A 70,806-nucleotide genomic window follows, 5' to 3' on the forward strand; every position below is an offset into this window, starting at 1 on the left:
TGCTGCTGCATTCCCCCCTCCCCTTCTCAGGCCGCCCTGCCAGCTGAGAAATGCTCCTTGGGGCTCGGCCTTGGCCAACAGCCCCTGGGCTCAGCTCCTCTGCAGCTCATCACAAACACTGTCTGCTCCAGGCACTGCTGCTGCCCAACCAGCTCCTGCTTTCTGGAGGAGCAGCCCTGGGAACTGGTTTTGTTCCCTCAGTGGCACAACATCCCTGTTCTCACCCTGCCAAAGAAAGCTGTTGGTGCCCAGTGCGGCCAGGATGAACCATTGCTGGGACTGAAGCCCCTCTCTTGGGGCCCTGCAAACAGCGCTCCAAAAGGAGCCCTTGGAGCTCTCCTGGGCCAGCGACTCCCTCTGAGTGGGGCCTCTCCCAGCCGGGAACTCTCCCGTTTGCTGCACTCGGGGATCCCCAACAACGACGGAGCCTGGGCCGATCCCCCCACTCCTCCAGACTCAACCCTTCACCCACTGGGGAGATGCCAAAGGATCCCCAGGGAGCATTTCCTGCCCTCAGGGGAATTTCTCCCAGGTGCCTTGCACTGACTCTTTGTGTCTGTGTGCACACAGGAGTGCCTGTGCTGGGGCAGTGTGGCAGAAATGCTGCTCTCTGAGGGGTTTGAGAGCCTTGGACAGCTGAGTCAGTCAGGCCTGGAAGTGAGGTTAGGTCATGTGGTCTAAGCAAAGTTCAATGCTCCTAAGTGTTGTTCTTTTGCTAAGTTCTTAATATAAGTTATTAGCTAAGTTGAATATTGGTATGTGTTATTCCACTATTGAATCATTAAGTTATAGGTTAAAAGTTAGGTTAAATAGTGTTAAGTGCTGTTCTTTTGCATAATTGTGAAGTTGAAGGTATCAGTTAAGGTTAAGGTGTAAGTTAAGTCCTGTTAAGTCTGAGCTCTTCTAAGCTTTCATCTCTTTATTCCTTTTATCCTTGTCCTCACTGTTCTTTGTCACACACACAGGGAGAGTTCTCAGTTCATTTCTGGTTTGATTGCCTGGATTTTGTTTCGTTTCGTTGTTGCTTTGTTTCCCTGCTGTGCCTGAAGTGTCCAGTCAGGAGCAGAGTGACTCTTGCCAAGGAACTTTGTGCTGCTGTCCCTTAATATTAAATCTGGTTTTTGCTGATCCCTTGCTGGGGATTTTTTCAGTGCTCTCAAGGTCTCGTTGGTACCAGGGTGAAGGAGCCCTCGCCCAGGCTCTGGCCCTGGGGGACACGGGGATGCTGCCGGGGGGTCCCTGTCCCCCTGTGCCACCCCCAGGGCCCCGTCCCCCGTCCCCATGTCAGGCTCTGGGGTCGATCTCGTGGAACATCCTCTGGGGGAGGCTGCGGCGCCGGGGGCGGGGGGACCCGGGGGGACAGGGGACCCCGCTGTGCACGAGCAGGGTTGGACTGCTCTGGGGGGAACTGTGAGGGGGGCCGGGGCAGAGTGACCTCCCCAGTGACCTCGCACAGCCCATGGGATGTCACACAGCCCCTCTGATGTCACATACCCCTGTGATGTCACACATCCACCCATAAATGTCAGACACCCCCTTTGATGTCACACAGCCCCCTGTGATGCCACAGTGCACTCTGGCATGTCATACAGCACCCCTGTGATGTCACAGTAATGTGATGTCACTGTGATGTCAGAAAGCCACCCTGTGATGTCACTGTCTGTCCTGTGACATCACAGCCTGCCCTATGATGTTACACAGCCACCCAGTGTTGTCACAACCCACTCTCTGATGTCACAGAGCCACCCTCTATGAACGCCAGATCTACTCTATGGCCTCACACTATGATGTCTCAGACAGCTGTGTGATGTCACAACCCCCTCAGTGATGCCACAAAACCCTCTCTGTGATATCATACTGACACTGTAATGTCACAGCACACACTTTGACCTCACAGCCTGTGCTATGATGTCACACAGCCATGCCATGATGTCACAGCCTGCTCTGTGATGTCACAGAATCCCTGCTATGATGCTGTAGCTGCTTAATGACCTCTCCCCACAAACTCTGTGATGTCATCGCCCAATCTGTGACCTCACACAGCCCACTCTGTGCTGTCACACAGCCCCTTGCTGACATCACAGCTGCTCTGTGCCTCCATGACACAGCCACAGAGGAGCTGCTGTGACACAGCCCCCTCTGGGACATGGCACAGCCCCTGCCAGTGCTGAGCCCCTGGGAGCTCTGTCTGTGCCCTGCTGGTGTCCCTGAGGGGCCCTGGCAGTGCCCCAGCCCTGCTGGGCTGTGCACAGGAGCTGCTCCTGGCCAGAGCTGTCTCTCTGCAGCTCTGCTGCACTTGCCAGGAGCTGCCTCTGGGCCAGGAGCCCGGCCCAGCCCAGCAGCGCAGACACAGCACAAGGGCTTTAATGACCCTCTGGGGCTTTGGTGCTCTTTGTGCATCAGACTCAGTCCCTCAGAGTGTGCTCAAAGAACTTCTCAAGAACTCAAAGTGAGATTGAAACACTGAAGTTTCTCATACAAAAAATAGATCCATCTGAAGGACAGGACTGAGAAAGTGTCCCCAGGTTCCAAGCTGAACAGAACACTGGAGGCAGTGATGACAGCTGGGGACAAGCAAGGGAAAGGTGTCTCTGGTGCTGAGCAAACCTGGGTGTGTTTCAGGATTGCAAAGGGCCAAGGCCTGAGCCCCAGCCCCTGGCAAGGCAGATCCTGTCCCTCCCTCCTTGCTCAGGGCTCTTCCCGGGATGGGCACTGGCATGTGGGGATGTGCAATGCCAAGGGCAGGAGCATGGGGTGGCCCCTGCCAGGCTGCTGAGCAGGGACAAGGAGGCAATGAGGCCCCAGGCCTGCAAGGGTCACTTGTCCCCTCACGGCCTCAGGCCCAGGGCCAGCAGCCATGGCCAAAGTGCTGCCCAAGTTGGCTCTGTCAGGGCCTTGCAGCTGCTGCCCATCTCTGTGCCATGTGCAGCCCAGGCTGTCCTACAGTGTCCCTGCCCTGCGCCTCTGTCCCTGCAGGCTGTGGGCATCCCCCGGCTGCCCACCTGGCTGGGCCCTTCCTTTGCTGCCTCCTGCCTGCCTCTGCCAGCCCACACAAAGCCTTGGGCTGCTCCAGGCTCCTCCTGGGGGACATGCTGCACCACAGCCTTGCCCTGGCAGGGAAATTCCTTTCTCCTGGTGTCCAGCCTGGACCTCCGCAGGTGCCTTTGGAATTAATTCTTTCTTTCTCTGGCTGTTTTCTACTATGTCAAAAGGATACACCATCTCTGAAACCACCCTTCAATACCTCCCAGGGCTCTCCTCTACTGTCCTCAGTCTCCACCCCACTGAGCACAGAGGTCCTGTGTCCCTATAGAGTGGTCAAGTGCTTGAGGCCAACAGCACCTGGACAAGAGGGACAGTTCTTTTCTATAGGAAGGAAACCACAGAACCCCAGGGTTTGAAGGCAGATGAGAAGCAGTCACCAGAGGCCAAGGCCAGCGAGACCTATCTGTCCTTGCGGCTTTTGTCTGAAAGCAGCCTTTGGATATATGGGGAGTTTTGGGTGTGGAATTCCATTTCAGCCACGGGTTCCTGGACTGGAATGACAGTTCTCCATAGGAAGGAAAGGAGAGAGCCCCAGTGTTCCAAAGGCTGATTAGAGGCAGCCCCAAGGAGGCCAAGGCAGCCAGATCTGTTGTCAGGGAAGAATCCTTGAAGAGACAGAATTTGGGAGGCCAAACCCCACTTTTGTCTATTGGGCTTTGGACAAGAAGGACAGTTCTTTTCCATAGGAAGGAAAGTGCAGAACCCCAGTGCTTCAAAGGGAGATGAGAGCTGGCCCTTAGGAAGCCGAGGGACCCTAGATAGTCCTGGAAGCTTTTGTTTGGAGCTGTCCTTGGATTTAAGGAACTCTGGAGGTGAATTTTCGGTTTTGGCCATGGATGCCTGGACTTGAAAGATGTTTTTTTCCATGAGAAGAAAAGCACAGGCCCCCGGTGTTTTGAAGGCAGATGAGAGGTGTCCCCCAAGAGGCCAAGGCCAGCCAGAGCTGTCTGTCCTGACAGGTGACATATGGGAATAATCCTTGGATATAATCAAATTTGGAGGAGGAATCCCAATTTCGGCCATGAACCCCTAGAGGAGAAGGACAGTTCTTTCCCACAGGAAGGAAAGCACAGAACTCCAGGGTTTCAGGGGCTGATGAGAAGCAATCCTCAACATGCCAAGGTCAGCTGGACCAGTCAGGCAGCCCCCAGGAGGCCCAGCCAGCCAGACCTGTTCTATGTTCTTGGATCCTTGGGGTCCTGCAGCATCACAATTGCCTCTTGGTTCCATGAGGCCCTGTAGGATCACAACAGATCTTTGTTTCCATGAGGCTCAGTGATATAACAATGGTCTCCTTGGCTCCACAGTGGCACAATGGCCCCTTGCTTCAATGAGGCCTTGCAGTGTCAAAATGGTTTCCTTGTTTCCATGGGACTGAGAATGCCACAATGGCCCCTTGGTTCCATGAGGATACAGAGTCTCAAAATGGCCCCTTGGTTCTATTGGGTTCCTCAGGGTCACAATGGCCCCTTGTTTCCACCAGGCCTGGATGTGTCACAATGGTCCCTTGCTTCCATGAGGCTTTGCAGTGTCACAGTGGCTGCTTCAGTTATACGAGACCCTGTGGTGTCACAGTGGCCCCTTGGTTCCAGTGGGTCCTGAAGTGTCATAATGGTCTCCATTGTTCCATGAGGCCCCACAAAGTCACTGTCATCCCTGTGGTTCCCCTAGACCCCACAGTGTGACAATGGACTCTCGGTTCCATGAGGTTCCTCAGTCATAATGGTCTCCTTGGATCCACAGTTTCACAGTGACCCCTTGGCTCCATGTGGCCACACTGTGTCACAATGGCTCGTGGTTCCATGAGGCCACACAGATTAACAACAGACCCTTGGTTCCACGAGGCCTTGCTGTGTCACAATGCACTTCTGGTTCCATGAGCTTTCACACTGCCCACAGCAGTCTCCTTGGTTCTGCAGGGTCACCATGGACCATTTGTTCCATGAGGTTCCATAGTAGAACACGGTCACCTTGGTTCTGTGAGGTTCTGCAGTGTCACAATGGGCCCATGGTTCCACCAGGCCTTGCTGTGACAGAATGGCCCCTTGTTTTCCAGAGGTTTTTCAGTGTCACAATGGTTTCCTTGGATCTGCAGTTTCACAATGGACCATTCGATCAATGTGGCCCCAATGTGCCAAAATGGATTTTGGTTCCATGGGGTTCCATGGTGCCACAATGGACCATTTATTCCATGAGTTTGCTCAGTGTCAGCTGACTCCTTGGTTCTGTGAGGCCTCGCCACAATCAAATAGCTGAAATATCAGAACAAGACTCATTAAGACTAAATTGCTGCTTAAGAGGGTATCATTTATTCAGGTCTGAGATCTAGTTGGGGATAACTCCTAACCCTGTGTGGACGTGTAATTCTACCAGCGTCACTAAATGTGTATTACAATTTCCCCATTACCATAAAATCCACCCTAAGTCCCCAGTTTCAGTCCTTCTTTTTTCTGCGACTACATTCCTGAGCCAGATGTCTTCTTGTTTTCCAACCATCCTTGCTCGGATAGCAGCCCCTGCATGGCTTGTTCCTGTGCTGAAAGTTCACAGGCACAGTAAAAATTGAATGAACCCTTTTGGTCTGCCCTGCTTTGTGTGGGCAGGCAGAGGCAGGCAGGAGGCAGAGCTGTCAGCAAAGGAAGGGGCCAGCCAGGTGGGGCAGCCGGGGGATGCCGACAGCCGGCAGGGACAGAGGCGCAGGGCAGGGACACCGTAGGACAGCCTGGGCTGCACAGGGCACAGGGATGGGCAGCAGCTGCAAGACAGCCCTGACAGAGCCAACTTGGGCAGCACTTTGGCCATGGCAGACACAAAGAGCACCAAAGCCCCAGAGGGTCATTAAAGTCCTTGCGCTGTGTCTGTGCTGCTGAGCTGGGCTGGGCTCCTGGCCCAGAGGCAGCTCCTGGCAAGGGCAGCAGAGCTGCAGAGAGACAGCTCTGGCCAGGAGCAGCTCCTGTGCACAGCCCAGCAGGGCTGGGCCACTGCCAGGGCCCCTCAGGGACACCAGCAGGGCACAGACAGAGCTCCCAGGGGCTCAGCACTGGCAGGGGCTGTGCCATGTCCCAGAGGGGGCTGTGTCACAGCATCACCTCTGTGGCTGTGTCATAGAGGCACAGAGCAGCTGTGATGATCAGCAAGGGGCTGTGTGACAGCTGAGCGCGGTCACAGATTGGGCGATGACATCACAGAGTTTGTTGTGTGAGGTCATTGAGCAGCTACAGCAACATAGCGGGGTTCTGTGACATCACAGAGCAGGCTGTGACATCACGGCATGACTGTGTGACATCATAGAGTGATGACAAAGTGTGTGCTGTGACATTCCAGAGTGGCAGTATGACATCACAGAGAGAGTTTTGTGACATCACACAGCTGTCTGTGACATCACAGAGTAGGGTGTGAGACCATAGAGCAGATCCTGCCATCATAGAGGGTGGCTCTGTGACATCATTGAGCAGGCTGTGACATCACAGAACAGACAGTGGCATCACATGGGGGCTGACATCACAGCATCTTCTGTGACATCACAGTGCAGCTGCATGTCATTCTGGGGTGATATCTCAGAGTTGGCTCTGTGACATCACAAGGGTGCTATGTGATGTCACAGGAGGCTTTGTGACATCCCATGGGCTGTGTGAGGTCACTGGGGAGGTCACTCTGCCCCGGCCCCCCTCACAGTTCCCCCCAGAGCAGTCCAACCCTGCTCATGCACAGCGGGGTCCCCTGTCCCCTCGGGCCCCCAGCCCCCGGCGCCGCAGCCGCCCCCAGAGGATGTTCCACGAGATCGACCCCAGAGCCTGACATGGGGACGGGGGCCAGGGCCCTGGGAGTGGCACAGGGGGACAGGGACCCCCCGGCAGCATCCCTGTGTCCCCCAGGGCCAGAGCCTGGGCCAGGGCTCCTTCACCCTGGTACCAACGAGGCCTTGAGAGCGCTGAAAAAATCCCCAGTAAGGGATCAGCAGAAACCAGATTTAAAATTAAGCAACAGCAGCACAAAGTTCCTGGGCAAGAGTCACTCTGCTCCTGACTGGACACTTCAGGCACACCAAGGAAACAAAGCAACAACAAAACTCAACAAAATCCAGACAATCAAACCAGAAATGAACCAAGAACTGTCCCTGTGTGTGTGTGTGACACACGGAGAGTGAGGGCAAGGATAAAAGGAATACAGCCCAAAAGGTTAGCAGAGCTCAAACTTAACAGGACTGAACTTATACCTCAACCTTAACTGCTACCTTCAACTTGACAATTTAGCAAAAGAACAGCACTTAACAGTATTTAACCTAACTTACAACCTATGACTTAATGATTTAACAGTGCAATAACACGTAACAATATTTTACTTAGCCAATAACTTTTATTAAACATAACAGCTTAGAAAAGGAAAAACTCTTAGCAGCATTTAACTTTCTTTCCCCCTCTCTCCTGCTCCATCTCCCAGCCCAGCACAGCCCCCGGCTGCAGGACAACCCTGCTGCCAACCCCGTCCTGCTGGGGATGCACTGGGGGGATCTCCTTCCCCTTCCCTCTGGCACGGAGGCAAATCCCATCCTCTCCTTGTCCTTCCTCCCCCAGGGAAGAAGCTGAGGATGGAGACCAGGGAGGACAAATCCCCACGGCAGAACATCATGGAAGAGGCCATTTTGAGTGGCTCCACGGTGCAGAATTCCAACGTGGAGGAAAAGCCCCAGAGATCCCACAGGAGGAGGGGCTCTAAACCCAGCCCAGGGTGCTCTGAGGATGAAAGACCCACCCTGAGCCAGGAAGGTGGACAGAGCTTCAGCCAGAGCTCCGAGCTGGTGGTCCATGGGCAGCTTCACAATGGGGAGAAGGCCCACAAGTGCTTGGAGTGTGGGAAGAGCTTCAGGCAGAGCAGCACCCTGATCAGCCACCAGATGATCCACACTGGGGAATGGCCCTACGAGTGTGGGGAGTGTGGGAAGGGCTTCAGCTGCAGCTCTGCCCTCATCACCCACCAATGCATCCACACTGGGGAGAGGCCCTACGAGTGTCCTGAGTGCCAGAAGAGGTTTCACACCAGCTCCCATCTCCTCTGCCACCAGCGAATTCACTCAGAGGAGAGGCCCTTCCACTGCCCTGACTGTGGGAAGGGCTTCAAGAAGAAATCCCACCTCATTAGGCACCAGCACATCCACACTGGGGAGAGGCCCTACGAGTGTCCCAATTGTCAGAAGAGGTTTCACAGCAGCTTCCAGCTCCTCCAACACCAGCGGATTCACACGGATGAGAGGCCCTTCCTCTGCCCAGACTGCGGAAAGGGCTTCAAGCACAGCTCCACCCTCCTCACCCACTGGCACATCCACACTGGGGAGAGGCCCTACGAGTGTCCCCAGTGTGGGAAGAGCTTCACCAGCAGCTCTCACTTGACCAGACACCAACGGAGCCACCAGTAAGGAAAGCCCTGCAAATGCCCCAGCTGCAGGAAAAGCTTCATGCACCACTCCAGCTTCATCCCCCATGGGAGGACCCACGCCGGGAAGAGTCCTGGGGAACCGTGTTTCCCATGATCCATGCTGGGAAGACACCTCTCCCTTTTCCTGCCTGCGACATGATGTGGGATTGGAAGAACATGAGAGTCTGGCCATGGCCCTTTCATTACATTCACTCCCACCTCAGGCCATTGCCAGGGGCAGGAAAGGGACTCTCTCTCTCCGTCCCTGAGGAGAAGGGTATCCTTTCCAGACAGGGGAAATTGTGGCTGGGAAGAGACAGTCAGTTGTGTTTAGTTTTCCCTGTAAGTTTTATTTATCCCTTCTGTTATCAATATTGTTTCTGTTCCATTTTTTCCTTATCTCGTTGCTGTTCCCAATAAATTGTTCTTATCCCAGCCCGGGATCTTTGCCTTTTGTGCTTTCCATGGGAGGCGGGAGGGCAGCGAGGGCAGCGCGGTTTTAGCAGGAGCAGGGAATTGGGGAATCCCATTCCTGAAGCCCGGCCCGTGGAAACCGAGCATCCCAGCTGGTACCAGCCCTGGTGTTCATGGCAACCAACCCGGCATGGGGTCTCCATGGAGCTGCCAAGGGACTGAGCATAGCAACAGGGGGCTGGTGATGGGTTCCATGGAAACTGACCATAGCAACAGGGTCCTGGTGATGGTTGCCTGCTAAGGATCAGATTTGTCACAGGCCCTCAGAGGAGTTCCATGGGATCTTTCCAAGAGTCTCCAGGCTGTTCCAGAGCTGGAATGTCACACACAGAGACAGGGGCTCCATGGAGACCTCCCAGGGCTTTCTGGGATGGTAAAGAGCCCTGTGGTCAGAGGCAGTCACAGCCATTCCATGGTGACATCCCAGGGCACCTTGGGCTGCAAAGGCACTGATCTGTCACAGGCACTCACAGGGGCTCCACGGTGACATCCCAGGTGTGCCCAGGCTGCCAAAGAGCCGGGATGTCCCAGACACTCAAAGGGGTTCCTGTCATGGGAACAGTGGGAGCTTCAGGCAGGGTTTATTAGAGAAGCTCCTGTTGGGTCACGAGGTGCAGAAAGGATCCCCAATAGGCCCCACAGATCCCCAAATGTCACCATTGAGTCAGAGATGACACAGACTCAGATCAGAAGGCTAAGGGCTAAAAACCACCCATTTATTCAATCCTCTTCCTTTTGACTTTGGTTTTCTACAGGTGGATCTCTTTGGTCATTTAATCAACACATTTCACATGATTGGCTGATAAAGACAACCCCCTTCAGTAAACAACTTTATGGAAAAAACAACCTATTACAGATACCACCTGTTGATAATTTACAATTCTTTCTCTCCAGCTTCCTAATGGTTCCCAATCTAATTAATGGGAAAATGCTCTTGCTTTCTGTGTCTCTGACCAGACTCTCATATTCACAGAAAAATACCCCCAAGGACCTCCAGGCTTTGTAATCTCCTTCTGTGAGAGGAGCCTTGGAGCAGCTGGCTCCAGTCCCATGGGTATTGGAGAGTTCATGGGTAAAGAATTCATGGGTAAAGAATTATCAAGGCGAAATTTAACCTTTAGCATTTGTCCCACAGGATTAAGGATGACAAAGCATATAGATTTATAAAAAATTTCTATTATCTATTAAGGTAACAATTAGACAGAATTATCTTAATCAGAAATATTTAGTCCAAGGAATAAGAGCTGTAACATTTATATTATATTATATTATATTATATTATATTATATTATATTATATTATATTATATTATATTATATTATATTATACTATATATTATATTAATTTATAGAAAGCACTCAGAAGGGATTTCAAAGCAATTTTATTAAAAGAAAAGAAGCTGTTTTTAAGGAGAGATTGATGTCACTCCCACAGACCAATGACCATGGGCAAATCCCTTTGGCTCAGCCTGAAGAAGTGACCTTGAGGGGTGTCCCGACTGCAGGGAGGAATCTCCACACCCCCCAGGAAGGGAAATGTCAGGGGATGCTGCCATTAAAATTTGGGATGGGGCTTTTCTAGTCTGAGGTGTTGCCCTGTCAGTCAGGTGTGCCCAGGCTGGGCCAACTCAGCAGCTCTGCAGAAGCTCTCAGTGGTGTCACTTGGTTGTTCCTTACTCTGGGGATTTTCCAGCACTGTCACAGCTTCAGCTCCCTCTGAGGATGTTGAACTTTGGGATGGAGGAGTCAGGCTGGATTCTGCAATATTCACCCCAAAATCAGCGTGACCCCCCCCCGCCTCCTTCATTTCCCACTGGGGGCTTTGCAAACAGGGCCTTGCTGGAGTTGTTGGAGGCCATTGCAGGCAGAGCCTCCTGCTCCAGCAGGAACTGCCTTTCCTGTGCCATCAGCAGGGCAGGTCCCGCTGCAGGAAAAGCCCCAGGCCAGCCCCAGCACAGGGAAGGCCTCGGGCACAAGGGCAGAGTGCCGTGCTGGGAGCTGTGCCAGGGAGAGCCTGAGGCATCAAAGGCACCTTGGCAGCAGCAGCTGCTTGCAGCCCATGGCCAGAAGCCTCCCTTGGCAGCCCGGCCTGGTGGCCACCACTCCAGAGCTGCTGCCTCAGGGCTCATTCCTGGCTGGCCTCTGAAAAGCCACTGCTGCTCCAGGAGCCTGACTGGGAAGCCATTGGCCCCAGCACCTTGGGGACAAGATATCAATGACAAAACTCTTCATGCCAGCAGAGCCAAGGCAGGGGCAGAGGAAAGGGCAGAGCCAGGCCCAGGGGACAGGGCTGCCATGGTGATGGCTGTGAGGTCACTGCCCCTGCAGCAGCCTGGCTGCCCTCAGCAGACATTCTGGCCAGAAGCGTTGTGAGGGCACCCAGCACATCAGAGAACCCACACTATAGGAATTCTGTCCTTGGGGAGGGCAGGGGTTTTCACTGTATCAGGTTGCACAAAGCTCCTGCTCTTGGACAATTCCAGGGATGGGGAATCCCCTTCTCTGGAAAAACAGTTGAAGTTTCATGTCACTTTCATAACTGCAAAATATTTCCTCTTCTAACAAATGTAAATGCACCCTCATTCAGTTTAAAGATATTGACCCTTGTTTGTCACTGCAAGATTTGGGAGAAAATAACTTTGATCACTATTTTTCCACTTTCACAGACCTTGGAGAGGACCCAAAAATCTCCCAAGATGGGCTTTGGAGGCCTCATCACAAAACCAGCAGGGGGAGGCCGAGGGCTCTGTGCTCAGCGGGGTGGAGACTGAGGACAGAACAGGAATAGCCTGGGAGGGATGGAAGGGTGGTTTCAGAGAGGCTGGAGTGTTTCTTCATAGTGGTAATGAGCCTGAAGAATACATAATAGCACCAAGGGCAGCTGAGGAGGCCCAGAGTGGACACCAGGAGAAAGGAATTTCCCTGCCAGGGCAGGGCTGTGGTGCGGCATGTCCCCCAGCAGGAGCCTGGAGCAGCCCAAGGCTTTGTGTGGGCAGGCAGAGGCAGGCAGGAGGCAGAGCTGTCAGCAAAGGAAGGGGCCACCCAGGTGGGGCAGCCGGGGGATGCTGACAGCCTGCAGGGACAGAGGCGCAGGGCAGGGACACCGTAGGACAGCCTGGGCTGCACAGGGCACAGGGATGGGCAGCAGCTGCAAGACAGCCCTGACAGAGCCAACTTGGGCAGCACTTTGGCCATGGCAGACACAAAGAGCACCAAAGCCCCAGAGGGTCATTAAAGTCCTTGTGCTGTGTCTGTGCTGCTGAGCTGGGCTGGGCTCCTTGCCCAGAGGCAGCTCCTGGCAAGGGCAGCAGAGCTGCAGAGAGACAGCTCTGGCCAGGAGCAGCTCCTGTGCACAGCCCAGCAGGGCTGAGGCACTGCCAGGGCCCCTCAGGGACACCAGCAGGGCACAGACAGAGCTCCCAGGGGCTCAGCACTGGCAGGGGCTGTGGCATGTCCCAGAGGGGGCTGTGTCACAGCAGCTCCTCTGTGGCTGTGTCATGGAGGCACAGAGCAGTTGTGATGTCAGCAAGGGGCTGTGTGACAGCACAGAGTGGGCTGTGTGAGGTCACAGATTGGGCTGTGACATCACTGTGTTTGTTTTGTGAGGTAATTTTGGTGACTGAGCATCATAGAGGGGACTGTGTGACATCACAGAGCAGATTGTTACATCAAGGCATGGCTGTATGACATCATAGAGCTTGCTGTGAGGTCAAAGTGTGTGCTGTGACATTAAAGAGTGTTAGTATGACATCACAGAGAGGGTTTTGTGGCATCACTTAGGGGATTGTGACATCACACATCTGTCTGTGACATCATAGTGTGAGGCCATAGAGCAGATCTTTCCTTCATAGAGAGTGGCTCTGTGATATGAGAGAGTTGGTTGTGACATCACCAGGTGGCTGTGTAACATCATAGAGCAGCCTGTGACATCACACTACAAACTGTGACATCGCAGTGTGACTCTTTGACATCAGAGTCTTCTGTGACATCTAAGAGCAGCTGTGTAACACCACAGGGGACTGTGTGACATCACAGAGTAGCTGTGTGACATCGCAGGGGGCTGTGTGACATCACAGGGGCTGTGTGAGGTCACTGGGGAGGTCACTCTGCCCCGGCCCCCTCACAGTTCCCCCCATAGCAGTCCAACCCTGCTCGTGCACAGCGGGGTCCCCTGTCCCCCCGGGTCCCCCTGCCCCCGGCGCCGCAGCCTCCCCCAGAGGATGTTCCACGAGATCGACCCCAGAGCCTGACACGGGCACGGGGGGCCGGGGCCCTGGGGGTGGCACAGGGGGACAGGGACCCCCCGGCAGCGTCCCCGTGTTCCCCAGGGCCAGAGCCTGGGCGAGGGCTCCTTCACCCTGGTACAAACGAGACCTTGAGAGCACTGAAAAAATCCCCAGCAAGGGATCAGCAAAAACCAGATTTAATATTAAGCAACAGCAGCACAAAGTTCCTTGGCAAGAGTCACTCTGCTCCTGACTGGACACTTCAGGCACAGCAGGGAAACAAAACAACAACGAAACGAAACAAAATCCAGGCAATCAAACCAGAAATGAACTGAGAACTCTCCCTGTGTGTGTGACAAGGAACAGTGAGGACAAGGATAAAAGGAATAAAGAGATAAAAGCTTAGAAGAGCTCAAACTTAACAGGACTTAACTTACACCTTAACCTTAACTGATACCTTCAACTTCACAATTATGCAAAAGAACAGCACTTAACACTATTTAACCTAACTTTTAACCTATAACTTAATGATTCAATAATGGAATAACACATACCAATATTCAACTTAGCTAATAACTTATATTAAACTTAAGAACTTAGCAAAAGAACAACACTTAGGAGCATTGAACTTTGCTTAGACCACATGACCTAACCTCACTTCCAGGCCTGAGTGTCTCAGCTGTCCAAGGCACTCAAACCCCTCAGAGAGCAGCATTTCTGCCACATTGCCCCAGCACGGGCACTCCTGTGTGCACACAGACACAAAGAGTCAGTGCAAGGCACCTGGGAGAAATTCCCCTGAGGGCAGGAAATGCTCCCCATGGATCCTTTGGCATCTCCCCAGCGGGTGAAGGGTTGAGCCTGGAGGAGTGGGGGGATCGGCCCAGGCTCCGTCGTTGTTGGGGATCCCCGAGTGCAGCAAACGGGAGAGTTCCCGGCTGGGAGAGGCCCCACTCAGAGGGAGTCGCTGGCCCAGGAGAGCTCCAAGGGCTCCTTTTGGAGCGCTGTTTGCAGGGCCCCAAGAGACGGGCTTCAGTCCCAGCAATGGTTCATCCTGGCCGCACTTGGCATCAACAGCTTTCTTTGGCAGTGTGAGAACAGGGATGTTGTGCCACGGAGGGAACAAAACCAGTTCCCAGGGCTGCTCCTCCAGAAAGCAGGAGCTGGTTGGGCAGCAGCAGTGCCTGGGGCAGACAGTGTTTGTGATGAGCTGCAGAGGAGCTGAGCCCAGGGGCTGTTGGCCAAGGCCGAGCCCCAAGGAGCATTTCTCAGCTGGCAGGGTGGCCTGAGAAGGGGAGGGGGGAATGCAGCAGCACAGGGCCCACGGAACCAAGGGACCATTGTGACACTGTGGGGCACCATGGAACAAAGGGACCATTGTGACACTGTGGGGCCCTGTGAGACCAAGGGACCATTGTGACACTGTGGGGCCTCATGGAATCAAGGGGACCATACTGACAATGGGTGGCTCCATGGAATTCAGGAATCATTGTGACACTGAGAGGCCCCATTGAACCAAGGGTCCATTGTGACACCACAGGGCCTCATGGAACTGTGGAGAACATTGTGACACTTTGGGGTGTCATGGAACCAAGGGGCCATTGTGACACTGTGAAAACCCCATGGAGCCAAAGGTTCATTGTGACATTTCAAGGCCTCATGAAGCAATGGAGAGACCACTAAGACACTTGACAGCCTCATGGAAACAAGGGGCCATTGTGACACTGAGGGGACTCATGGGATCATGGAGACCGTTGTGACACTATGAGGGCCCATGGAATAAGCCAAGCATTGTGACACTGTGGGGCCTCATGGAACCAGTGAGACCATTGTGGCCCTGGGAGTCCCCACAGAATCAAGAGGACCATTGTGATACTGTGGGGCCTGGTGAAACCAAGAGGCCTTTGTGACACTGCAGGGCTGCATGGAACCAAAGCTCCAGGGTGACACAGAGGGGCCTCCAGTCATCAATGGTCCATTGTGACACTGTGGAGCCAAAGGAGACCATTGTGACACTGCAAACCCCCAGGGTCCAAAGGTCCATTGTGACATTGCAGGGCTCATGGAACAGAGTCCCGTGACATTGTGGGGCCTGTGGAACCATGGAGACCATTGTGACACTGCAAGGCCTCATGGAATCCTTGGGACCATTGTGACACTGCAGGGCCTTCTGGAACCTAGGGGCCATTGTAACACTCTGGGACCCCATTGAACCAAGGGTCCATTGTGACACTGCTGGACCCCATGGAATCAAAGCACCACTGGGACACTGCCGGGCCCCATGGAACCAAGGGGTCCATGGTGATAGTGCAGGACCTCATAAAAGCAAGTGAACACAGAACAGGTGTGGCTGGTCTGGCCTCCCGTTGACTGCCTGACTGGTCCAGCTGACCATTGCATGTTGAGGGTCTCTTCTCATCAGCTGCTGAAACACTGGGGCTCCGTGCTTTCCTTCCCAATGGAAAAGAACTGTCCTTCTCCTCCAGGTACCCATGGCCAGAATTGGGATTTCATCTCCAAATATCCTTATATCCAAGGATAGTTCCAATAGGAATATTGCCAGGACAAGTCTGCCTGGAAATGGTTTCACAAGGGTCAGGTCTCACCCGTCCCCAAAACCCTGTGGAAGGCTCCATGCTCTGCTTCCTATGGAAAAGAACTGTCCTGCTTCTGCAGGTGCCCATGGTTGAGATTGTGGTTCCACCTCCAAAATTCCTTAAATCCAAAGACTGCTCCCAGACAAAATCTGCCATTCCTGACAAGTTTGGCTGGCCTTTGCCTAGTGAGGCTTTCACCTGCCTTCCAAACACTGGAGCTCTGTGCTTTCCTTCCTATGGAAAAGAGCTGCCCTTCTTGTCCAGGTGCCCATGGCCAGAATTGGGATTTCATCTCCAACATTCTCTGTTGTGACAGACTGAAGGAGATTGTGGCTGAAAGGATTTTGTCTCTGGGGGAGGAAGGTCCAGCTGTGCCCTGCCCTGGAACCCCAATCCCCCCAGAGCCTCTATCCCAGCCCAGCAGTGGCTGCCAGTCCCTGGCACAGCACAGGCAATGCTCCACAGCCACCTCTGCAGCCCCAGCCCAGCTCCTGAGGGACCAAATGAGCCCAAGCCCCACCTGGGGGAAGGGCCCAGGGAGACCAAGGGGTATTGAAGGCTGACCACAAGGCAAGCACACATCTTGACCCTGCATCCTCTTGGAATTTCCATCTGAACACTGCTGGAATCCAGGAGTTGGTAGCTGTGTGTGTGCTTCTCTGTATCTTTTTTGTCTTCCTCTCTCTCTGTCTACTTCTTCTAATTCTGTCCTCTTGCAAATTTTGATTAACATTAAATTGAACAGGCTTAGAGTTGTGACGTTGAATGGCCGAATGAATGCTTTGAAAAGTGTTTTTTGTTGATTGAGTATAATTTTAAACCTTTTGCCAAAGATTCTCTGATTTTATAAAGTACCCAGTAAAGGCGGTTTTGTTGTTTTGAGCTCCTGGGAATCTCTTGTGGTTATTTCTCCAGCACATCCAACTCAGATGACACAAATAACTGTATTTCCTTTTAAATGTCTCATTGAGAGAGTTTTTTAGTGAATGGAAGTCAGGGCTTGTCTGTGCTGCTTGGCCAGCCCAGGCAGGGCTTTCCCAGCCCCATTCCACACTCCATTGCCCAGCTGGAGCCGCTGGTGCCTCTGAGTTGTGCTGCCCCAGCCCCAGGGACGCTCTCCTTGTCTGCCCATTCCCCCACTGTCTCTGGGCAGGGATGGCCTCACTGGGGGCTGCTGACATCCTCAGCAACTTGGAGGCTGCTGCTGAATTTCACTGCTCCAGAGGCTTGTTCAGCCTTCAGCTCTTCAGTGCAGGAATTCAGTGTCCCAGGGCTCATGAACATTCAGAACACCTGAACAAGCCAAGCCTCTGGGAATCATTTGATTTTAATTTTCAAATCCTCTGTGGTTAATTAGACAGATCTCAGTAGTATATCCACAGTGAATGTAATCTATTAAAAAGACAGTGAGAAAAAGATTTTTCAGGACCTGTTTTTTTCCCCTGTTAATTTATTGATATGTGCAATCTGCAATTGACACTGAGTCCAAGTACCTCCTCATGCAGTTTGAACAGATATGAAAATCAAGACCCTTCATGGCTGACAATCAATCAGACTCTGTCCCTACCCCCACCCCACCATTTCCCCCATCCAAGCCCTGGCACTCAGAGCAGCCTTGTGCAAATCTGAGCTCCCTTCAGCCCAGGTTGCACCTGCAGCTTTCAGCTCCTTGGCTCCAACTCCCACCTGCTTTTCTTGGAGAAGGAGCTGCCCGAGACACAGAGGGATGTTCATTTCTTGTCAGCCAACAAAGCCAAGGGGAGGCACAGCTCCATCAAATGCAAAAGTCATTCCTCTGCTGGATATTAAATCTACTTTGCACAGCAGCCAGTCTCAGAGCAATGGAAAACACCTTCTGTGCCCAGCACAGATCCCAAGGTCCCCCCAAACCCTCCCTGCCATGATTCTGCCCAGATTTGCTCTTTGCACACACGAGTCACAGGCTGAAGTCAGGAGCTCCCTCCATGCCCAGAGGGAGGAAAAGAGAGAAAGGGGATGAAGAGCTCTGCTCTGCAGAGCCAAGGTCCAAGTGCAGCCCCTGCAGTGGGAACCACAATTCATCAGGTTTGTGTCCTTTGGGCTCAGGGCCTGGTGACACTCAGAGGCACAGAAAGGTTTCTTGCCAACAAACACAAGTTGAACATTTGAACAGTTTAAGAACCATCTCAGCTCTTCCCTCAGCTCTCTGGGATGTCCCAGCAGCATCTGACATGTCCACCATCCCCAAGGGATTTCTGTACTGGAACAGTTTTAGATAAAGAAAAAAGAAAAGGTAATTCTGTGATGGATGTAAAGACAATTAGGATGTTGACTAAGGTGATATTTATTTCAATATCAGAAAGACTGGCAAACTCCCTGAAGCTCAAAGCAGGAACCCAGTCAGTTGAGAGGCACTTAAATGACCAGAGAGCATCTGGAGGAAGAAATCTGGAAGCAATGGGAAGGACAAAGATCCAGTGTGTCTAGTGAAGAGATATACACAGAGATGGCCATTTAAACAGGAGAGCTGCTAACACCTGAAGGAAAAGGGAGATGATTTAATAAACAGATTATTTGATAATCAAGCAAAGGGGAAGATCAGTATTTCTTCTCCTGCCATCAGTACACTTCCAGGAAATTGCTCTTCCTGGTGGGAAAATTTTACCATGTCTTAAGAGTACTCAAATGACCCAGATTATGAAAATGTCCTTGCATATTATGAAATTTACAAATATTAACACCTGTGCCCCTCTCCAGGCAGACATCAGCTGTGTGCCCATTACAGGCAGTGCCACTTGTGCCCTGAGGTGCCCAGCTGGGATTGGATCTCTCCATGAGCACCTGAGGGAGAGCAGAGCACCTTGCAAGCTGCAGGGCCCTGACAGCCCCGCAGGGCTCCTGTGCCATCAACATCTGCTCTGCTCCAGTCTGAAACAGGGCCCAGCATGGTGCCGGGATCATCAGAGAGCTGAGGTGTGTGCTGGAATTCAATGGCCTCCCCATCCCGCAGCAGCCCTGCATTTCCCTGCTGCAGCCTTGGTCTCCAGCCCAGCCATGGAGGCTCTTTGGGCTCTGGAGTGTTGCTGCAGCCCCCAAGGGCAGCTGAGCTCTGCCTTTGGCACAGTCAGGCCTGGCCAGTGCAGGCCATGCTCAGCAATTGCTTGTGTGTGCCTGGCCTTGCTGTCAGCCCCGTGAGCGGCTGCGTGGCCCCTTTGTGGCCCTGTGCTGGCCCAGCCATGGTGGCCCAGCCCCTGTGCAGGCCCAGCCCAGGCCAGGAGCATTGCGGCTGGGAACGGCCCCTGTGCCGTGGTGCCCACAGCAGCCTTGGGGCTCTGTGCCCCATGGCCTCCCTGCTGGGCAGCCTCTGCCAGCTCCTGCAGAGCCCCTGGCACCTGTGGGGCTGCACAGACAGCCCTGCCCCGGGCTCTGCCGGCCTCTGGGCCAGCAGAGAGGCAGCCAGGGCTGGCCATGGCCGGGAACAGGCCCTGAGCCCCGCAGGAGGATGGAGCTGGGCCACAGCCAAACTCAGCCCAGGCCAAAGCTGGGCTCAGCAGCCAGGGCTGCCAAGGGCTGGGCGCAGAAGCTGGCGCTGACAAATGTCCTGGGCCACCTCCCTGCTCTGTCCATGCCACCAAGGGCACAGAGCAGCCTCCTCTCTGGGCCACTTGCCTGTTTGCAATGCCTTGCACAGGCGCTGGCCCTGCCCCACAAGGCCTGGCCTGAGTCCTGCCCCTGCACGCTCGGCCAGGCTGAGATGGACACTGATGGGTTCTGGGCCAGGCTCTCGGAGCCCAGCCCAGCTCCCTGCAAGCTCTGCCAGCTGCCCTGAGCTCTGGGCAGCACCAAGGGCCTCTCTGAGCCCAGCCCAGCCCAGCCGGCTCTGGCCCCACAGCTCTGCTCAGGCCAGGCTGCTCTGGGCACTGGCCCCACGGCCTCAGCCCCTGCCAAGGCCACAGCAGCAGCTGCAGCTGCCACAGGACTCAGCCCCAGCCATAGGGGAAGGTGCTTGGCCAAGGCCAAAGGAGGCTCCCTGGCTGCCCTGCTCCCCTCGGCCTGAGGTGCTGAGAGCTCTGCAGCCCCTGCTGCCATCCCATCTGCCCAGGGCAGCACAAGAGCCCTGGCCTTGGGGCCCTCAAGAGCTGCTCCTGCTCCAGGCCCAGGGCCCATGCCAAAGCTGGGGCAGCCACAAAGCTGTGCCCATTTCTGTTCATTCTGCCCATTTCTGCTCTCATGGGCATGGATCCTCAGCCACTTGGAGGTTGCTGATGAATTTTAATACTCCAGACCCTCTTCTTTCTGGAGGTCTTCAGTTCACAAATTCAGTGAGAAAGGCTCCTAAACATTTGCTCAAAATGCCCAAACAAGAAAAGACCCTGGGAATAATTCAAATTTTCAGTTCTTCTCTGGTATTTAGACTGATTTGAGAACTCTATTCAAAGTGAATGTACTATATCGAAAACAATGCGAGAGAATGGTTTGTCCTGTTTCCTTTTCCTGTTTATAGATGGATATCAGCTATCGTCAGTTGATATTGATTCTCAGCAGCTTCTAATAGAGTTTGAATAGATATGAAGAAGAAGACCCTTCCTGGCTGACAATCAATAACACTTTGTCCCCATCCCCTCCCCACCATTTCCCTCGTCCAAACCCTGGCACTTCTATGGATCAGGAATGGTGTGGCCAGCAGGAGCAGGGAAGTGATTCTTCCCCTGTGCTGGGCACTGGTTGGGCAGCACCGCAAGTGCTGTGTCCAGTTCTGGGCCCCCTGGGGTGGGCAATAGGAAGAAATTCATATCAGGAAGAGTAAAGAAATTAAAGGTGAAGCCAAGGAAATGCTCAGGGCAGTTTGGGGCTGGCTGCCAGGCAGCCCTGGCTCTGAGCAACAGCATCTGCAATGGCACAGGAAACTCCCAGCTGATGGGAACAAACTTTCTGGCTGAGTGCAGAGGCCAGGACAAAGCTGAGTGGTTTCCCTGGTGTCCCCCAGGCCTTGCTGGCCCCAGGAGCTGATGGCATTTGTGCTCGCTCAGGTTCATGTCCCCACAGCAACAGCATGGGGGTGCTGGCCCTGCTGTGTGCAATGCAAACAGGGGCTGCTGAGGCAGTGCTGCCGTGTCTGTGCCTGCAAGGATGGGGCACCTGTGTGAGCTGGGGGAGAGGCCAGGGCTGCAGAGGGGGGATGTTGTTGGCAGCTGCATGAGGACGCTCTGGGATGCTGCCCTGGGCTGTGCAGCGCACTGGGCATGGATCAGCCCCTGCTCTGCTGCTCCTTCCCATCTGGCCCAGGGCCCTTGCAGAGCCCCAGCCATGCTGTTTGCCCCCAGCCTGCCCACGGCCAGCCTGGGGCTGCTGACGGGGGTTTCTGTGCTGAGCATTGGCCTGGCCGTGTTCTTGAGAGAGCCTGGGCAAGGAGCCTGGAGCCCCCAGGGCCTGGCCTGAGGCGTCAGCGCTGCCCCAGCAGTGCCCATGGCCTGTCCCTGCTGCAGCCCCGGCACTGCCACCCCAAGGGCTGTGCCCGGCCCTGAGAGCACTCAGGCCCTGCAGCAACACCAGGGCCACCAGGGCAGCGGGGCAGGGCCACGGCAGCAGCACTGGCAACACCAAGTGCTGCTGCTGCTGCTGCTGGGCACAGCTGCTGGGCCAGCACTGATCTGCCCCAGCTCTGCACACAGACATTGCTGCTGCAGCTCCAGAGAAGGCAACACAAGGGCATCTCTGTAGAAAACTCTGCTGGGAGATCCTTTAGTTTATTTAAAGGCACTGAGAGCACAGCCCCTCCTTGACACAGTCTGTGGCCACAGTGAAGGTGGAGAGAAACAAAATGAGAATCGGTACAAACAGTGGCTTTTTATTGTGGACAATATGAATACCTAAAACAAAGGAAAACATGTCATCACAACCAAACTCACTAGAAATATCAAATATGACTTCTATTGCAAGTGATTTGCAGAAATTGGCCAGCACATTAATGTCCCTGAAAGCATCCAGTCATCAATCTCCACACTGCAGCCTTGAGCTCCTGGTTCCTCAGGCTGTAGATGAGGGGGTTCAGGGCTGGAGGCACCACCGAGTACAGAACGGACACTGACAGATCCAGGGATGGGGAGGAGTTGGAGGGGGGCTTCAGATGAGCAAATGTGCCAGTGCTGATAAACAAGGACACCACGGCCAGGTGAGGGAGGCAGGTGGAAAAAGGCTTTGTGCCGTCCCTGCTCAGAGGGGATCCTCAGCACAGCCCTGAAGATCTGCACATAGGAGAAAACAATGAACACAAAACAGCCAAATGATAAACAAAGGCTAACTACAATAAGCCCAAGTTTCCTGAGGTTGGAGTGTGAGCAGGAGAGCTTGAGGATCTGTGGGACTTCACAGAAGAACTGGCCCAGGGCATTGCCATGGCACAGGGGCAGGGAAAATGTATTGGCCGTGTGCATGAGAGCATTGAGAAAGGCACTGGCCCAGGCAGCTGCTGCCATGTGGGCACAAGCTCTGCTGCCCAGGAGGGTCCCGTAGTGCAGGGGTTTGCAGATGGACACGTAGCAGTCGTAGCACATGATGGTCAGGAGGGAAAACTCTGCTGAGATGAAGAACATAAAGAAAAAGAGCTGCGCAGCACATGCAGTGTAGGAGATGTTTCTGGTGTCCCAGAGGGAATTGTGCATGGCTTTGGGGACAGTGGTGCAGATGGAGCCCAGGTCAGCAAGGGCCAGGTTGAGCAGGAAGAAGAACATGGGCGTGTGCAGGTGGTGGCCGCAGGCTACGGCGCTGATGATGAGGCCGTTGCCCAGGAGGGCAGCCAGGGAGATGCCCAGCAAGAGGCAGAAGTGCAGGAGCTGCAGCTGCCGCGTGTCTGCCAATGCCAGCAGGAGGAAGTGCCTGATGCAGCTGCTGTTGGACATTTGCTGGGGCTGCACATGGGCACCTGTTCATGGAGAAAGGACAGTGACAAGTCAGGAGAGGCTGCTTGGAGCCAAACCTGGGCCATTCCCTGTAGACTGTCCCTACATTTGGGACACACCGCCCTTCTAGCTTCTCTGGGAAAGCCTTTGGCTGCAATCAGAGCACAATCACACTCCCCGGGTACCCTGGGATAAACCAGACCCTGCCCAGAGCAGAGGGATCCCTGAATGTCTCACCCTCTCTCAAGGTCTCTGGGCAAGGTCTCAGCACCCCCTTGTGCCAAGGACACTCACGGCTCCCTGGGCAAACCCAGCAGCATTTCCTCAGCTGTGGCAGCTCTGCCCTTCCCCGTGGGACATTCAGGGAACTCCCAGAGGCTCTGGCACAGATTTGCACCCTGGAGGGCAGCTCAGAGCCTGGCAGGGCACAGCAAGGAGATCTCTGGCTGTGCCCATGATGGGATCTCAGGGAGGGGGCTCAGCTCATTCCCCTTTGCCATGGACTGCTTTGCCCACAGCCCCACAGGTGCCAGGGAAGCTTGGACACCCCATTCCCATGGACAGCCCTGCCTGGCAGGAATGCCAAGGGCAGTGCCTGACTCAGCTGCTGCAGATGCCAGAGCCTCCCTGAGAGCAGCAGATAACAGTGCCAATGTCAGGGCAGGGCAGAAGCAAGAGCAGATGTTGTGGTGCTGTGCCTGAGAGGGCAGGGCAGAGACAGCCGGGCACTCAGGACAGTGTTCCCGTGCCCAGCTGTGCCCGGCACCTCCCACACACCAACAGTGCCCTCCTGCCCCAGCCCTGCTCTCTTCAGCCCCCTCTGCTTCCCTGAGCATCTCCCTGGGCCTGGACATTCCCTCCTGAGAGGAGCCTTGTCCCTGCCAGCGCTCACAGAGCCCATGCCAGCCTGTGTGCCCTGGCTGGGGCCCTACAGAAACCTGCCTGTGTGCAGGGCCCTGGCTGGGGCAGGCTCTGTGTGCAGCTGGGCAAGGGCAGCTCAGGAGAGCCCTGCTGGGCCCTGCAAAGGTGATGCTGCTGCTGTGCAGGGCTGAGGAGTGGCTGAGGGCCCTTTGGGAGGCTCCCAGCAGAGACACTGATCAACTTAATTTACAGTTCTGCAGTCTCTGTAAAAGTTCAAACATTCCTTTGATGATTCTGCTGTGTCCCTTTCAATTCAGAATGTTCTGTCATTCTGGGATTACAATTCCTGTTCTGCTTCTCTCATCCCCCTGTTGTCTATAATCAAAAGAGAAAAAAAACCCTTTCAACAGTGTTAGAACAGTAAAGTAAAAACCAGACATTAATTGGAAGCTTTCAGGTGTCCCAGTGGGGATGGGGCACACCCGGCCCCTGATTTCAGCAATTTATTAAGGTTGATTAATTAGGAAATTTAACAGGAACATCCAATAGGAGATTTAGTTGTCCTGGTTACACACCCCTGGCTCAACCCGTTGAAATAGGTCCAAAGGCTTCTTTGCCAAAAATTTTGGTTATGACTGCTCACATTCTGGTGAAAAATCAAAATGTTCTTGTAGGTTCTCTTCCTGATAATAAGACTATTTGATAATAAGACTGATAATAAGAAAGTATTTCAGGAACATTGATCATCAGTTTATTGTTCTAAAATCTAAGAGAATGGTTAGGAAGCGTACTTGAGTTAACTAATTATTATAGTTATAAAAGTATATAATAGTAATTTTATCGAGTTAGTTAAGAGTTTAATAGAATAAAGTAAGGATTATAGTTTTATAACCATATAATATTAATTTACAGAGCTATGAATATATAAAAATGTAAAAAAAGCAAAAATCTTTGTCATCACCCCAACTTTCCCATCCTTCTCTGAGTAGGAAATTGAAAACACTCTCAGGAAAGCTCCTGATCTTTACAGCAATCCCAGGCTTACCTTCTTTGGGAAGTGCCCTCCGGAGCTGTGCCCAGGCAGGTCTGGAGCTGGGAGCAGCCCTGCCCCACCCAGCCCCTCTCAGCAGCAGCCCCTGCCCTGCTCAGGGCGGCTCCTTCCCCCCAGAGCTTCTCCCCAGTGCTGGGAGCAGCTGCCAGGGCTGGCTGAGAGCTGTCCCTGGCAGGCAGCAGAGTCCCTGCCCCAGCACAGCGCCCTGGGCTGCAGGACCCTGCTCTGCAGGACAGCCCTGGGCACCCCTGGCTGCAGCCCCGGCTGCTCAGCCCTGCAGCAGAGCCTGGCAACAGGAGCTGCCTTGGGCTGTGCCTGGGCTGGGGCAGCAGGGAAAGCCAGCCCTGCCCTAGGGCCACAGCCCTGCCCTGGAGCAGCCCTGAGAGTCCTCCTGAAAGGTCCTAAAAGCTCTGGGCTGTGCCAGCTCCAGGAGATCCCTGCAGGAACTGCGGTTTCTCTTCCCACAGCCAGGGAATGACTGCTTCAAACCTGGGCTGATTCCTGCTCTAGTGAGCCCTGAGTGAGTTCTTCCCTGTGCTCCCAGCCCAGGCTGAGTTTAACCCCTCTGTGCCTCTGTGCTGTGCCCGGGCTGGCTGCAGGCAGTGCCCCAGCCCTGCTGGGCTGTGCAAAGGAGCTGCTCCTGCCCAGAGCTGTCTCTCTGCAGCACTGCCCTTGCCAGGAGCCGCCTCTGTGCCAGGAGCCTCTCTGCAGGTTTTTCAAAGGATTTCAGGTTTTTCTTTTGTCTTGGAGTCTCTGAGAGGTTTGTGCAATCATGGCCTCCAATTATCTGCTGTAATTAATCCCTGGAGAGGCTTTGTCAGTAACAACACTCAGTGGGGCTCATTAATACTTCAAGGTACTTCAGTTTTTTAAGGTACTTGGTGTTTCCCTTTTGACACAGACTCTGTGAGAGGTTCCTGCAATCATGGCCCCAATTATCTGCTTTAATGAGTCCCTTGAGAGCTTTGTACTGACACTCAGTGGGGCTCATTAATGCCTTGAGATACTCAAGGTTTTTAAGGTACTTTGGATTTTTCTTTCCACACCGAGTCTCTGAGAGGTTTTTCAGCCATCCTGGCCTCCAATTCTGTCCTCCAAGGACTCCATGAGGAGCCTGTGTTGGGGATGGACCGCAGTGGGACCCATGCATGCCTTGAGACACTTTGAGGGAAACTTGGATGCTCAATATGAGTGTGTAGCAAGCTTCGTTTATTGAAGAGAGCATCAAACTTTTATGCACAACAAGCAATAAGCACATACATATTTTGCAAGCTAAGCAATCTATTGGCTATACTACAATATCAACTCTTCCTCATACCTTAGGGATTACATCTTTCTTTTCTCATGTCTCTCTCACTGCTTGTTATTGTACCACAGCTATGCTCAAGGACACAGTGTTTTGCAGGTGCAGGGACCCAGATTAGCTGCATCCTCCCGATTCTTGGTCCAGAACGTGGCCCCTGTCACGTAGCCATTCCTAGTTGCTGGGGGCAGGGGACAAGAGGATGTAGATGAGATCTGTAAAACACCCTTTTGCAACTCCATATGGAAGCAATCCTGGGAGTTCTTTTCTCAGGTCAATACCCTGTAATCCCTGCTTTTGTAAAAAGCATTTTAAAAGGTCATACGCCTCTTGTCTCTCCATTACCTTCTAATTTAGTCGTCAGCGCTGTTTCAGCCCTTGCAAGATGGCGGCACTTAGTCGGCTGAGACCCTTCTCTAAGGTGGCTCGGGGCACAGAGCCCGCTCTTTCACCGGCCAAGACCCTTCTCTAAGGTGGCTCGGGGCACAGAGCCCGCTCTTTTGCCGGCCGAGACCCTTCTCTAAGGTGGCTCGGGGCACAGAGCCCGCTCTTTCACCGGCCAAGACCCTTCTCTAAGGTGGCTCGGGGCACAGAGCCCGCTCTTTTGCCAGCTGAGACCCTTCTCTAAGGTGGCTCGGGGCATGGAGCCCGCTCTTTCCCCGGCCGAGACCCTTCTCTAAGGTCGCTCAGGGACACGGACCCCACTCTTTCGCCGGCCGAGACCCTTCTCTAAGGTCGCTCAGGGATGCGGAGCCCGCTCTTTTGCCTCCCGTGCTGTATCGGGACCGACACGGAATACTGCACCGGACCATGGCTCGCAGGTTCAAGCCCTCTGTAGGGTCCCTGTTCAGAGGCCATTTGTCGCGGTGAGGGAAACTTGGATGCTCAATAGGAGTGTTTAGCAAGCTTCATTTATTGAAGAGAGCATCAGACTTTTATCCACAACAAGTAATAAGCTCATACATATTCTGCAAGCTAAGCAATCTATTGGTATACTACAATATCAGCTCTTCCTCATACCTTAGGGATTACATCTTTCTTTTCTCATGTCTCTCTCACTGCTTGTTATTGTACCACAGCTATGCTCAAGGACACAGTGTTTTGCAGGTGCAGGGACCCAGATTAGCTGCATCCTCCCGATTCTTGGTCCAGAACGTGGCCCCTGTCACGTAGCCATTCCTCCACACCTTATTCTCTTCCCCTCTGATTTTCCCACACCCTCCCCAGGCCCTGCTCCAGAGTAGTGTTGGCCATGCCACCCTGGTTCCTCCTTTCCAAGATGGTGATGGCCACACCACTTGGAACCTGTTCTCCTGCTCTTCACCTTCTCTTCCTGGCCCTGATCTTGCCTCTGGCTCCACCTCTGGAGGTTGTGACCACTCCATCACAGGACACGTCTGTTCCAGGGAAGATGGAACCAGAAACCCCACTGCAGAAACCTTCTTTTGTTTACTCCCCCAAAATGGTGATGCCCATAACCCTCCTAGCAGAGCCCCAGACAACTTGCTACAGTGACCCAGCACAAACATCAGGGCTTCCACGCCTTCTCTTGAGAGGATCTCCCACTTCATTGCCTCTGCCGGCACCATAGGGCCCCTCCAAAGCCAGGCCAGTCCATCAAACAGTTTGGGACCTGTGTTTCAGCATCGAGAGCCTCCTTTGAATGCGGCCACTGCCATCCAGACTCCCCAAAGAAACTTTGTGTTCAACCAAATTGTGCCTGTGCCAGTACCCACCACCATGGATTGCAGCGGCAGGCACCTCCAGCACGCCATGGCAAACTGCACTCAGCAGAGTTTGACACCCAGAGCTCCCAAGCACAGCTGGTGGAGAAGGAGAAATCATCACCAAGCCTGCTCCAGACAGCAAATTAATGTAACTGTGCAAGTTTTCTGTAGAAACCCTAACACTTCCCTTTTTATTCCCCCTTCCTGGTAAATATATTTTCAGTTGTATTTAGATCATTTTAATTTTAAGCGAGTTCTAGATCATGTTTATATCACAAAAGATATGTTTGTTTGATTAACCTTTTCCAACCCCCCAGTCTTCATTAAAAAGGGAGTAGCTTGATTTAATAGTACTAATTTAAGTGATGTAAGCTATTAAATACCAGAATTATTATTTCATTTGTTAATGTTAATTTAGTTTTTACAGACTATTATTATCTCTTTTCATTTTAATATATACATAAATGTAAATAGTTCTCAACTAATATTACAAGAAGTTAATATGACACAAACAATCCTAACTCCCATTACTCATGTTAAGTTTTTAAATCCCTTTATTTTAGTCAATTGGAAAAATCAAGTTTCCAGAATACACTCTTTATACCCTATTATCCTTTATGCAAGGAACCCCCAGAAAAACAATATCTCATGATAAATGTATAAGTCTAATTTGATGCTTGATTTTTCACTGGTTTAAAAAGTTTTTTACAAATGATGAGTTTCATTTTGTGTTTTTATAAATTATGCGTTTTACTTTCGTACTTGATGTTGCAAATTACAATTTTTGTTAGCAGAAAAGTAACAGAAGTTTTAATTACAGTGAAAAGCAAGTGAAAAGAAGGTGTGCGTAAGCTGTTTGATTGTAAGTCAAGAAGTGATAGTATAGAATACTTGAAAGATGTTTAAAGGGAAGAGAACAAGGGGAAAGAGGAAAAAAGGAAAAAGAGAAAGTGAGTGAGCAAAAAAGAGAAGGACTAATTTACTAAGAATAAGGGTATTAAGTTGAGAGCAAAGAAATGAAAGAAAAGGCTTTAGTTAAGTGTTAGTTTAATTATTACATTAAACTTACTTTCTTACCTATACCTTTTAATCTTCTCGTGTGTACCCCCTTCATGTTTAGTCTTTTCATTAAGATTGTTTATTGTCTCAAGTTTAGCTAAAACTATCTGTTTTATAATTGTTATTGTCATGTTAATAGTGTTTTACTGTTCATTATTATGTCCCTGGGAATCCCTTTATGAGTTGTCATAATCCCTCTGTAAGTTACCCCATAAGTATTAACTAATTTAAGGGCTATAACTTAAATTATTCCCCTGTTTCTAAAAGAAAGAAAAAGGGGGAGGTGTGGGGTTCCCCTGCCCCAGGAGGTGGGGATTCTACCCAGACAGAGAGCATCAGGCAAGGGGTGTGATTTAAAGAAGATTCCACCCCTCCATCCTGTGGGCTGTGACCCCGGAAGCCCAGGAAGAAACACTCCACTCCATTTTGTCAAATAAGGAATGGCCCCAGAATGTTCTTCTTTTCCTGTACTCCCATTAGTTCAAATTCTACTGCAATGTCCCCGCCTTAGTTTTTTCCATTGATTTTTTTTTCCTTAGTTTTTTCCTTGATCCACCCCTTTGCAGTACCCTGCTCCTCCTGCTATTGGACCCCAACCCTAAACACCACCCCTACCCTGTCATGTAAAATCCATGACCCTCCGCCCCTCGTTTCTTGTCTTGGTCCCTGTCACAATAAAGGATCCTGGGTTTTGCTAAACCCAGACCGGTCCTGTTGCCTTCCTGTCCCTGTTGGTCACCGGTGGCTGCCTGAAGTCTGAGACTCCGGGGCCCGGGGGAGTTGTTACACCACAGGCCCCTGGACCCGAATGCCAGCTCTTTGCCATGGGAAACAAAACTCACGGCCCCAGTTTCCTGATGTCAGTTTGCAGGAGGCGCTTGGCACTGCCAGGGCAGCCCGAGTTGGAGGTGGTGGCAGGTTGGATCTGGGAGACATCCTGAGCTGTTTGGGATTTCAGGAGGCGGCCACCCAACTGGGGCCACAGGCCCCTGGGCTGAACGCAGGCCTTTCTCCATTGGAAACAAAACTCACCACTCCAGTTTCCTGATGTCATTTTGCAGAAGGAGCTTGGCACTGCCAGGGCAGCCCAAGTTGGAGGTGCTGGCAGCTTGGGTCTGGGAGATGCTGTGCGCCATTCGGAATTTCAGGAGGCGGCAGCGCAGTTGGGGCCACGGGCCCCTGGACACGAATGCCAACCCTTTTCATGGGAATCAAAACTCACGGCCCCAGTTTCCTGATGTCAGTTTGCAGGAGGCGCTTGGCACTGCCAGGGCAGCCTGAGTTGAAGGTGGTGGCAGGTTGCCTCTGGGAGACACCCTGCGCTGTTCGGGATTTCAGGAGGCAGCACCCACTCGGGGTCACAGGCCCCTGGACATGAACACTGGTGGAGGAAAGATCCAATGTTAAAAGCATCACCCAGGCAATGCTCTTTTGACAAGTTCTGCCCTGAGCTTTCCTTAAGAAGATCTGAAACGTTCAATGTCACCAGCAAAGGCTCCTGCAATGGCTGCTGGCCAGCAGAGCAGGGCTGTCAGCTGTGAAACAAGTGCTGCCACAAGCAGCAGCTCCCCCAGGGCAGCAAATCAAGAGCTGGGAAGGAGCTGATCTGACGGCCAAACCTCCTTAGCTCCTTCTGAAAGAGCAGGAACAGTTCCTCATTCCAGTGAGGTGGAATGCTGGGCAGCACAGCTCCAGGTGAGGACTGGACACAAGTTTGCTCCCACTGAGTGCTGTGATGGTTTCTGCAGGAGCTCTGGGCCCCTGTGCTTGCCATGCACAATGAGGAGAGAAGGAGCCGAGTGCACTGATGTGGAAAAAGGATATGTAAAAAGTTTTTAGAGCCTAATAGAAGGCCCACACAGTATGAATCTGTATATAAATCTTGAGACAAGAAATGCTGACTTAAAAATGCCATGGAATAGGACAGATATTGTTGAGAGAGAAATGGAGCTAGAAAAAAATTTTGAAAGATGGCCTTGCAAATAAGACTTTGGAAAAATAAAGCTATGAAAGATGTATTGTAGTGGGACCCACAAGGGGTAGTTTGAAATAATTGGCTTTAAGGCATCTACAACATGGTGTGGAAAAAAAGCAGATAGACCAAGAAACACTTAAAAGGTATTATAATTAGGAAATAGTCAGCTTCTGATTGTGATGGTGTGAATTATAAGATCTGTATTGTCTCACCCTTCTCATGAGACTGAAAATGGAATAAAAGTTTTTAAAACACCTCTCAGTTGTCCCATGTCTAGGTCCTGAAAAGAGTATTATCCAACACACTGACACACCTTTGCCTCGAGCATAACCCAGCCTGCACCAAACACACTGAAAGTTTTCCCCTTTGGCCCGTGTCTTGAAACATCAGGTCTGCTGTTTGACAGCTCAGGTTGGTTTGGTGTCAAGGAGTTTCCCTCAGAAATACTGGGTTTGTCTTCCTCTGTGCCTTCCCCTCAGCAGCCTTGGGGATGCTCCTATGTGAAGCCATCTGTCTCACACAGTTTGAAACAATTTAAAACAGGACATTGTGCAATAAGTCATCTCCTCTATAGTGTTCCAACAATCCCTTTCCAGCAATATGAAGTTATTACTAATAGATGAAAGTGGAAAAACCCCAACAGTTTATTAACAAACAGAATCCCCCCATGACACGCGTTCCAAGAAGGCGCCGGGTTCTCTCTCGGGAAGAACAGGAGCTGTCACGGAGCAGTTCCAGCAGCTGATGGAAGCTCGGTGGCTCGTATGGCGTCGGCTTTCTCCCACAGCAGAGCTCCCTGGAACGGTCAGGGCAGGGGAAGCAGCTGGGCTGGAGCCCCTCGCTGTCTTTTCTCCCCGGCGTGGCTCTGCTCACAGACTCTCGGGCTGGGAGCGGGGCCGCTCCGCTTCTGCCGGCACCATGTCCCTGGGCTTGGACAAACAGTTTTCTGCCAGGAGAGCCCTGCACACTGCTCCACTGATCCCTCATAAAGGCCCAAACCAACTCCAAACACTCTGTCTGCAGCAGCTTTTCACAAAGGGCTGCAGAAATCCAGGACAGCTGCAAGTGAGTGTCGGAAGGCTCTTGTCTTGTTCCTGACAGCAGAATTCTTGATGATCTTATGCAATTTTATTCAGATGTAACATGAGAGCTGAGGTTTTTTGTTAAAATATTTCATGATGAGTAACAAGCCTTGGGAGCATGAGGTACAGGACTGACATGTGAAAGCATGAGCATATCCTCCAAAGTGGCCAGTTTAATTGTCCATTTTATTACTCTTGTATTTACTCCACACTAATAAGGAAAACCAAGCTTTGCTTGGAGGCAAAACAGGCATGGGATACACTACAGTCCCTCACAGGCTCACCAGGGCTGGCAGTGACAAAGCAGGCAGTCTGCTTCATTGTGAACCACTACAGAGCCACATCCCAATCTGGTTTAAGCAGCGTGGTATTATTAAGAGCTCCTTTTCTGCATGAGATACACAAAGGAGATCCCAAAGGATTTTCATGCAGGCATGCAGTAAAGAACTGGTCCTGCTGTCCTAATGAAGGATGGCTTTGGCAATTACACTCTTCCCATTCATCTTTTGATGCAGACACTTCAGGTTTTCCCCCACACCCCTGCAAGGCTGGCAGTCGCTGTTTCCCATTTCCTGTTCTTCCCTAGAGATGGTGCAGTGGCTGCTTTGAAACAGAAAGCCCTGAGATCTGGACAGCTCGAAGGAGCGTGAAATGCTAATTAAGTGCTCATATTGGTAATACCCAGGTCTGCACTTCCCAGTCCTCTGAAGCAGCAGCAGCAGGACCATGCATCATTCCTGTTGGTGGATGGTCATGTTTCTGATGTGCAAGAGCAATGGCTTTGAGGAGGGACAAAAATGCCCCTCCTCAAACAGTGGGTGTGCAAGGAGATGTGAAGTTTCACAGCGTTTTCTAGGATATTTCAGAAAGATCTAAGAGAATATTGTGGCATGGAGTAGGTCCCTAATTTTGTCTCCAGAGAAATCCCCAAAGGGCACATTCACTCTGCTGCTGATGGCAACCCCATAAGCTCATGGACCCATTTTCCCTGCAATGTGCCACCCTGCCTGGGCTTTACTAGGCCAGGACTAGACCCAGAGCAAAGCAAACACATGCAGCCAGGTGACATTGTGTGACATCAGAAGCTGGCAACCGTGAGGACTTTGCTGTCAAAAGAGTACAGTTTGCACTGGGGCCAGAAGTGTTTTTCCCTAAGACAAAGCAAATTGAAATGTGAAGTTTCAAACTTCAAATGATTATGAAAGGAAACTGCAGAATAATTTCTGGAAGGGCAGCATTGTCAATGATCATGCAGCCCACCAAGAGCTGGAGCTGAATCCAGAATTGCTTCTTCCAGCTGTGCAGGAATTCATTACACTGGCAAGCACTGGTCCATGGGAACAAATGATGTCCTAGTTCTGGGCTGAATGGCACCCAGGCTGCAGTACAGATTGGAGGAACCCTTGTCACTTGTCATTGGCCTCCCAGTGCACTCATCCTTCTGCAAACAAGGTGCAAACAACACAGCTGGACTGCTGTCCCAGGTAAATATACATACAGGTGACTTTTCCCTGTGAGCCAGATCTGTGGGAGGTTGCAAAGGAGCAAAGCTTTGGGATTTGGGCACACTTCTCTTTGTTTCTTTGCTCAGGCCTTTGGTGAGCACAGAACACACCTAGGTAGAAAACCTTTGACTAGACAGGATCTTTTGGATCCATTGTCCCCCAAACAGGTCAATGGTGGCCCCGTTGTAATGCCAAGTAACAAAGAGCAGCACAAATGACACAAAGAAAACATGGCCAAAGAGGAAGAGGAGAGGCCCAGTGAGGAAAGGATGTGGTGAGACACTGGCACATTGAGTGAGCTGCACTCCCATAATCTCTAGGCTAGCAGGTCCTGGTATCACGTTCTCCTCTTGGTTTATTTAAGTTTTATTTGTTTATTTACTTTTTTCATCATCAAAAATATATATAGTTAAAAATATGTCAAAAATTTTAAAGATACAATCAAAACACATTAATTCAAAACTACATCTAAAGATCAGAACATATGTACAGCTGTAACTATGAAGCCTAAGGCATCAATCCTATTCTTCAAACACTCTTCATGCAGGCAGCAGCTTCTTCCTGAGCTTGGAGGAAAGAGAGCTCTTCTGGACGAGAGGCGAGGACTTTGTGGGTGAGGGAACATCGGAAGTGTCTGGAGAAAACTTCTCGGTAAGACTGTAACCAGCCAGATCTGCAAAATGGAGACACAAAGTTTAACAGTGGCCACCATGCAAACCTAAAGCAGCTAAAGCTCCGTATTTCATGGGACACATTTCCTGCAAACTTCTAAACAGCTGCACAGGGAAACATGCTCCTGCTGGCAGACACTTGAGGCAGGCCAGGGCAAAACCCTGAGCCACTTGCCCAGAGCTAGCACAGGCACAGCCTGGCCTCTGGGCTGCCCTGGGACAGCAGGGAGCCCAGAGCCCTGTGCTCTCCAGGAATGGCTCAGCTGCACCTGCACCCTCCTGCTCCTCTGCCTGCCCCACAGCTCAGCAGCCCTGCAGCTCCAGGGGCACTGGCAGCAGCACAGCTCCTTGCAGGGGCACATGCAGGGCACAGCTGTTCCCTGGCAATGTGCACAGCCTCTCTGCGCTGCCACAAGACCCTTCCTCCCAACAGAGAGTGGCCCAGCTCCCCCCTCACCTCTGTGTGAGGCTGAGCCATGATTCCCTTCACCTTGTCCTCCATCTGGAGCTGCTTCAGGCCCCCCATGCCATGACCAGGAAGGGCAATGGAGAGAGCAGGGGCAGATGCAAACCCTTCCTTTGGATTTCATCTTTTTTGGCACAGCTAAAAAGGCAAATCCAGGGTGTCCAACTCAGCGCTTCCTCAGCCTTCTGGAGAACATCTCGCCCTCACCAGCCCAGCATTTTGGAGAGGTTTTCCCGCACGTGTGCAGGCTTGCTGGCAGCACATTTCTTCAGCTGGGTGCCCATCACCTTGTAGAGGGCAGAGGCGAGCTTGGTGGCCACGGTGCGGACACTGGCGCTCCGCACGGGCAGCGCCTTGTTCTCCAGGAAGGACCAGAGCATGGGCAGGGCGTCGCGCTGGACGACTGCAGGGCTCCTGGCATGGACCCACTGCACAAGCACTGCCGGGACAGAGACACAGCTCCTTAGCCACAACCTCAATGCAAACAAGGATCTACCTCTGCTTTTGCTTCTGGCAAGCCTCTCTGGCCAAGATCAGCAAAACAGCACACAGAGCCCCTTGATCCAGAAACGGGCAAAGCAGCTGATCATCCTGGAAACAGAACCACCAACCCCTCAGGACTAATTGCTCCAACCAGAGCCTTGTCCCTGTGGCAGACTTTGCACATTTATTAAATTATTTCACAATCTCTTTCTGCATGAACAATGAATGAAACGTCCAACTGCCTTTTATTTCCATTAGGAACTTGTCTAAACCCACACTGAATATTTGGAAATGCACCATAGAGAGGAAATGGAGAGATTTCTAATAAAGGGATGATTCCATTTTTGTAACTTTGATGTCAAGTTCCAAATGTCTAATCTGGCTCTTCCCTGTGCTCAGTGGCACACAGCAAAGGGCAGGATTAGAACACACCTCAAAACTCCAGCCCACCAGAGATGGCTGCTCCTTGACAGCTGGATTGGAAACATCAGTGACCAGCTGGTGTCTTTGGCAGAATGCTTTTGGGGCTTCCAAGAAACAGCTGTTTCAAACCTCAGGGTGTCTTAGAGAATTACCCAGATCCCATTGCTGTGGCATTTGAGTATCTCCACATTTTATTGCCACTTTCCCCTCCCAATGTTAATGGCGTTTTTTCTTTTAATGTCCACTGAAATAGGGGCATAGAGAAAGAAAAATGCTACACAGGGGACTGAAATGCAACCAAAACACGAATGTTTTCTCATATTGTCTCTGAAATGTGCTCTCTGCCCATTTTTTGAACTGAACTATATCAAACACAGACAAAAATTTACTACCAACAGGCTTCTTGCATGGCAGATTTGGCTGAGAGACCAAAACCTGAATGGCTCTGGAGACCATTCTTATTTTCTGATCAGACAAAATGTTATCTAGCAGCCATTTAATATTCTGTGGTGGAAGAGACTTCATTTTCTCAATGCTGTTAATCCACCACCAGTCATCAACATTGAAAGAGTTCCTGCAAGTACCCAAAACCAATTTTGCTAAGCAGGAAAGGTTTATGGTACCCTTTATGGTACCCATTTTAAAATGGGAATTAATTTGAGTTTAAATGCAGTTAAAGACATCGGTGACTACTGAACGTGAGGAACAGCTGTCTGTTCCTACTAAATCTCAGAGACAACATCTGCTCTTTCTAAAGTAATCCTAATTTATGGTTAATTCCTTTATTTGAAAAAGAGATCAAAAGAACTGCTAAACTAAATTCCCTGTTGCTGGAGATCTACTTTATTCAAATGCTCTTTAAAGGGCCTTTGACATTCCTAGTCACTGAACATGCCCTTTTGAGATTCCTAATGGAGACACAAAGTGTATTAAACCTTGCATTCAATGATGTTGGCATAATTAGCAGTGGATTTAGCCCCAGGTAAAGCAAGGTGATCAATTCTCCTCTCTACTATATATTGAGATTATCCTTTTTCCATTCCTTGGCTCTTGCTGACATAGCAAGCTCCTCTGAGGAATCAATTATCAGCTGCATTTGTAGCATTTTGGACAGCGCTGGCACAGGCAGACACTGTTTGCACACCCTGAAAGGCTCAGTCCAAGCCACTTTGACAGCACAGGCAGGGAGCCTCAGCACTCTGCTTCTGTCCCTGTGCCCCAGAGGCTGCCTTGCACTAAACCCCTGCCTCTGATGCCTCTGTTGAGTTTTGACCTGAGCTGTGACCCCCAGGCTCTGCATGGTTCAGCCTCAAAACTTTCCAACAGAAAAACAAGAATTTTGTGAGGACAGAACAAACTGATGCCCTGAAACAGCATTTGCCACCATTTCCCCTCAAAGATCACAAATGTCCCTGAGCTTCCCAGAGAGGATCCAGCTGGGGTATTTTCAGCCCCTCCCTTTGCTGGAGGTGGTTCTGAGATGCCCCAGTGAGAGCTCAGCCCCGAGGCCGAGCGCTGCCCCCATCTCAGATGCTGCCCAGCTCTGCAGCAGCCAGGGAAATCCTGCCAAATCCACCTGCCTGGGCTATTGGGCAGCAGGGACAAGCTCAGCACCTCCTGATGTGGAGGAGCTGCTCTGCTGTCTGTTCACAGGCATTCCCTGTCAATACTCCCTGGGCAGAGCTCTTGGCTCAGAAGGGGAGGCCATACCTGTGATACACTCGGTGACATCCAGCAGAGCTTGGCCACTCAGGTGATTCCATTGGTAGCTGAACTCTTTCAGCAGTGACACATGATCTACAAGGGAAACACATGGTTCTGCTCACTTTTCTCAGGTCATAGGAGAAAGGACAGTGAGGAGGGAAAGGGCAGGGCCAACCCCATTTTATAAAATAAAGTACATTTCTGTGGATTTTTGAATCCTTTTCTTCTTTCCTTCCAGCCTGCTTGGCAGGGTTTAAAATTCCAAAAGAAAAGCTCTCCTTTCACATTTGTAAATCCAAACTTGTCTGCTGTAGCAGGAGCTATGTTAAAACATTTCACATCAGGGACCTCAAGAGTTCAGTCACATGGAAGCAGTGAAAACGTTTTGCATCCCAGAGCAAAAAGGAAGAAGCCCATACTTGGGTCACAGAAAGGCACTGAGTCAGGCAGTTCCTGAGTTTACAGAGCAGCTGGGGAGGAGAAAGTGGAAACTCCTCTTGAAGACCTGCCTCTTCAACACTCCTTTTTTCAGGCATATTTCCCCAGTGGGCATTCTCAGAGCTGACATAAATCTGTGTGGCAGAGGAATTTAGAGCAGTCCTTGCCTATGTAGTTAATTGCTGTGGCCATCTTGCCCCATGCAAAACAACATGTGGAACAAGGCATCATTGACAGCTGGGTTTATACCTGTTTGTTCTAATGAAATGAACTTGGTGAATCATAAGTTCCCCTTTGAACATGGAAGACAAAGAAGAAAAGTGGAAGATAGGCAGCTGATGCCTCTAATGTAGAGCCTCCCAGGTGGCTGCTCTGCAGAAGCTCTGATGGGCCAGTGTCCCTTCATGCCAACAGCAAAGCTGTTCATTTGGGAAGTCAGACAGGGCCCAAGCACACTCCAAACCCCCTTTGCCTCTGAACTGTAGCAAAGCTGTAGCCCAGGACTTGCTCTTCAGACAAGTGGCACAGAGCCAAGGGAGCCTGGGACTGTTGGGAAATGCTGCTGCACATTCCAGCCTGTTGGGGATGGTGCATAAGGACTGCAGCTGCACAGCTTCTGGTGGGTGTCAGCTGCAGTGTTCCACAGACAAGAGCAGCTGTCAAGGCACTCAGCGCTCTCTTGTGCAGGAGAGACAGAGACGAAGTTGAGGAGAGTCCCTGCCAGGGCTCAGCCTTACCCAAATGAGCAATGGATTCTTCCAGTGCTTTCACAGCTGCAGCACGAACCCTGGGATCCTTTGAGTTCAGGTTCTTTGTTATTCCTTCCACCAAACCAATGATCACTGGGTTCAAGGCATCTTTCAGGGCTCCTGTGATTTCAGCCAGCACGTCCAGCGCCCTCTGCTTCACTTTCTTGTGGCTGTCAGATATTCTCAGGATAAAATAATCAAAAATCTGTGAAGAGAACAAGCAACATGAAAGCTGGATTCAAATGTCCTTGTCTGAAGAGTGGCTGTCGCAGTCAGCAATGTCAAAGATGAAAGTGATCCTTTCTGTCAGGTCAGCACTCGCTTGCACAATTTCACTGTTTTCCTGTGGGCCACTCACTGGAATAGTGGCGCAACCTCATGCTGGTTGAAAGATTTTCTTCTGTTTTTAAGAGGTTGGGCTGGGGACAGAGTAGCCCCTATGGTATTTCTCTCCGTCTATAAATCATTAAATCAATTCCATTTATTAATGCTAAAGAGTACCTTTGCTTTGAATGGAAGCAGATGTTTACAATGCCTGGTTTTCTATACAGTTGCCTCAAGTACTGACGGCAGTTATGATTTTGCCGAAACCATGGCTGGAGAAGATCTAAGTTTTATTTTGTTTGTCTCAGAGCCAGTGTCTGGAGAAGTGCAGGGCTCTGATCAACTCTTCCAGGATCCAGACCATTTCTCTAAGTAACAGGTGGACTTCTGAAATGGAATGTGCTGTACAGCTCTCATTAGAGCAGGTTCAGTCCCTTGACAGCCACATTATCAGGCACCTTTTCCTGGAAAAAGGGAAAAAGCAGCTACTGGGAGGAGAAGGCAGAGATGAGTCCTTAGCTGTTTCCATCCTTTTCCAAAGAGAAAAAAAGACCCCCCAAGAAGGGTGAGCACTGTCTTTACCAAGAGGAATAGGAACAAGGATGGAAATGAGTAGCCAGAGTTGTGCCTATGTAAGACAAGATGGAGTATATAGAAGTGTTGTTTTTGAAAAACCAAATGGGTTTAAACCAACCCAGCCTGATACTTCTCTTCCCTATGCAAACCCATTTTTGGTCTAGAGAACAATTGCCATGCTTTCAGGGGCTGGATTTCCTTCACTTAACCCAACTGGGAGTAGGAGACAGCAGCAGTTACACCAGCAGAAAATTCTGCCATCATCTGATGAACAGCATCAATAGGCACCTGCCGGACAAATACAGCTGGACTGAAATAACTTGTCCTGAAGCCTGGACCTGAATTACATTTGTCTGGGTAAGAGGGACCAGCGTGTCCCAAACAGCCAGGATGGAGTGCCAAGACACACTGAATTAACTTTGCTGCTACAGGCTTAGGAAAGGAGCTAAAGGAAAGGAGCAGTGAAGATACCCTACATACTTGGACAATGTTGGTGGAGATGAGCTGGGGGTTTGTTCTGCACAGGTCTTGGAGGAGTTCCACTCCTTCCATCCTTGTCTGAAACCCCTTGGCTTCCAGGAGATGGTAAAGCTTCTGGAGCAGCTCCGTTTCTTCCACAGCTGGAGGTGACGTGACCTGGGCTTTTGCACAGTGTAGGAGGTGTCCATCAGAGAGAGATTTCACCCTGGAAAATAAAACCAAATGAGGACTTGTTGGTGATAATTATTGTAGCATGGCATCCCTGTCGAGGAAATAATTAGCATTGACTCCATGATTCCAGAGGGCTGATCAATCACTTTATTACACTATACTATACTATACTATACTATACGATACTATACTATACGATACTATACTATACTATACTATACAGAAACTCATCACCCTTACAGACAGTCAGACACAGACAGACCAGATTGGTCAATTGAATCCAAAACACCATCACCAGTAGCCAATTAAGAAATTACCCTTTAGTAAACAAATCTCTATAACACATTCCACATGTTCACAACAACAGGCACAGCAAGGGCAGATAAGAATTGTTTCTGATTCTTTTCTCTGATCTTCTCACAGCCTTCCCCGGGACAATGCCTGGGAAAGTTGTGCCTGCTGCTCTCTATGGAGAGAGCTGCAGCCACAGACAATACCTTCAGTTAATTGTGAGCAAAACATCTTGAGCAGTTTTCCTATTATGTGATTTCAAGCTGGAAAGTCATGAGGGTCTGAAGAACAATGTGGACCTCATGACAATGATTACCGGAGACAATCTGCAAGTAACGTTCTTGCCAGAGCTCACTGAGGAAAACCAAGGATGAGATGCATCTGATCTATCTTCAGATGGCTGCCAGGGCACACAGGTCACATTGCTTTGTGGAGAAAGAGAGACACTGCTTCCAAGTCTAAATGCTTCCTCATAAGGGACATGTGTGTCTTAGAATAAGGAAACTCATCACTCTGGAGAAGCGTCTCTACACCAGGCATGACAATCTGGAAAAGTAGCTCAGATGCATCTGAACCGATAAACAGGGCTATATTTGAAGGATTCAGAAAATCAGTAAGAGAGATAAAAATGGAAGCCAGACATCCCAGAACTACACTCCACTCACATTTCATTTGCTTCCCTAGAGCCTAGATGCACAGGTTAACAAACCCACTGGGAACAATTCTCCTGATCAACCTGTCTCTTCCATGAGCACGGGAAGATGCTAGCTGTGCTACTGAGGCATGTGGTCACTTTCCTGCCACTGCTGAGCAGGACAGAGCTAAATTCTGTTATCAGAGGAGAAGAGGTACAAGCAGCTCTGCAACTGCCATGAAAGAGACAGCAAGGAGCAATTCCTGTCTTAAATGCTGATTGCAGCACAGGGGGAAATAAACCAAACATGCTGTCCATCAAGCAAATTACATGAAGGACAGGAATATCAAGACAAAAAGTCCACACTGAGACACCTGTTGACTGAAGTTGTTCAGGAATTGCCTTGCTCCTTACTACTCAAACTTGATACTGTTTGAGTGTAAGAAAACCATGATTCAGCCAGACCAAACCACATGGATGAGAACTGCATCTTTGTGGAATGGCATCTTGCTTCCAGACTGAGATTTCTCATCAAAACACCCATCTGAAAAAGACTCCACTCAGATGAAAACAAAGCCCTGTTTGAATTTACTTGTCCCAAGTCAGGCAGCAGAAACTTGGCCCTCTCCCAGCCTCCACAACACTGCCCTTGCCACTGCACTGCATTGTCTGAGCTGCAACCAATGGGTGTCTTTTTGTCTCTCCATTTTTGTGGAAACCCCTCCAGAGAAGTTGTGTTCAGCACAATGCAGAAGTAGATATTTTTTATCCTAGAGCATTTGTAGGGAAAGGAAACAATCTGTGGCACTGGTCATCTCTGCCAGAAAGTTTTTCCTGAGGAAGAGACATGTAAAGCTTGTCATGTGCTTTGTCTCATCTAAAAAAAGTGCTCAGTACCATTTGCTAGAAGACAATGTGGCCTGGGGCTTCTTTGGGCCACCGTTCCTCTCCTTCACTGGCTCCTTGACAGATGGGCCTTCACCCTTCTGGTTTGCCATCCCCTACAAAGACATAGAGAAACCCCATCAATCTTTGGAGTATAAAATTGGAAATTCCCTGTTGAAAACACAAATTAGAACCAGGATCACTGCTACCAAGGCTTAGGGAAACATTTCCTAACTTACAGATGGAAACAGACCAGAGATTCAGTGATGCCAACTCTTTGTTTTCAGTAGGTAGCCCAAGGCAGGTTATGGGTGCTACCAGACTGAGCAGCAATATAAAATCCCAAATTCCTTAGTCTTGAGCATAAATGGGAATAATGCAAACTGGCAGGCAATGAGTGTTTGTGAAGGAAGCAGCAGAACAAACTGGACTCTTTGGGGGTTGGCCCATTGTGTTTGAAGTTGATTTGGTTCAACACTCATTCTCCCTGTGCCTGCACAAAGGCAGGCTCCCTTCTATAATGTCGATAGAAAAATAAAATCCCCCCCCCCCCCCAAGCAAACAAAGGATTTTCCACTGGATGCTGCTGAATTCACCAAGCTTCTTCCAGCTCCACAGGGCTTGACAGCAGGGCAGCATTCCCAAAAGACAGACAGTAATTGAAGTAACTAGGATTGACTTGGACATCTTTTGTGTATTTGCAAATTTTCTTGGTACTACTATTTCCAGTGTCCTTTGCAAAGACTCTGTTATCTTCAGGAGCACAATTCTCACTTAATTCCTTTACAGGGGCAGAGTAGGGAGAGCATGGTGGAGGCTTACGCTTAAATGTAAACCCATTTTCTCCTCTTTCCCTTTCCTCTTTGTGACCGATATTGAAAATATTCAAACCCCACTTTTTCCCTAATAATATCAATTCCTTTGTGATCTGCAGATGAACAGGCTGAGGATTAACAGCTCATTCCCAGGAGCAAAATGATTCAGCAGAAGAGGAATGAGCTAAAGACAGATTGGGTATGTTTGATCTCATATTAGCAGTGGCAATACTTGCACAAAGGAGACATTTCTCCTGCCAAGCACTTACTTTCTTCTTGATTCTTGTCAGAATATCTTCCAGGTCACGGGTGGAAAGAGATTGTTCCAAAAGCTTTTTAAATTGTTGATGATTGAGCAACATCTTCACCATCTTCTGTCCATAATGCCTAAGGAAGGAAGGAAGGGAGGACAGAAGAAAGGAAGGAAGGAGTCAAAAAGGAAGGCAGGAAGGCATGAAGGAAGAAAGGAAGCAAAAGAAAAGTGAACAAACACAGGAAGAGTGTTAACAGAAAAGGCTGATACCTTAAACTCATCAGGTGCAATCCTTGCACAAGAAGGCATTTCCTGCTCAGCAAAGAGGGAGATTTACCTCACTTGACACTGCACAGTGCTGTCAGCTGAACACAAGAGGCAAGAGGAGAATGTGGGGCAACAGAAAAATACCATTTCACTCTGAAACTGTGGGTGTGCTTCTGTGGCATCAAAGGATCTCAGGGAACAAGCAAAACACATCTGCTTTGTTGTCAGAGCCTATTAGCAGTGTCTTGCTGCCATTGCACAATAATTTGACTTTCTTTAACTGGCAGGGAAGCCAGAACAAAACACCTCATGCATCCTATTGATTATTCTATACTATGTGTTTGCACAGGGGCAGCTAGTTGCTCTAGTGTTCTTGGCAGCTATTCATGGGAATTTCATCATCAAAGGAAGGGGATTTTGGTGGTTTGGGTTGATTTTGCCACAGTTTTCTTCAAGAAGAAATGTGGAGTTCACTGAGCCACAGATAACAGCATTCTAGAAATCTGCAGAACAGGTTTAGAAAGACTGAATATGTTGGCTGAAGACCTCTGAAATATTTCTAGGAAAGTCTGAAGTGAATGAGAAATGGATGTTTGGGATCCTTCAGTGATGAACATTAGCCAACACTTTGGCTTTGTGTTGTGCACCTAAGGCCAAACAAAACTGTTGGACTGGCTGACCTGAGCTCTTTTCATCTCACTAAAGAATCCTTCAAGCCACAGGAAAAAGTTGGCAATGCTCCTTTTTGCTGGCCAACCTCAGGTTTCCCAGTACAGCCATTTGCCCAGGCAACCCAGAGCAGTGGTCACAGTGCCAAGGCTGACAGAGCTCAAGAAGTGTTTGGACAATGCTCTCAAGCATATGGAGTGACTCTTGGGGTCATTGCACATGGCCAGGAGCTGGACTTGACCCCATCAGGGTCCCTTCCAACTCAGCATATTCCATTATTCACACCATGAGGTAACTTCATATTCCCTTTAGTTTCCACTCTTTTGTGGTTTCACCTTTATAGCCAGACACAAAACGGTTTTCCTGTTTTAGGAGGTGAAATGAAGATCATTACCTTGTGTCCTTGTGACAGTCCTGAGCAAGCTTCCCTGCCACGTGTGCCAGCCTCTCAGCCCTGGCTGTGCCTGCAAGCTTGGTGGCTCCAATTCTCTCCATCAGGGACAGGAGGAGTTCGGCCGCACGCTTCCGCACCGGGGCGTGGCGGCTGCTGGGGAGGAGAGAGCAAACCCTGGGCCACAGGGACCAGGAGCAGCAGCAGCACAGGCCTTGGCCAGAGCCTGCTCCCTGCCCTTGCTGGGGGAAGGAGCCTGGGCTCTCCCTGCACCTTCAGACACCTGCAGAAGGTTCTGTCCTCAGGTAAACACAAAGTTAGCATGGTACACAAGGCCTGCCTGCATGGAAGAGGGAGGAATTCAGCCTCCCTGCACGGTCTGATACTCAATTTCTTTCTCAGTATTTATTCTGAGAAAGATTAAAGAAATAGGTGACATATGAATAATTTAGAAATTAAGGACAATTGATGCTGACCCATCAGAGGGCACCCAGTACACAGAGCTGCAGCAGGATTGAGGCTCTTTCCACCCATTTATCCCCAAATCTGCAGAACTTTGGAAAACAACAAATGCAGGGAAAACACATTGTGGGCCATGAAGTTGCAGAATATCCAGCAATACAGCCTGTTTCTTCTGTGAGGCTTGGCAATGGATCCATCTGAATGTTTTTCCCTATTCCAAAGCTGGGGAAAGGGTGGCAGGCAGTTTAGCCAGGCTGTCCTGTTCTAGAGAGTGTCTCTTGGGAACTATCACCAACATTTAAGGCAGCATTTGCTTCAACTGTCCCATGGCACTCGGCCTGTGAAGGTGCCTTTAGAGTGATTCATCATCTCAAGGCTAACATGAAACATCAGTTTGAATGGAAAGTAGAGCTCTAAGGCCAAGACAGTCATACAAGACTCCTTTGGCAGGAGCTGCCCCTGCTGTGCAGGCTGTGCCACACCCAGCAGATTGTCCCCCATGTGCTCCATGCCCCAGCAAGGACCCTCCTCATTTCTCAAGTTAATGGCATCATGAGGATAGGTGGTTTTCCCCAGGGCCTCTGTGGTTAGTGCTGTGAAATACCAAACACTGCTCACAGCTGCAATTGCAATTGTCCCTCTTCCCACAAAAGCACAAGGCTCTATCCTTGGCCCTTGCAGGCACTTTCCCTTCCCCACCAGTCACCATATCTAGGAAAATCTGACGGACTGGGAGAACTCCAGGAAGCAGCAGGAAGCTGAGTCAGAGGAGCTTTAGTTTGGATATCAGGAAAAAGGGTTTTTCACCCAGAGGGTGGCTGGGCACTGGAACAGGCTCCCCAGGGCAGTGGTCACAGTGGTGACAGGGTTGAAGAAGCATTTGGACAACAATCTCAGGCACTTGGTGTGACCCTTGGGCTGTTCTGTGCAAGGCCAGGAGCTGGACTTGATGGTCCTGATGGGCCCCTTCCGACTCCCCATATTCTACAGTTCTGTGATTCTGAGAACTAATAATAGGCTGCAGGAGGGCAGAAATAGGTGACAAGAGGAAAGAAGTGAGGGTGGTCGGAGAATCAAGTCACTGAGTCCACAGAAGATGCAGGATACAGGACCCTTCCCTCCCACCATTCCCATTCTCTGTCTCATCCCTTCTCCCTCCCACACACACAAAGGTGAAGAACATCACTAAAAGAAGAAGAACCTACTTGACTCCCATGTCCATGAGAGCAGCCATTGCTCGTGCAGGAGTCGCATTCTCCACCATGATCCCCAGGGTCTGACTGGCTGCTTTCTGAACAAATTCTGGCGAGTTGGACACCATCTGGAGAAGGACCCGAGCAACCTCATCCACCTCAGAGTCCATGTCCTTCTTCAAGGTCACAAAGAGCTCTCCCAGAGTGACAATGGCAGAGTAGGACACCTTGGAACGGAGATTGGTCACCTGGGGAAGTCATGAGGGGAAGTATAAGAATCACCTTGAAAAGAAAACCAGTTGCCTTCAACAGAAGTCCCAGGAAATGACAACACATCCCACTGTGTCCAGAGGAACATACAAGTACAAGAAGAGCAGGAGAGCACAAGCACAGAAAGGCACTTACTCTGGCACCAATTTCTGGCCTCAGACCTGCTTACTGCAGGCCTAAAAAAAATTTGACCAAAGTGTTCTACTTAACCCTTCTAAAATGTCCACAGCTTTGATTTTAGGCCCTTTTACTAGAAAATTAAAGCAAGAGCTGCTTTCAGATCATAAAGGCACAAGTCATAAAGATTAAAGAGTCAGGTGCTCCTGTTCAAAAAAGCAACACCAGCAGCTGAAGCACTCAGCCAGGAAACAGAAAACACAGGCTCTGGTCTACAGAATAATTTGCAGTGTTGAATTACAGTTTGGGCAGAGATTGGGACTCTGGAAAATAATGTTATTAGTGTCTCAGTTTCTGCCTTTGCACATTGCATTATAAAGGCACCACAATCAAAGATGAGTGTCAGATACCTGACCTGCCAGTAGATACAGCTGCATGTACCCACGGATCCTACAGATAGCTGACAGACATTAGAAATATCAGGTCTAAAACCAGAAATGAAGGCAGACCTTGAGCACACATGGAGATGAGCAAGCACATACCTACTCTACACACCATGTATGAAGTATGGAGGACAATTCAGAACAATGTTCTCACCTCGCTGGTAAGTGCCAAGCAAACCTCACGAAGTCTACAAAGCAGGACCTCTGAATGGGACCCAGCCAGGTGTTTGATGGTGAAGAGTCCCTTCTCCTTCAGCTCCCTGAAAGGCAGAAGATTGATTTTTCTCTCCACCAAGGCAGCACCCTCTGAAATGACCAGGCTGGCAGCTCAGTTGAACAATGGGAGGTGCTTTTCAAGGAGTGCTTATTGAAATCCTGGAACGTGTTGCCCCAGGATGCTGTGGCTGTCAAAAGCATTCACAAACCCAAGAGGCAAAGAGAGGGGTTTCAGAGTGGCCATTTAAGAAGACAGCCTTTCTGAAATCTCTGGCACATGAGGCCCCTCTGTCACTGCTTCCTAGAAGCTGTGAGACCAGGTCATGCTGCTGTTTCTTGTCACCTCCCTGTACCTGTCCCTGAGGCACAGTGCCACCGGGCTGTTATTGGGGTATTTTCCTTCTTTGTCAGCCCCAGCAGGCATTCAGCAGGGAGAGTCTGCACTGCCACTCTGGAGCTGAGTTTCCACTCTACAATCTCAGCCTCTCTGTCACCCCCTCCACTCCACCTCACACATTCCCCAAAAAAGCAGCAGGATGACCCAGGAGATTCCACCCCTGGGCAAACTCTGGCTTTTCCCAAAACCCCCTACCTAAAACAACCCCCACAACAGCAACAAGTTATTTAAAAGGTGCAAACAACTCTGTCTCTGAGCACTTGCTTTGTGCAAGCCCTCAGCTACAGGAAGGTCTGTGAGGCATCAGGGCTGCAGCCCAGGGCTGGTGACCAATCCCACGGGCACCCCTGAGTGCCATCTGGACCCCCCACACCTGCAGAAGCTCTCTGCACCTCACAGGGCACCAAAGAGAAATGGGGAAGAGAAAGCAGAAGTGAAAGGGCAAAGCAAAGGTGATTCCACAAGGAGATGCATCATGGCAGATTTTTCATGCTTATCCCGGTGTGAATGGAGTCCTTACCCCTGTGTGAATGAAGCATCCACCAGGGAGTGATAAAAAAAGACATCAAAAAGAAAACCAGTATCAGCTAAAATTTGTAGGGTTATCACCTCTGGGCCTCCTTCTGCCTGTGTATAATTTTGGGACACATTGGGAGTATTGGCAAAACATCTCAGGTCCATATGAAGCAGTGAGAGGTAAAAAGTTGAATTCCAAAAGTGCAAGATTCCTAGAGGGTTTTCTTTCTTTTTCCTTCTCTTCTGCCATGAGCCCTTCAGGAGTAATGGCAGGCTGAGGGACTTGAAAGCACAACTCAGTCCATTTCTCAGAAAAAGGAACTCCCTGGAGCTGCTTCTGGGACTCCCATGCAGGAGGTCACAGGGAGACCCTGTCACCTGCCATTGCTGTCAGCAGTGGGAGCAGAGAGGAATCTTACTCAGTCCCACTGGGCCAGTGGCCCAAGGCACCCAAATCTCTACACTCAAAACTTCTGCCATCCTGCTTCTGCCTTCAGCCAGCAAATCATCTCCTTCCAGAGCTTTCTCTCTTCCCTCAAGGTTTCCTTTGCAGCTCCATGGAGCAGCAGGCAAAGCGAGGAAACAGCACGGGCCTGCTGCAGCTGCAGCACTGCTGCAGAGCAAGGCCAAGAAAAGGCTGCTCCCCAATCTTCATCCTCTCCCTGCTCTGCAGTGGTTTCACCAGTGCCCTTTGGCCCTCTGGGCTCTCGGGGCTCCGAGGCACGAGCAAGACACGCTTCTGACCGACCTTAACGCCGAGAGGGACACAGAGGGAACGGGGCCTTTCTTACCAGTCATCGCTGCCCAGCAAGGAGAGCGCCTCCTGCAAGGACTGCTGTGGGTCTGAAGAGGCTCTGTCCTTCTGCCCACGCCCACGGAGCGGCTCCTCTCGGCGCTTGGCACCAGGGGCCGTCTGCGAGGTCACTGTGAGGAGAGGGTCGGCCATGGGTGCTGCAGCCCTGGGCAAGGCCCCGCCATGGAGCGGCCTCAGCCCCATCTCCCAGCCAGGGCTCCGTGTGCTACAAACTGGCGCTGGCTCAGAGGCTTCCCTGCTGTCTGGCTCCTGGGGCTCCTTGCTTGCTCCCAGCCTCCCCCAGCTGGGCCCAGCTCCAGGCTGAAGCTGACAATTGCCCCCGCAGCGCCAGCTCCCAAGTGCCACAGGTGCCCAGACGGTGAGTGAACAACTGATCGTGGTGGTTCTTGTAGGAGCACAGTGAGCACAGCCTGGCAGACTGCCCTGCAGCTCATCCCTGCAGTCCCAGCTGCCTCCTGGCACCAGTGCTGTAGTTTGGACGATCAGGATGGGCAAAAGCCAGAGATTAGGCCTTTACCACTACTTTATTCAGCTCAACTTTCCAATGGATCTCTAAGAACCAACTGCTCCAGTACTTCCAAGCTAGAGTAACTCAAAAGTAGATTTGCTGTTCACTCTCAGGACAGACTATGGAGCCAAGATCCCAGCAGTGCTGGCTGAGGCAGGAGGCAGTTTGTGCTCCTTGTGCAAGGACAAACCCGTGTGGAAAAAGCTGCCACGGAGCAGGCTTACCTGAGGAGCTGTGTGGGAAGCTGCCATCCCCATGGATGATGGGTGTATTGGGCAGTAAGGGAATGTTGTCCTGCTTCCTCACGACCTCCTTCTTCAAGGCACCACCAGGGTGTGTTCTCTGCACTCTAGAAGCTGTGCCATCAACAGGTGGTAGGCTAAAGGCTGCAGGGACCAAAGAGGAGCTTGTAAGGGGAGAATGCTGGACAGGGCGATGATGGAAAGGGCCAGAAAACTTGCTGGAGCTGCGTAACATCTCTTTGTTATCCCAAAGAACTTCAAGTATAACAATGAAATACCACTTTATACCAAGTATAACACTAACATGGGACAATGAGCACAGAGTCCTAGAAGATTTTGGGTTGGAAGGCACCTTTAAGCACTATCTAGTCCAACCCCTGTGAGCAGGGACATCTTCATCCTGAGCTGGTTCCTCAGAGCCCCATGTAAGTTTTCCTTGAACACCTTCAAGGATGGGACAACAACAGCTTCTCTGGGAAAACCCTTCCAGCTTTTCATTCCCTTCATTATAAAAAAAATTCTCCCTTATGTCTAATCAAAATCTACCCTATTCTAGCTTAAAGCCAAACTGCAGTGATGCTTTCCCTAAGAAACAATGAAACCCAGCATTGCTTTGCCTTTGTTCTCCTGTTGCAGAGGCTGGCAGGGGCAGTTGCCAAAGCAAAGTGCAGATAACCTTGGGTGCTGGCCTGGGGCTGAGTGCTGCCTCCTCAGGGCCCCGCTGCCGCCCTCGGGCAGCGCTCACAGCCCTGCAGGCAGAGCCCCTCAGCTGGGATTCAGTCGGGAACGCTGCTGCCTCCTGGGGCTACAGCAGAAGCCCTGGCTGGGGCTTCAGCACAGCTCTACAGCACCAGCTCCTCAGCAGGGAGTGGCAGGAGATGGAACTCTGGTGTCTTCATTACAAGGAGCTGAATTTTGTTTCTTCCAGGCTGCACCCCAGTTGAAAAGCATTCTTTTGGACTCCCCTTCCCTGGAGGCTGCTCTCCAGGAGAGAGTCTGAAGCCCCAGTGTACTTTGCAAGACAGTTTTCTCTACTCTAAAAGACTTCAGAGGTCAAGGGAGGAAGCTGATATTCTGTTACTGACTCAGTGAGGCCATGGGCAAGACACTTCATGCCTCTGTATTTTCCTTTGAGAAACAGAATTAAATCCCAAGCAAGCTTCCACTCAGATGCAAGCAGAACAGCTCCCCAGTCTGATTGCAACACTGATTGCAAAGGACCACCACAAGTGTAGCCACCACTTACTTGCTTCAGCTGCATCCCCAGGCTCGACTGTCTCAGGAATAGGCTGCAAGGATGTTTTCCTTTGTCTCCTATTCTTCATCTCTCTCTCGAAAAGCTCTGCGTCCTTCTGCTCCAAGTTCTTTTGAGCCAACATGCACAAAGCAGCACGGATCTGCAGCAATGGAAATACATCATAGACTGCAAGCAGAGACACACAAACCACACACAACATCTCATCAGGAGCACAGAGTCCACACAGTGCCATAGGCTTCAATGCAGCTCCATCCACATTCCAATAGTTTCAGAGGAATGTCTCCTGTCCTCACCTTGGCAATTACACACAGTGAGGGGGAACACTTCAGTGCCACAACCTTCCACTGCTGCAGCTGCAACCTATGTCAGGAAGCCCTGCTTGAAGCATCAAAGTCATAGGAGTGCTCCAAGAGGAAGAGCTGACATGGCCAGTGAGCAGGCAGTTCAGTTCCTACAGGCCATGGCAGGAGAATAAAAACCATGTGCAATACCCAGCAAGGAGGGCTAATGAGCTGTTGCTTAACACTCATGGCCAGGAATTGCAGCTGTTTCTCACTTCCTGGCTTCTGAACAACTCAGCTCTGAAGGGCTCTGAAGGACTTGGTCTCTCAGATCAGGAGATCAAAAGGAGGAGTCATGTGAAAACAAGTTGCAGAAACACTGATGATAATGAGCAGAAAACTTGAGAATGAGAGGGCTGTGAGATACAGCCACAAAGGTAACCAGGAAAAATCAACCTCTCCCATTTTCTTTTGCAGCCTTGCTTACACCCAACATTAGAATCTTTGCTTCTTTGCTTCCAAGGGTGCACTTTGCCCATGTGCACTGATGTGTAGCTTGCTCTGCCATTCAGAACTTCTCTAAAACAGCCTTTGCACATAAAGAATGCTTCAGGCATGACCTTAGCACCATCTCCAAACCAGGGACCTTGGCACCACTGGAAATGGCCAAGCAATGGTTCTGTAGCTGTCCAATATATTCCCAAGGAAATCCCCATCCCCCAAGAGTGGCAGATGATGATTTTCAGTGACATTTTGGGCCAAGCACTAAACAGCCACTGGAAAGGAAGTCTGCTCATCCCTGTCCTTATCCCTTACCTTTCCAAAGCCATCCCTCAGCTCTTTGTCCCTCGTTAGACCAGGACTGGTGGGATGATCTGTCTCCTTGGCCTGGCTCAGTGGGAGGCCTGGGAATGGAAGCAAAGGTTCCTGTAAACCTGTGGCAGACTTCAAGCCCCCAAAAATGCAATGCTGGGCAACAGGCAAGACAGGTTCCAGAGTGCAGAGCTCTCAAGACACAGAGATTGTGACTGAGAGCAGCAAGGTACAATGCCTGGACCCTCTCCCAAGGGAAGGGCTACTGGCAGCAGACACGACATGGCTCTGTTGGCCAGCAGACTGAAACCTGCTGCATGGTGAAGGCCTCAGCCCCTGCAGGCTGGAGAGCCTCTGTGTCTGACAGAGAAGGGCAGAGACAGAGATTGCTCTTGACAGAGATTCTTTTCTGCCCTTTTTCACGCTGATTTTAGTAAACATCATCTTTCCGGTTCCTGAAAGAAGCCCCAGGTTCTAATACCTGTATGCATTTAGATCAACATTGTCTTCTTTTTGTTGGAATATTTTAGAGGACATTCAAAGAAAATCTGAGCATTGCAGGAGTGTTACCCAAATGTGAACTGTGTTCTTGACACTAGATATTTCATTTTCCCCAAAGATTTTCATTCTAAACTGTATGAGCTTGGGCCACTTTTGGGCCAGCCTGACTAAAGGCTGATTTTCTGTCACAGACATCTTTTATGAAAAAGCCTTTCCTTAGGATTTTTCCTCCTGAGAAGCTGAGAGGCCTCAGGAACAAAATGTAAACAATGGTTATCTGCTGCTGTGGAATGCAACAGGTGGATCTGTGATTGGCCCATGTTGGTTGTTTCTAATTAATGGCCAATCACAGTCAGCTGGCTCGGACACAGAGGAAATCCTTCTGAGGAAATCCTTTCTTCTATTCTTTTAGTATAGTTTTTCTTCTATTCTTTTAGTATAGTTTTAATGTAATATATATAATAAAATAATAAATCAAGCCTTCTGAACAATGGAGTCAAATCCTCATCTCTTCCCTCAACCTGAGACCCCTGTGAACACCGTCATAATTTTCTAGTTGCAATTCTATACAACAGCTTCACAGAGGATAAATTAAGTGGCAACGCAGTAGAAAAAAAGCAATGTCTTAAATCAGGACTTTTTGCCCCTGCAGAATGGTCAGCATAATAAAAAAAAGGAGACTTAACTAGTGGCTCTTTCAAAGGAGGGCCTTGGAAGGTAAAAGCCTTTGGGATATTGGCAGGGAAACTACAGATCCCAAGGTAACCTCCTTGGGACCACTGCTGTCAGTCAGGCCAGCAAAATGGACACACAAAATATAACAGAGGTGACGACACAATCTAAAGCATCTGAAGCTCCATATTTCATGGGACACATTTCCTGCAAACTTCTAAACAGCTGCACAGGGAAACATGCTCCTGCTGGCAGACACTTGAGGCAGGCCAGGGCAAAACCCTGAGCCACTTGCCCAGAGCTAGCACAGGCACAGCCTGGCCTCTGGGCTGCCCTGGGACAGCAGGGAGCCCAGAGCCCTGTGCTCTCCAGGAATGGCTCAGCTGCACCTGCACCCTCCTGCTCCTCTGCCTGCCCCACAGCTCAGCAGCCCTGCAGCTCCAGGGGCACTGGCAGCAGCACAGCTCCTTGCAGGGGCACACGCAGGGCACAGCTGTTCCCTGGCAATGTGCACGGCCTCTCTGGGCTGACACAAGACCCTTCCTCCCAACAGAGTGGCCCAGCTCCCCCCTCACCTCGGTGTGAGGCTCAGCCGTGCTCACAAGGGAAGAAGTGAGTTAGGTGAACTCCCACCCTTACAATCAATCCATCCAAAGATTGATGAGGCGTCCAAGGTGTTTTTACTATTCAGAAGATCACTCTGTTTTTTTATTTCATGAAACTAGCATCACTAGAATTCCTCTAACTGTATGGAGCAGGGAAGCCAAGAGACAAAGCTTCTACTGCTTTGCTTAGGTGTTACTCATTGCCCATCCACTACTTTGAAATCCCTTTCCTTCCAAACAGTTGGCAACCCACAGTGGTATCCAGAATTTGACAATTACACCTAGGAAATAATTGGTTTCCAAAGCTAGTTTTCATGGCCTTTGTTTCTGTAACTCCCACTCAGTTCTGGGTTGGGTTTGGTTGGTTCCAAAACTCATTCCATTTCTCTTCACAAGGAAGGAAGTGCTGGTACGTGAACAATGGCACCCCATGTCAGAAGTAAAAGAAGCTTTGCATACCCATTTCAAGTCCCCAGTATTCAAGGACCCAAATCTGCAGGGAACAAATTAGCTTTCAAATATTTTGGTTTTGCTCAGCTTCATTGCTCCATGGCTGTATTTCCTGCTTTCTTTGCTGCACAGACCCAAACCCCATATAATCATGACCTGGTTGAAAACATTTCTGATCATGGCAGTTCATAACAATTAAAAAAATTTTAGTGGAGATTACAAAGGGCAGATCATTAAAAAAAGACCATTCTCCAATCTGTATTTTTTTATCCCTGTAGAATGGCCTGATCATTTTTAAAACCACAACAGGTAAGGTTTAATGAAATAGATAATTTCTAGTACAGAATTAATCCAGAAAAATTGTCACCTTACTTAGTGAGCAATACTATTCCCTAGCTGCATTAAGCATTCCAGCTGCATATGAGCGAGTAAAGAGTCATTCCAAAGGGGCCACAGCCAGGATTTGGCAGAACTAACCCTGATCCCCAAAGGAACCAGGGGATCTGATCCCTTTTTCTGCATCAGCAGAATTATTTCTCCAAGTCTCATCTCTCCTATCATTACACACCCAGAGATGACACAGGAACAACAACAGTGTCATTGGGGCTTTCAACTTGAAAGCATTGCCTGACCCAGATGCACCAGAGACTGCATTTTGTCTGGCACAATTCCACTTGTCAGGGATCAGGCAAGGCAGGGACAGGGACAAGGCAGAAGGCATCTCCTGCCCCAGCCTCAGCCTGCAACACTGACACAGGCAGAGAGAGCTGGGCAAGAGATTTGTCACTGTGAACCTGCCATGGGTGGCTGTGGGCTTGTGCTGTCACAGCATGACAAACTCACACCCTGCATAGGCTGCATCCATTTGGAAGCCACCTTCACCTTCATTGGAAAATTCAACAGGACTTTCTATCATAGGAAATTTCCAGATTTCTGCCAGTGCAAAACCAGGCAATGTCCATGAATCCTCTTCAGATCTCAAAGGGTTCGGCTCAGAAACTGCCCCAAGGAAAGGTTTTCTTCTTCAAAAGCAGGAGGAAGGAGTGGGAACATCTCTCATTTCATGATAAATGCTTTCTTTACCCTAATTGTGACACTAGAAAGGCTGCAGGAGATAAAAGGCATGTGCAGGATGGAAAGGAATGTTTCCTTGCCCTGCACTGCATCTCCAGGGCCCCAAGGCACCACTCCAGCTCCTGCCACTCAACGCTTCAAACTGGAGGAATTTTCACTGCACCACTGGAGCACAGCCCCAGGGACTGGGCTCTGGGAGAGTCCAGTGAGCCCATCAAGGAATTGAAATGAATTTAAAGAAATTTTTAAAACAATGGGTTTTAACCAGGCTTTCCAAATATCACCTCTGAGTCAAGACTACAATGGTCATTTTAGGACAGACATGCCCTGTACCCACCTGCATGTTCAAAGTTCTCTTTGTTTATGCTGCTGGGTCTTGGCCTGGAGAAAATGGAGGACAAAAGAACATGTGAGGAGGTAGAAAGAGAAGGGAGGGAATGGGTGTACCATGAGAGGAGGCAAAACTTCTTAGCATGGTCACTCTGATGAAGGAGGAAATGCAACTCATAAACCAACAGGATGCAAAGCTGATTCATTGTCCTTAAGCTTTCAGATGCTGGAGTCACACAGAGTTGACCAAGTTCTGTGTGAAACAATAGCCAAGTCCATCAGAGGACCCATCAGGAGGTTCTTTGAAGCCCTGCCTCCTCTTCCCCACCACCACCTCTGCTCTTGGGACATTGCTGTTGCCTTTGACATTGTGCTGGATCATCATAGATGGGCATAATGGTGAATACAAAGAGGCTTGCCTAAATACATGGGACACCTGACTGGGCAAAATAACCACACGAGATGGGAAGAGAGAGCTGAACAGCACACTGCAGCAGCAGACACCTTGGCTCACCTCATCTCCTGGGACTCCTGGAATTCCAGCTGGGGAGAGCTTTCCAGAGACCCTGCAGCGCTGCCCACAGGGGGACTGCCTGCCCTGCGTATGGGGGGGATCAAAGGCAGTGCCAGTGACCCCTTCTTCATATCCCCACCACTGGAATAGAGCAAGGAAGTCTGGAAAGAGGAGAATACAGTGCTCAGGTCAAGCATCCAGACTTGCCCCCATTCATGCTTCAAGACATTTAGCCATGCATTTAACTGGGACCTGGCAGGAAAAGCCAAACTGATGAAGCAGCTTGGCCCAGGATGAGGAAGGGTGACCTAGTAAAGGGAGGAGGTGAGGGTCAGCCCATGTCACACATTTGCCACCTCTCCCCTTCTGCTCAGGTTTCTCCAAGTGTGGCTGCATTCCCAGCTGGCATTCACATGTTTGACATCAAGATGTTCTGAGGTGCCCCTGCCTCCACTGCCCTTTTGGATGGCATGGCAGTGGCTTTAGATCACTGTTCTCTCCCTGCCCCTGAGGTGTCTCACAGCCACTGCTGATCTCCAGCCACGTCCCCACAAAACCATTCTGCAGGATGCCAAAACCTGCTTTTCTCAAGCCCCTCATTTCTCCTGCTGCTGCCCTTCCCTCCTGCACTTCCCCTGCAGCCTTGGAGCCCAGATGCTGCTGAGCTCTCGGGATGCTGGCTGCTCTCCAGCTCCCACACATCCATCATTTCAGGCTCCCTGGCACTGAGGAAGTTCAGCAGAGCTCCCTGCCCTGCTGCTCTCTGCAAGCTCTCTGCCTGCCCACATTGCTCCAGGGCCCCCATGCCATGGCCAGGAATGGGGCTGGGGGCAGCAGGGGCAGGTGCACACCCTTCCTTCATATCCCATCATTTCTGGCCCAGCTAAAGAGCCAAACCAGGACCTGTTCAAACTTCAGTGAGGGGGTCAGTTCCTGTCAGGGATACACTGGGCCCTTTCTCTGCAAGGCTGAAATCAACTACCAGAGTCCTTGATTGCACATTCTGTCTACCAAAGCTGTTGTTCATCTGCCTCCTGCTGCACCCCATGGCAAACCCAAAACAACTGCAGGCCCTGGCCCTGCTGCAAATGCAATCGTGGGGCTGGGCTCTGGGCTGCTCTCCCCATGGCCACCTCCCATCCCTTCCCTCTGCACAAAGCCATGCCAGAGCACACAGCTGCCCAGAAGCTGATGAAGTCCTGAAATAGCAGCAGGGACAACTGTGCAGAGGGCATGGCTGTACAAGTCAAAAGCTGAGACAACCTGGAACTGCCTTTGCAGGACTGCCTGTTCCAGCAAACACCTTTTTCCATCCTAACCAGGCACAGCTGACAGAAACCACCACCAAGACACAGAGACGGTTCAAAGAAACCCATTGCTTACTAAATCTAGGAGTACAGCCTGTCCAGAGTGGACATCTTTAGCTGCTCTGACTGCTTGTTGGTGTTTTCTCAGCCATAAGACAGAGGAAGAACCACGGCAGAGCCCAGAAACCATTGTAAGACCTCTCCTGTTATTGATCCACACTGAGGACATGAAGGCTGCACTACACACCCATTGCAGAGCCAGCCTGAAGCACAGTGTCCAGCTGAGCTCTTCTTTGGCTCAGCTGCTTCCCTGGGCTCACAGCATAGGAAAAGCTCTCCAAGCTCTGCCTCCAGCACATAAACTGAAAATCTACCTCACAGGACTTAGTTTGGTCTCCTTACCTTAGAATTTTTTCCTTCTGAACTCTGCTCCTGGTATTCTCTACTGTCATTATCATAGCCAGTGCCTGCTTCCTTGTTCTCTCCTTCCATGCTGTCCATTTTATTATTGTTAGAAGAAGGAGAGCTGATCCGGATGGGGGGCAATGGCTTTGAGGGAAGGAGCCAAGGCCGGAAAGACTTGGAGAAAATGAACCTAGTCACACCTGCAAAGGGGAGGAATTCTCACTGCACCACCAGAGAACACTCCCAGGGACTGGGCTCTGGGAGAGACCACTGAGCCCATCAAAGAATTAAAATGAATTTAAAGAATTTTTTAAAAGAATAGGATTTATCCAAGCTTTCCAAATGTCACCTCTGAGTCAAGACTACAATGGTCATTTTAGGACAGACATGCCCTGTACCCACCTGCATGTTCAGAGTTCTTCTCTTTGTTTATGCTGCTGGGTCTTGGCCTGGAGAAAATGGAGGACAAAAGAACATGTGAGGAGGTAGAAAGAGAAGGGAGGGAATAGGTGTACCATGAAAGGAGGCAAAACTTTTAAACATGGTCACTCTGATGAAGGGAGAAATGCAACCCATAAACCAACAGGATGCAAAGCTAATTCACTGTCCTTAAGCTTTCAGTTTCTGGAGTCACAGAGAGCTGGCCAAGCTCTGGATGAAATAATGGCCAAGTCCATCAGAGGACCCATCTGGAGGTGCTTTGAAGCCCTGCCTCCTCTTCCCCACCACCAGCAGCAGTCATTCTTCAACTTGCATCAGAACTCCCCATTTCTGCTGTCTCTCCTTTTGCAGCCAAGTGGCTCCTACAGCCTCTCTGAAGCAGCAAGAGCTGCTGAGCTGAGACACGAGTCCATATCAAGGGCAGCTACCTTTGTACAGCTGCCAAAGCTTGACTTGGCCTGCCCGTGCCTTACCCTGGTGATAGCCTCGTGCTACATGGGATCAGAGCACTGCTGTCTCCTGAGAATGATATTACACCTGCTGGCTCTTTCAAGAACAAAAAGGCTGTTTCCAACTCAGCTGCTAGGGGAGGATATTCAGATTGCACACCTTAAAAGCCCCACTGAAGATTCTCAATTAGAATGATACTTCTGTATCTCCTTCCTTATTGTTATCACTCAGATAAGCTTGACAGCTACATTTTCTTACGCATATCCAAGCCAATATCTTTCCATCAGGTACAGTCCTAGAACTTTTCTCTAGCACCTTGCCCTCTTTGATCTTAAACCCAGATCAAAAAAATAAACATCGATTGGATTATGCATTTATACCCCAAAACATATCTGGAATCTCATTTCACAGCGGAGGCCCAGGCACAGTGAAGTTACACCTGATGTTTACAGAAGCAGCACCTGAATTTGCAGACACCTCTCCAGTAGCCAATATTTGCCCACAGATAATCTCCTGGTTGCAGAAGTTGACAGTCAAGGATCACAGCATTCAAAGATCTGCAGGATCCAGACCCATGCAATTCAGTTCCCAAATGACACCACAAACATTGCAGAGGGAATCAATAGCCAAGTCCAGCAGAGGACCCATCAGGAGGTGCTTTGAAGCCCTGCCTCCTCTTCCCCACCACCACCTCTGCTCTTGGGACATTGCTGTTGCCTTTGACATTGTGCTGGATCATCATGGATGGGCAAAATAGTGAATACACAGAGGCTTGCCTAAATACATGGGACACCTGACTGGGCAAAAAACCCACACGAGATGGGAAGAGAGAACTGAACAGCACACTGCAGCAGCAGACACCTTGGCTCACCTCATCTCCTGGGACTCCTGGAATTCCAGCTGGGGAGAGCTTTCCAGAGACCCTGCAGCACTGCCCACAGGGGGACTCACTGCCTTGCGTATGGGGGGGATCAAAGGTGGTGCCAGTGACCCCTTCTTCATATCCCCACCACTGGAATAGAGCAAGGAAGTCTGGAAAGAGTAGAACACAGTGCTCAGATCAAGCATCCAGACTTGCCCCCATTCATGCTTCAAGACATTTAGCCATGCATTTAACTGGGACCTGGCAGGAAAAGCCAAACTGATGAAGCAGCTTGGCCCAGGATGGGGAAAGGTGACCTAGGAAAGGAAGGTGGTGAGGGACAGATCATGTCACACATTTGCCACCTCTCCCCTCATGCTCACTCCTCTGCAAGTGGCTGCATTCCCAGCTGGCATTCACATGGTTGACATGAAGATGCTCTGAGGTGCCCCTGCCTCCACTGCCCTTTTGGATGGCATGGCAGTGGCTTTAGATCACTGTTCTCTCCCTGCCCCTGAGGTGTCTCACAGCCACTGCTGATCTCCAGCCACGTCCCCACAAAACCATTCTGCAGGATGCCAAAACCTGCTTTTCTCAAGCCCCTCATTTCTCCTGCTGCTGCCCTTCCCTCCTGCACTTCCCCAGCAGCCTTGGAGCCCAGATGCTGCTGAGCTCTCGGGATGCTGGCTGCTCTCCAGCTCCCACACATCCATCATCTCAGGCTCCCTGGCACTGAGGAAGTTCAGCAGAGCTCCCTGCCCTGCTGCTCTCTGCAAGCTCTCTGCCTGCCCACATTGCTCCAGGGCCCCCATGCCATGGCCAGGAATGGGGCTGGGGGCAGCAGGGGCAGGTGCACACCCTTCCTTCATATCCCATCATTTCTGGCCCAGCTAAAGAGCCAAACCAGGACCTGTTCACCTTCAGTGAGAGGGTCAGTTCCTGTCAGGGAAAAGGTCTCAGAGCTCTGCCCACAGCACATCACCTGAACATTTACCACACTGCACTTACTTTGGTCTCCTTACCTTACATCCTTTTCCCTCTGAAATCAGCTCCTGTTTTTTTACCCTGGACCCATCCCAGCCGGTGCCATTTTCCCCATTCTCCTGCTCTCCGCTGCATGTTGGGCCTGGCTTGGTAGAAGGAGAGCTCTTCTGGATGGGAGGCAATGGCTTGGAGGGAAGGAGCATGGAGGGACTTGCCAGGGAAAACCTCTTGGCAAGAGGGCAGCCAGTCAGGCCTGCAAAGTGGAGACACAAAATAGAACAGAGGCCACCATGCAAACCTAAAGCATCTGAAGCTCCGTATTTCATGGGACACATTTCCTGCAAACTTCTAAACAGCTGCACAGGGAAACATGCTCCTGCTGGCAGACACTTGAGGCAGGCCAGGGCAAAACCCTGAGCCACTTGCCCAGAGCTAGCACAGGCACAGCCTGGCCTCTGGGCTGCCCTGGGACAGCAGGGAGCCCAGAGCCCTGTGCTCTCCAGGAATGGCTCAGCTGCACCTGCACCCTCCTGCTCCTCTGCCTGCCCCACAGCTCAGCAGCCCTGCAGCTCCAGGGGCACTGGCAGCAGCACAGCTCCTTGCATGGGCACATGCAGGGCACAGCTGTTCCCTGGCAATGTGCACAGCCTCTCTGCGCTGCCACAAGACCCTTCCTCCCAACAGAGAGTGGCCCAGCTCCCCCCTCACCTCTGTGTGAAGCTGAGCCATACTCACAAGGGAAGAAGTGAGTTAGGTGAACTCCCACCTTTATCATCAGCAAATCTAATGGGTGTGGCACTCGAGGGGAATAATTTCTAATTATTGAGAAAATTTATTTGGTTTTATTTCTCATGGAACTGGCCTGCATTTAATTTTTCTGAAGAGTATTGAGTTAGCAAGTCTGAAGGTAAAGGTGGAAAGCTCCAATGATAAGAGGGGAAAAAAGAAAAAAAGATTCTTTCTTAAGGCTGGCCTGTGAATCCACTGGAAAAACCCACACTAGCTGTGACTGCTAGTTCTGCAAACCACAAAAACCTTCCCACAAGCAGGCAGGCCTTATTGGGGTTTCTAGTGCACCGTAATACCATCCTCAGGGTTGGGCCCAACTAGCAAGCAGAGGAAGAACAGGAAATTTATCTGTCATGAGACCTAACGTTGATGGGATTGATGGCAAAGAAAGCAACGGGACTTGCATCTCATGACCGTGTCCAATCTGTGGTCAGCTGTGGCCACAGTCCCTGTCCTGGCTGACAGTATGAGTGATTTGGCCACTGTCAAAAAGGAGAAAGCAGAGTAAACTAATGACAGAATGTTGTGATGCCTCAGGGCATCCTTGCAGGATCATCTGTAGCTGTCAGCCACCTACTCTGACACAGAGACAGCACTGACCACCACAGACCAGTTTTCTCTGAAATCTGGTGGGATTTGTTTTCCATTTGGCTTCAGCCTTTCAGCTCCTTTCTATCCTCACCTTTTCCTTCAGGGGTCTTTTCTTTTCCAGTGAAATCCATGTTTGAACCCGTGCCTCTGCCTGGCAGAAGTGCCTGGGTTGGAATTTGGGAACGCTCTCAGAGCAGTCAGCGCCGGGAGCTTGGGCCCAGCCTTTGAACAAGGCCGGGTGACTCCAATCACCAGCGCTCGGCACAGAGAGGCAGAGCCGGACGCGTCTGCTGCCACTGGGGCCATGCCAAGCACAACCTGCACCAGCCCAGCCTGGGGCTGCCCCTTTGTGACACGCTCACCATGGTTCTCTCGTTTCCATGGCTGCAAAACCCCAGCCCAACTCCATCCCCTTCCATTCCCTTGCCAAGGGCAGCCAGCCCTAAGCCCAGCCTGGCCAGGCCTGAGGCTTTCACACTGTCTAGGATATAGACCCTTTCCAAAGCTACTTTTCAAGGCCTTTATTTCTGTAATTCCCACTCACTTCTGGGTTGCAGCTTGTTGGTGTGGGATTTTGTTTATTTGTCTTCACATCAAACCAAGTGCTGGGACACAAACAATGGCACCAGGAGGTGGAAGTTAAAGAAGCTTTGCACTTCCCAGTAGATGACCCCATAATTCAGCTGGCCAATAGCTGTAGGGAACAAATTGACCATCCAAACGTTCCACTTTTGCTCTGCTTCATTGTTCCATGGCTTTATTCCCTGCTTTCTTTATTGCAGAGACACCCAAGCCCAACATAGACATGATCTGCTTCAAAATATTTCTGATCTTGGCGGTTCCTGACAATTCCAAATTTCTTAGCAGTAATATCACAATAGGCAGGTCATTCTGAAATACACTCCAACAGAAAAGATAAAACTGATCATGCTTGATTTGGCAGAAGTAAGCCTGAGCCATGGGACCCGTGGGTCTGATCCCCTTTTCTGCATCTGCAAAATCATTTCTTCAAGTCTTATCTCTCCTATCTATTCAAAGAAGCTTTGCTCTCTGCATTAGATGCCCCCAGTATTCAGTGGGCTGATACGATCAGTGTATCTGTAGGATGTAAATTTGCCATGAAAAGTTCTCCTTTGTTGCTCAAGGGTTTTTTTCCTGCTTTCTTTCCTGCAGACAGACCCAAAATCAACATTACAACACCTGCCTCAAAGCAATTCTCATTTGGACTGTCCCTGAAAATTCAAACCTACCCTCAGAGCGTTTCCCTGTCCCCAGGGACAGGCTCCAAGGCTGGGCTCTCACCTGCACGGAATGAAGAAGAGCTGCTGCCCTTGCCAGCGGCTGCGGGGTCTCGCCATCAGCGCTTTGAATGCAGCTTTTGCACACACTCTGCCTCTCTGAGCCCAGCAGCATTCCCGGGCATCAGCAGAGCTGCTGCAGGCCAACATCCTCCAGGCACAGCTGCAGCAAGGAGATTGCAACAAGGCCTGGCTGCAGGAGTCTCCAGCCTGCAGCAGCCCTTCCCCTGCGGGGAATCATCTTGTGCTGCCATGGGGGAGCAAAGGGGGTGAGGGGCTCTTTGCAGATGAGGGTCTCCTCCATGTGCTGCTGCTCGCTGGGCTGATACAGCTGCTGCTGCCCTCCCCCACAGCTGTACCAGGAGCCTGCCTGGGAAAATAACACTGCCAGTGCCAGTGCCAGTGCCAGTGCCAGCCACCCATCCCTGCCATGGCCCTGCCCACAGGGCGTCCTGCCCACCCAACTGCTCCAGTCAGGAGATGTCAGACACCATCAAAATACATTCAAACAATGCATTTTCCACACTCTGGCAAAATCGTGGCCATACAGGCCACATGCTGGAGGCAGACTGCTGTTGGCAGAATGGGGGAAGCCCCAGCAGCTGCTCTCCCCAGGCTGGATGGCCATGGCAGCAGAGGCAAGTCTCTCACCGTGCCCACTGCTGTGGGACCCAGTGCTTTGGACATGTTCCCACTGAACTCAGGCTGCTGCTACAGCAGCACCATGCCTTCACACATTTGATAACAAAGAGTTGGAATGGCACACAGGATTCCCCATGAGCTACAAAAAAAAAAAAAAAAAAAAAAAGAGGAGCACATGGAGGAGACCCTCATCTGCAAAGAGCCCCTCACCCCCTTTGCTCCCCCATGGCAGCGCAAGTGAGGAGGCAAGTGAGTTAGAATAGTTTGCTCCTTTTTAATACAAGCATACCTGGATTTAGGCAGGGACACTGGGCTAATCATACTGGGGCCTGGTTTGTAAGCTTTGTTGTTGCAGTGTGATGCCATTTCCTGTTTCAGCTCCCAGGTGTGGCAATACCTTCTCCCTTCCCCTCCCCCTTGCCTCCTTGCTAAGTGCTGTCAGTCAATCTTAACATTCCAGCAAGGCCGTCGTCTGGTTGGTGCAGTTCAAAAGATGCCCCTCAGCCCTGGGTCATTGGCTGGTCCAAGTGTCATTGTCCCCTGAGCCTTCCCCCCCTCCCACCTGGTTGGTGGCTCACCTACCCCTTCCCCTCCCCCTTTCCCCAGGCTTAAAAAGAGACGGGACCATGTGGTTGGGATTCTGTAGAGCTGTTACCAAGATTCAGACATCTGTGACCCTGGAATAAAACTCTGGATTAAACCCTCTGCAGAATCCATCTCCTTTTCCTCTTCACCTAGCCTGGAGCCTTTCCATCAAAGGTAAACTGAGTTTCTACCATGCCTGGACTTGTTCCGAGTGCCTGACTGCAACTTCCAGCCAGCCAAAGGCGTCTCTGAGGTGAAACACCACAGCTGCTGCCTTTGGCCCAGCAGCCAGGGTCAGACGAGCCCAGGCACATTCCACCTGGTAATATTGGGATAATATTCCAATACTTTGTCTCTAGCAATTCCCACCAGTCTGCAAGCATGTTTCAGCAGAAAGGGGTAGAGAAGACTTTACAGCACATGCAGGAACAAGTCTGAGCAGGAACTCAAAGTACAAGACAAATACTCCCAAATCGGCCACCCATGGGGAAAGGAAGAAGAAAAGCAGATGAAACAAGTGCCATTGTGGCTGAATTGCCTGCATTTATCCCATGGTCAGAGCTTTCTGTACAAAAGCACCTCAATTCAAACACACAGCTTAAGATCAAGGAATTCAAGTGTTTCGAGAGCATTTAAAGCCTGATTCCTATTACTTTCAAGGAAAGGTAGATGCTAAATTCCTTAAAAACACAAATGTGGGTCTATTTGGGAGTGCATCCTTCAAAAGCAGGAATGGAAGTTTAGAATTGCAGAACTATTTCCACTGGAAAAGACCTTCAAGATCATAGAGTCCTCCCAATAACCTGAGACCACTAACACTGCCAAGGTCACCACCAAAGCATATCTCAGGAAATGTCGTGGGATGGGACATCCTTCTTGTCTCCTTTGTTTCCCCAGGAGCCCCTAGGAAAGAGAAATGCCTACACAGGCTTTATCTGATTCCTTCCCAGCCAGCCCTTCCCTCACTCCTGGGTCTCATTTGCTCCACAGGCTTCACCAGCTCGCTCAGCTCAGAGGAGCTGTCAGAGGAGAAAACGCTGCCTGGTGTGGGGCTGTCTGATCCCTGTCTCATCTTGATTCCATCTGCCCCGCTCCCACCCCCATCAAAGAGACCGAAGGATCCCCCCAACCCCACGGTTCTGCACCAGATCCCGGGCACGTTCCCTCCTGCGCTCCTTGGTGGCCCCGGGGAGGCTCCAGAGCCCTCTCTGTGTGCGGTATGGAATATTAATCCCAATATTTCCAGGTGTGGGGTGCCTGGCCTCGTCTGGCCTCGCTGCTGGACCAAAGGCAGCAGCTGTGGTGTTTTACCCCAGAGATACCTTTGGCCGGCTGGGTGCTGCAGCTGGGCACTTGGAACAAATCCAGGCATAGTAGGAACTCAGTTTACCTCTGGTGGAAAAGGTTCAGGTGTTGGTGAAGAGAAAGGAGAGGATTCTATCGTAGAGTTTTAATCCAGAGTTTTATTCCAGGATGGTAGACCTCTGAATCTTGTAACAGCTCCCAATAGATTCCAGACCGCATGGTCTCGTGTCCTTTTAAGCCCCAGGGACAGGGGGAGGGGAAGGGACAGGTGAGGGCCAACCAGGTGGGAGGAGGGGAAGGCTCAAGGGATAAAGACACTTGGACAGGCCAATGAGCCCAGACCTGAGGGGCATCTTTTGAACTTCTGCCAGCCACACGATGCCCTTGCTGGAATGTTAAGATTGATGGGCAGCTCTTAGCAGGAGGGCAAAGGGGAAAGGAAAGGTTGGCACACCTGAGGGGTTGGGATAGGTGAAACAGGAAATGGCATCACCCTGCAACAGTGCGGGACAGCTGCTGCAGCACTGCTGCGCCTGCGTGTGAGCAGCGCCCAGGGAGCAGCTGCGCCAGTTCAGAGTCTGAAACGGAATCCTCAGTGCACACAAATGACAACTGGCATTTCAGGGCTGGCAGGAGAAGCTAAATCTATCTGCTCGCTGCCCTTTCTAGCCATGGCCACGTTGATGCAATTGGAAGAATTGCCCCTGCCCAGGAAGATCTCAGGTGCAAGAGAGGAGCAAAACCAGGTGTTTCTGAGGTGCTAGCTGCCAGTGCCTCAGGTTTTCCTTCCAAGTTCTAAGGGGTTTGGACTATTTTTACCATTTTATATTTTCTGTGAGTCCCTGTGAGCGAGTAAGCACCACAAACCCTCTCCCTCAAAGCCCTGAGGTACTGCCAAAACAGAACTTGTTCATGCTCTTTCCTCCTTATGATTTTATAATCCCATGCAGACTCTGATAGCAAACCCGTGCTGTAGAGAAAAGATTGACCTTGGAATCCTGGGGCACTTTCTGGGTGGGTGTTTGAATCTGCTTTTCCAGGCCTTGGGCTGAGCAGGGTGAGGCCGAGGCCTGGGCCCCTCCAGGCAGCGCCGGGAGCCCCCGGGGCAGCGGCGAGGGGCAGCCCTGAGGGGCGGCACAGGGGGCATTTCCCCCGAGCGGGCGGGCGGGCGGGCGGCGGGGAAAGGCGCCCTGGGCACAAGGGCAGGCACAAGGGCCCCGGCTCTCTGCAGTGCGGGCGGCCCAGCACCAATCGCTGCTCCCGGAGCCGCTGCCAGGGCCGGGTCTCCTCCCCGCCGCTGACCCTGCACCTGCAGCACTGCCTCTGGCTCTGCCGGGCTCCCCGGCACGGACGGCAAGGACGTGGACACGCTGCAGCAGGGGCCCAGCAGGGACACCCAGATGGTGCCAGGGCTGCAGCTCCTCTCCTGCAAGGAAAGGCTGACACAGCTCGGCTTCTTCAGCCTGGGAAAGAGACCCAGCCTTGATCCAGCTGTGGCCTTCCAGTACCTGAGGGCAACCTACAAGAAAGCTGGACAGGGACTTTGTATGAGGGCAGGCAAAGACAGGACAAGGGAGAATGGACTCAAATGGAGAGAGATTAGGTTCAGGTAAGGGATTCAGAAAAAAGACTCTCCTGGAACAGGTTGCCCAGAGATGGTGTGCGTGTCCCATCCCTGACAGTGTTCAAGGCCAGGCTGCATGGAGCTCTAGAGAAGTCGGTCTAGTGCAAGGGGTCCCCAGCCCACAGCAGGGGGGTTGCAGCCATGGGATTTTTCAGATCGCTTCCAAGCCAAACCATGCCACAACTCCATGATTCTGGGATTCTTCCCCTCCTCATCCTCGGGCAGAAAAAGAAACTTGGCCCCAAGTTCCACACTGCAGACCATGTCTTTTGGCAGCCTGCAACTGTGTCAACAGAGGATGAAAAGAGATGACGTTACTGACACAATTTCCCTTTTCTACTTGAAAATTAATTGCTCTGCTCCTGTCCACTCTGGCAAAATTGTCAGAAGAGGAAATTCTTCCCCATGAAATGCTTCGTCTCACACAAAGAAGAAAGAAGCCACAAGCCAACACTCTTCTTTACTGCTACATTGTTTTATTTGGTTACTTCTCTAATAGGAATTACTTTGGGGTGTGATTTGTTTGTTTCTCTCTCTCCTTCCTTGGGGCGCGTGGCGGCTCCTCCGTTGGATTTGTGGGGGCAACGGAGGAACGGCCACAAGCTCCGGAGGCTCTGCAGCAGCAGCAGCGGCAGCATTAGCAGTGCTTCTCTCAATTGATTTTCCGCTCGACTTTTCACTCGCTCCCCAGCCCCTTCTCCCTCTCACACTCACTCTACTCCCATCCCGTGCCATCCCATCCCATCCCATGCTGTCCGTGTTCCGCCTCTCCCAGCCCGGACAATGCCAAGTCCCGCAAGGCCGCCCCGTGCCCGCCCCTGCCCAGCCCGCTGTTGTTCCGCCTCAGCCGGGGTCTCTCCGTCCTGGCTGTGGCGCTGCTGGAAGAGCCGCTCGCTCTGGTGCTGGCGGAGCAGCACGGTTTTTTGGCTGCACCTGGCGAGGGCCCTGGCCCCGAACGAAGCCCCTGCCACGGCTCTGCCCACAGCCGCTCCGCTGCCGCCCGGCTCCCGCCCCATGGCCAACAGCGTGGCCGGCAGCTTCCCCGCTCCGAGCTCCGCCGCTCGCCAGCTCGGCCGCCGGCCCCGAGCCGCCGTAGCCCGGGGCGGCTCGGCAAGCAGCAGCGCGCCGGGCGGGTGGGTGCCCCGGGCAGAAGAGCGGGAGCACGGTGCCACCCGCACAGGCGGAGAGGCCTCTTCTAGAGCAGCTCTAGCGGGAGAGCCTGCTGCTGGGCAGCGGCGGCTGTGGCAGCGTTTACTCCGGGACCCAACTCGCCGACGGCGCCCCGGTAAGAGACGGGGCCAGGTCAGAGGGTGGCGGCCAGCAAGCGAGTGTCCCAGGAGCGCATCTCGGAGTGGGCGTGGCTGGTGAGTGAGCGGGGCCATCGGGCAGAGCCAGCGGGGCGTGCCAGGCGGGGCTGAGGCGAGGCCCGGCAGGGCGGCAGCTGGAACACTGCGAGGGGAGCGAGCATGGAGTGAGCGGGGGCCGCGCAGCGCCCTGGGCCAGGCCATGGCAAGCTGCAGTGGGGCCGGGCAGGGGATGCCCTAGGCACGGTGCAGCATCGGCCCCACTGGTGGCATTGCGGTCCCCCCGCAGCGCAAGGGCACCTTTGTGCACCTGGAGCTGGCGCTGCTGTGGATGGTGTCACGGCCTGGCTTCCGCAGCGTCATGCAGCTCCTGGACTCGTTCGAGGTGCCCGAGGGCTTCGTGCTGGTCATGCATCATCCGCAGCACTGTCAGGACCTCTGGTACTTCCTGCACGAGTGGCGGTTCCTGACGGAGCCCGTGGCACGGGGGCTGTTCCGCCAGGTGCTGGAGGCCGTGCGGCACTGCAGCAGCCGTGGTGTCCTGCACTGCCACATCAAGGCCGAGAACGTCCTCGTCAACCTGGCCATGGGCGAGGCGAAGCTCATCGACTTCGGGTGTGGCACGATCCTCCAGGACACATTCTACACCCGGATGTCAGGTGAGCCCGAAGCTGACACCCAGACAGGCAGCAGAGGTTCCCCTTTTGGCTGGCAGAGGGGCAAGAGGGAGGGAAGGAAGGAGGGGGAATCCTTCTTCAGCCAGCTGCAGCCAAGTTGCTTTTTGGCAGGGCAGGGGCTGGCTCTTGTGCAACGGGAGCTGGCTGGGAGGGAGGGAGCAGCATGGGCCTGATGAGCTGCACCCATGTCCCATAGGAACACTGGAGTACAGCCCAGCAGAGTGGATCCTCTTTGGCTGCTACCATTGTGAGATGCAAAGCTGTGTTTCGTGTCAGGTACAAACAGGCGACGTGTGTATTTGTGAATGCAAAATGCGTGGACCCCAACAATGGGAGAGCTGTGAATTCTAATAATAACTGAGGAAAATAAAGCATGGAAAAAGGCCTTTGAACCTATCTTTTGTTTGCAATTAACCCTGGTTGATTTAGGAGCATTGGAATTAAGGTGTTAAGGATGTTGCTTTTTGCTTGCATTTAATCCATAAAAAAGCTCTGCAATAATAACCTTTTGAAGTAGAATTTTAGAATATTACTTGTATCCTTGAAACTATAGCTTTGGAATATATATATAGGAAATATGCTTATCTCACACCTTATTGAAGCAGAGAAAAACAGTTTGAGAAAGGAAGATGACCATCACCTCAAGGATTTATGGTTTCGACCAAAGGGAAGCTGGACATCACTGTTGTTAGATTTATAGTCTCTGCAATTAAAAGGTGGACCCACATCTGGGGAGCTGGACTCCACCAGATGGAATTCGTCTTTCTTCTTTTGGAAACTGGACCATCACCATCTGGGGATACTCCTTTGAAAATACATCCTGAGAAATTCAAATCACAATAGTGTATAGAATTGTGATGTAATAATTTGGAATAAAAATTGCTGATGAGTAAAAAAACTGGAAATAGAAACTGCCGAAAAAGCTGACGAGTGTAATGAGTTAATGTCTTAGTTTGTTCATCAAGTGTCTAAAAAGACTCTAAGAGGGGGAAAAGCCAGTAATAGAAAAAACCGCAAGGATAGACATAACCAGCTAATATGTTGCAAGATGAATATAACGGGCTAATATATTGCAAAATAACTGTCATAAGGCTTAAACCACAAACTGTCAGAAGCTAATATGTTGAAAGGCTAACTAAGCAAATATGTAACTATATGTAGCTATGTGCCTATATATGGTAAAGGCTATTGTAAGACCTCGAGGAAGAGGACTGGAGCCTTCGTCCAGACGACCACCAGAAGGCAGAATAAGACCCCCTAGCAACTCCTGGTGCAGACGCAGAGAATGCCAGAAGGACACCCAACAACAACAGATAAAAAGGAGGACTGAACTGCCGAGTGGCGTGGGCCGATGGTGGAGCGGTGACTCCCGGGTGGGTGCAAGCCTTTTGTTGGCTGCACCCAGTGCTGTAATTTGCCTATTATCACTTGCTCTATCAATTAATAAATTACATTTTATTTGGACTCACTTGTCGGTGGTTGGTTCCTCACCACAACTTGTAACAATGAGTACCCCTATAAATACCTGTAACCCTCAATTATCGGTGTGCAGTTGGAGGAAAAACTTCCCCCACTGTACCCAGCGCTGTATTGCTCATACTTTACCATATTAAATAATAAATTGATTGCTGCTTGAATATTGGCCTAGTCAAGCTTCTTATTCATAACAAAACTTTGTTCCTTTAGCCTGGCTGCAGAGACCCCCAGGGCCTTTTCTGCACCCAGTCCCAGCCCCCAGCACTTGCTGAAGGCGCTCCCTGCAAATGTCCTGGAGCTGCCAGGGCCCTGTCCTTGCTGTCACCTGCTGGGGCTGGCCATGGACAGAGTTCCTGGACTTGCATTTCCAGCTGCTGGGCAGCCAAAGCTGAGGGATCTGCAGCTGCCTGCAATAGGAGCCTCTCTCCAGGGGAAATCTCCCTTCCTGTGCCAGCCCGTGGCAATGCTGAATATTCCTCCATTTTTTAGATCTTTTTAAATATTTA

The 70,806-nt window shown here is 51.0% G+C and overlaps 1 protein-coding gene and 1 pseudogene across 1 annotated transcript; both read right to left on the reverse strand.

Moving 5' to 3' along the window:
* Window positions 1–21,697: 21,697 nt before the first annotated feature.
* LOC143692704 (olfactory receptor 14J1-like) lies at window positions 21,698–22,286 on the reverse strand (annotated as a pseudogene).
* Window positions 22,287–34,534: 12,248 nt separating this feature from the next.
* Window positions 34,535–57,359, reverse strand: LOC143692705 (TOG array regulator of axonemal microtubules protein 2-like). The gene is made up of 11 exons (XM_077172947.1): window positions 57,270–57,359; window positions 50,309–50,459; window positions 49,045–49,206; window positions 48,290–48,422; window positions 46,524–46,629; window positions 45,552–45,787; window positions 43,888–44,040; window positions 42,574–42,691; window positions 38,117–38,333; window positions 36,948–37,034; window positions 34,535–34,734 (listed from the first exon to the last, which is right to left on the reverse strand). The coding sequence occupies exons 1-11, from the start codon at window positions 57,357–57,359 to the stop codon at window positions 34,535–34,537; spliced, it is 1,653 nt and encodes a 550-aa protein (XP_077029062.1).
* Between the last annotated feature and the right edge of the window lie 13,447 nt (window positions 57,360–70,806).

Source organism: Agelaius phoeniceus (genome assembly GCF_051311805.1).
Source record: "Agelaius phoeniceus isolate bAgePho1 chromosome W unlocalized genomic scaffold, bAgePho1.hap1 SUPER_W_unloc_2, whole genome shotgun sequence".
NCBI classification, from domain to species: Eukaryota; Metazoa; Chordata; class Aves; order Passeriformes; family Icteridae; genus Agelaius; species Agelaius phoeniceus.

What these genes read in the sequence shown, in the direction of transcription:
- LOC143692705 (XM_077172947.1), bottom strand. Translation starts at nt 57,359, where the DNA reads ATGGAAGGAGAGAACAAGGAAGCAGGCACTGGCTATGATAATGACAGT. An exon ending in TTGCTGGGCAGCGATGACTG is followed by an intron (nt 46,630 to 48,289) that starts GTAAGAAAGGCC and finishes TCTGCCTTTCAG; the next exon opens with GGAGCTGAAGGAGAAGGGAC. An exon ending in TGACAAGAATCAAGAAGAAA is followed by an intron (nt 38,334 to 42,573) that starts GTAAGTGCTTGG and finishes TTCTCTTCACAG; the next exon opens with ATTTTTGATTATTTTATCCT.